General features: G+C 44.9%; 1 protein-coding gene across 1 annotated transcript; it reads left to right on the top strand.

Annotated features, from left to right (window-relative positions):
• Positions 1–47,090: 47,090 nt before the first annotated feature.
• LOC119272460 (mitogen-activated protein kinase kinase kinase 17-like) lies at positions 47,091–48,594 on the top strand. Its single transcript, XM_037553946.1, has one exon. The coding sequence runs from the start codon at positions 47,194–47,196 to the stop codon at positions 48,592–48,594; it is 1,401 nt and encodes a 466-aa protein (XP_037409843.1). The 5' UTR covers positions 47,091–47,193.
• Positions 48,595–72,089: the final 23,495 nt, after the last annotated feature.

Raw genomic sequence — 72,089 nt, 5'->3', positions numbered from 1 at the left:
TGTTCACCGTCCGCACTTGTGGGGGAAAACCCTTCTGTCCATTGTTGTTCGGCGGCCGGGGCTCCTCGTCATCATCGCTATGCAGCCCCTTGTTCTCATTGTCGGCGCTTAATCTGCCTGTCTGCTTGAACACCCAACAGTCCCTGTTGGTGTGATTGGCCGGCTTTTCGGGGGTGCCATGTATTTGGCACAAGCGGTCGAGTATTCGGTCCAAGCTGGACGGGCCCCTAGGATTCCTTTTGAATGACTTTTTCCGCTGACCGGATTTAGAGCCTCTGAATCCGGCATTAACTGCCGTATCCTTAGCATTGTCGCCGTTGATGCGGCGCTTCTGCTGGTTGCGACGCGGCCTGCCACTAATGTCCCTGGTGTCCGAACGACCAGGGTTCTTGGTCATATTGTTGCTACGAGCAAGCCAGCTATCTTCTCCCGTGCAAAAGCAGGTCATGAGTGCCGTGAGTGCTGCCATAGATTTCGGCTTCTCCTGTCCTAGGTGCCGGGCAAGCCACTCGTCACGGATATAATGCTTGAAGGCTGCTAAGGCCTCTGTGTCCGGACAGTCGAGTATTTGATTTTTCTTTGTTAGGAACCGTGTCCAGAATTGCCTGGCCGATTCGTTTGGCTGCTGAATTACGTGGCTTAGGTCGTCAGCGTCTGGGGGTCGCACATAAGTGCCCTGGAAATTGTCGAGGAATGCGTAGGGCTACTGAGGTTTATGCTCTTCGGCCGAACGAATCGGCTACGTAGGGCTACTGAGGTTTATGCTCTTCGGCCGCAAGGACTTCAGTCCATCTATCGACTAGCCAATCTTGATCAGCTTTAAGCTGTTATTGTTTTTTCTTGAGGCTTCTTGCCATGGCCATAATCCTGCGTTGAAAACGCTCTTGTTCGACGGGATCCTCTGGCACGGCGAATTCGTCGTCGTCGAGGCTTGCCTCGTCTTCGAAGGGAGGCATACAATTATCGTCCTTGACCTCTCTGTCGGCCGCTCTCTCATGAGGGCTGGTTTCTCCATCCTCCTGTGCTAAATCTTGCTCGAGGGGATGGTCTTCGACGCTTTCCGGGGTATTATTATCTCCCGTGCTGGAATCGCCGTTTTTGTGTTGGCGGAATTTTGAGCGGCACCGCTGACGCTGGCGCTTTTGCTGTTTCTTGGAGGGGTCATCCTCCGCTGTTCCATCGCCCTCTCCCTCTTTTGGGGTGTCCACCATGTATATGTCATATGACGAGGTGGCTTTCCAAGGCCTAGTAGGCGCTGGTTCTTCATCATCTCCTTCATCGCTGTCCATACCATCGATGTCTTCGGAGTTGAAGTCGAGCATGTCGGTTAAGTCGTCGATAGTGGCTACAAAGTGGGTGGTGGGTGGGTTTTGAATTTCTTCATCGTCCGTACCCCAACCTTGCTGACCGTAGTCCGGCCAGGGCTCTCCTGACAAAGAGAGAGACTTCAGTGGTTTCAGGATATCGCCGAAAGGCGAGTGCTGAAAGACGTCTGCGGCCGTGAACTCCATGATCGGCGCCCAATCGGATTCGCTCGGCAGGGGCACGGAGGGTTCGGAGTCCGGAGAAGAATCCGGCTCCATGGAGTCACGAGTCTTGCAGAGTACGGGGCTGGTGTTCGGCTCAACCGCCGTTGGGATCATAGCCCCCAAGGTGGCGTCCAATCGCCCATCCTCGATCGGCGCGGTCGGCTCCGAACTAGGGGTCGGAGCCGATGCGGGTGCGGCCTCCAGGGCACTGTTCGGCGGTAGAGCTAGATCATGCTCGTCGTGACAGTGCGGCGTGCTCGGCAGTGGTTCAAATCCATGAAAGATCAAGTCCCCGCGGATGTCGGCCGTGTAGTTTAAACTTCCGAATCTGACCTGACAACCAGGGGTGTAGCTTTCGATCTGCTCTAGATGGCTAAGTGAATCGGCCCACAGTGCAAAGCCGCCAAAGACGAAGATCTGTCCGGGAAGGAAGGTCTCACCCTGGACTGCATCACCATTGGTGATCGTAGGAGCCATCGGGCCTGACGGCGACGGCACAGAGGAACTCTCAATGAAAGCACCAATGTCGGTGTCAAAACCGGCGGATCTCGGGTAGGGGGTACCGAACTGTGCGTCTAGGCCGGATGGTAACAGGAGGCAGGGGACACGAAGTTTTACCCAGGTTCGGGCCCTCTCGATGGAGGTAAAACCCTGCGTCCTGCTTGATTAATATTGATGATATGGGTAGTACAAGAGTTGATCTACCACGAGATCAGAGAGGCTAAACCCTAGAAGCTAGCCTATGGTATGATTGTTGATGTGTATGTTGTCCTACGGACTAAAGCCCTCCGGTTTATGTAGACACCAGAGAGGGTTAGGGTTACATAAAGTCGGTTACAATGGTAGGAGATCTGAACATCCGTATCGCCAAGCTTGCCTTCCACGCCAAGGAAAGGCCCTTCCAGACACGGGGCGGAGTCTTCAATCTTGTATCTTCATAGTCCAGGAGTCCGGCTGGAAGGTATAGTTCGGCTATCCGAACACCTCCTAATCCAGGTCTCCCTCAAAGGTAAACATGAATGATCACACAATATTCTTCTTCAAGACATGCTTGCAATAAGCTCAACTCTCAAATGACCAACCTTTGGATAATTCCTTGAATAGCACCTTGGTCGACACAAACTCTCCTTGAAACCAACACATGTACTCCAAGAAAAGCCTATGGACAAAACCTTAAAATATAACTCAAGGAAACCATTAGTCCATAGATATTGTCATCAATTACCAAAACCAAACATGGGGGCACCGCATGTTCTTTCAATCTCCCCCATTTTGGTAATTGATGACAATCACTTTCATGAGAGTTTATACAAGGAATTATGCATCACCAAGCAATGCAACAACCAATAATGCATGTGTATGAGATGCAAATGCTTAGGAACAAAACCAAAGCAAGGAGAAAACTCTGAAGACTTCTCCACAAAACTCTCTGAAACTTCTCCCCCATTGGCATCGATTGCCAAAATGGGCGAAAAGCATAGAAGGCCAATATAAATTGTGTTCCTCCATAAATTGTGTATTTCTCAACAAGAGAGTGGAATGCAATACACATATCCAACGGTAATACTTGGAGGAAGACCAACTATATTGATGCACTAAGATTGCTAAAGGAATGATATGCCACAAGGACATAACAAAGAGAGAAACAAGCAATCAAGCAATCAAAAGATACCAATTGAAGCAAGCTATCAAAAGATACCAATTGAACCAACTAGGACAAAGATCCTACAAGCTACATGAATAAAGGATATTATGATAAGAGCAAAGGAGTGTTCTAAAGAAACTAGAGAAGCTCCCCATGATTTGTGCACACGTAAGAATTTTTGTATTTGGATACAAAGTGCACAAAATAGGATCATAGCTCCCCCAAAATCAATAGAAACTTACAACAAGTGCAAGTGAGCATATAGGAAACTAAGCCTAGTAAATGTAACAAACACATGGTTGAGCAATAAGTGAAAAAGGAAACTTAAGAATGGGCTCAACCAAAATGATGTGTGTGAGTCAAGGCAATGCACTTGAGAAGACTAATGTACGGATGAGCATTAAGCATCAATAAAGTCTTGAAAGATTGAGGCAACACAGTGCAAGGCCTATCATTCCCACACACAACAAGCAAATGGGTTCACAAGCTTACTAATAAGCATATAGAGAACCTATGCTTGTGACAACCCGCGGTGAAGATAGAAGATGAAAGGCGCGTCAAGACGAGGGATGCCAATTAAGATGGCAAAAACCTCGTAAAGAAAAGCATGAGGAAAATAATGTTCACCACACAAGAGCGCATCAAGATGCAACGATAGAAGACATGCACTCAAGGCAAAAGCTTTCACGGAGCCACCAAAGAAATAACATAAGAAAGACAAGGTGGACCTGAAAGAAAGGATATCATCTAGAGATGTAATTTCTCTCAAGTGTATATGGTTCTAGGTAGACTAGATCATGATGATATATATCTACAAAGAAGGATGTACACCCGAAATAGTTACAACATGAAGGAACAAGATATCCAAACGGAAGTCATACATATACCAATAAGATATTTGCTTGAGAGCATAGCACAAGGCTAGATATGGTATTATTGCATATAAATGAATTCCAACCACACGAACATCAAAGACATCACAACTAGCAACAAGACATCATTGTTGGGATGCTTTGAGAAAGGAAACAAGTATCACAAGAGAGAATGGATAACATGCCATGATACAACCTACGAAGGGTTGATGGAAGAAATGTGTGCATGAAGTAGATGATGATACTTGTTACCGAGATACCATTGGATGGATGTAGTAGATGCCAATTAAAGGTAGATAGTAGTTCATTAATCATCCTAGCTTGACTCCAATAAGCACATGGTGACACCACCTTCCTTGTGAGTGAGCCGAGCATCCAATGCATCTCCACTTGTTCCTCGAACAACAACACAAACAAAATGGTACCCAAACTCATTGGGACCAAAGAGTTAGAGAACCAACAACACATAGGACAAACTCCACATAAATATGTGCATATAGATATGAAAATGAATTTCATGCACATCTCATCCAATTTGAGACTTGGTGGAGTTCCCCCTATATATTGGGTCAAAGAAAGAAAACATGCCAAAGAAACTACAAGAAGTAAATATGCATGCTCAAGACTTTCAAGAACCGAGACCAAAAGACAAAGAAATACCAAGCGAAGAAAAGATACCAAATGAATAAATCATCACTTGGAGAATATCCATAAAAGATACATCAAGGAATGAGATATCCATTGATACACTCAAAAAGAAAGATGTCAAACTCCCAAAAGAGAGAATAGTTCCAAACAAACCAAGCCCTCTACAAAGTTTCATGATGGCACAAAGCACCAAAAAGAAACGGCTTGCCTTCCACAAACACACACTTGATAAGGATCACAAGATGAGTATTTTATAGAGAATAGGATAGCTCCCCCAAGACTAGTGCATTATAGAGAATTTGCATTTGAATACAAAATGCACGAGGTGGGATCGCCACTTTCACTATATCTAAAAAACACTAGACAAAGTCAAGAAATTAACAAGATCCACAAGTGGTATGGAATACAATGGGAGTTGACACAATCCTAGGCAAGAGATAAAGCAAATAAAAGCAAAGGCCAATGTAAAGACGATCAATAATTTCTACCACACATAAGTGAGTACCAATTGTCAAAAGACAAGAAGTATTTGGAAATAATTCTCGGTGGTAGATAACAAGGATATCTGACATCATCTTCACACCAAACAAAAAAGCAAATTGCAACTTGTAGAGCTAACATGCCACCTAGGAACAAGATAATTTATAATATCAACACTAGGTGACAATATCTCAAATGTACACATTTTCTAGGCTAGTAATATACACATAGCATATTACTCCCCCATAATGTGATACCAATTAAGGATAAACAAGAGGCAAATAAAAGGAACCAACAAGAGATAATTAATGGACTATTTAGAATTTGAATTTCCCATGAGAAGACACACCACATAGTGACTAGATAATCTTGAAATATCAATACTAGATGGTATTACTCATGTACACACATTTATAGGATTGTGAGGTGCACAAAGCACATCACTCCCCCATAATGGGATATTCCATTAATCTCTCACAAGAGCCAACTAAGAAATAAACAAGATGCAAAAAGGCTCAACACACAACACACACGTACGTGATGTGCAAACCAACATACACATACTTGATTTCTCAAGATAAGCAAATTGGAAGCACAACATATACAAGCACATGCAAGGTACAAAACCACAACATGCTAAGAGGCAAGTAACTTTCAAGTAAACAATTTAAGCACGAGTTACCGCAAGGAGGAACATTGGATATAAGATAGAAACTTGATAACCCGAATGACTTGGCTTGAGACAATAAGAATGATGAAGTCCCCTTAATTCTTTATAATGTAGCCAAGTCTCCAAAGACCTCCAATATCACATATTGATCAAGTTTGAGCTTGTTGGTCCCCAACAAAGTTGGGTCCTAAGAGGTTAGTCACAATAGGCTTGGCTACCCAAATGGTTCTTTTCTTGACACCACTTTGAGCACCAACAAATTTGGCAAACACATTGCCAACATTATCCTTCCCAAGAGAATAGATATCATCAATAATAATTTGGTTGGATAAGTTACCACTAGTGCATGAAGAGGCGAGGTGACCTTTCTCGCGACATAGTTTGCAACGTCTACTCTTCACTTTCTTCTCACTTGATTTCTCAACTTGAGAAGCATAATCTTGAGTCTTCTTGGGAAGAGGCTTTTCTTCAACTTGAGATTGAGCATGAGAATGAACTTGTCGCCGCTTCCCTTGTTGCTTGTCACTAATGGGTTTCTTCTTCAATGGACAAGATCTAGCATGATGCCCTTCAATTTTGCACTTGAAGCAAATAATCTTGGCCGAATTCTTGACTTGTTCTTGGCCCTTCTTCTTGATCATCTTGGACCTCTTCTTCTTATTGGAGTTGAATCCAAGTCCACCTTTGTCATTGGGGGATTTTTGCACACTCAAGATATTGTTGAGTGTGGATTTACCTTCATGACTCTTTTCCAAGTCTTTCTTCAAAGAAGTGACTTGGGCCTTGAGCTCTTTGATTTCCTCTACATGGTTAGTCTCAACACAAGTACTAGAGGAAGTATAAGCTTCATCGTTAGAGCAACAAGGCAAGGAAAGCAATTCATCACAAGATGTACCAACATTGTGAGTAGATGAATTACAAGGACTAGCACATGGCAATATAGCATTTTGACTAGAAGTAGTGCTAGTATCCACATGAGGCTGACTAGATGTTACCTTAGAAATCATGGCCTCATGAGCTATCTTTAGCTCATTATGGGATACTAGAAGATCATCATGAGAGCTTGAGAGCTTTTCATGGTTTTCTTCCAATTTTCCATAATTGCTAGATAGCAATTCAAGTTGAGCCCGAAGCTCAACATTCTCCTTCAAAATGGATGCTTCACAAGTAATAGAGTTAGTATCCCAAGCATCATCATTAACAACAATAGGAGAGGACACCTTGGCAAGCTCTTTTAAGTAAGAAGCTTCAAGTTGAGCATGAGACTCGGTGAGTTTGATGATCTCACCCTTGATGACCCTTGAGCCATTTTCGAGGTGCTCAAAATCCTCAAGGAGTCTAGCATGAGCAACTTCAAGCTTAGCATTTTTAGTTTTGAAATCATTGCCACCTCGAGTGCTCTATCACGAGATTCCTTTATTCTAGATAATTCTAGAGCAAAGGTCTCCTCAAGAGATTCGGATGTGGTTTGTTCATGTTCGAGAGCTTGAGATAGCTCCGCGATCTCATTTGCGTAATCACGCTCATGAGATTCCATTTTCTCAATGGAGAACTCATGCTCCTCTAGATGAGATTCCAACTCCTCAATGTATTTCTTGCCTTCAATGGCAATAGACATGATTTCCATGAAGTTGGAACGAGCAAGTTTATTTTTGTGAAGAGCTTTAAAAATCATTTCCCCCTTAGTTTTTAAGGAGGCAACATTATCATTCTCTTCATCATAATCAACATCATCATCACTCTTGCCATCATCACAAGATATATTGGGATTCAAAGTGGGAGATACCTTTGAAGCCTTGGCCATAAGGAAAAATGCAATAGATGATGATGTAGGATCCGTTGAAGCACCATTCAAGACCACATCTTGTTCCATGGGGTGTCGGGTTTCCTCTACATTGTTAGCACAACAATTCAAGGACATATATGCATTTTTATCACGGCAACAAGACATAGTAAACATATCATCATGAGATTTAGTCAAGCAATTTCTACATGATATGCAAGGACTATCAACACAAGAATGTGAAACATTTGGAGTGCTCGAAGTGTTAAAGCCCAAAAAAGGAGCATTGCAATAAGATAGTTATGAAGGATCATCCACAATAAACACACTATCATCATTGCAATGACCAACACTACTCACCATATCATTACCTTGTGGCAAACCACATGTAGGTGAAGTAGAAGAAGTTGAGAAGACTATACGGCCGGATGTGGAGGGAGAACAATTATCTCCACAAAACTTGGACACGCCATATTTATCTTGAAGCTTTGTCCACAACTCATGAGCATCCCGGAACGACATGAGTTGAAATATAACTACATTGCACAAAGCATCGAAAAGCACATTAGAAGCTTGAGCATTGAGATAAGAGTTTTTCTCATCCTCTAAAGATAATCTTTGGGGATCCTTTGGAGGAGAAAAACCCATAACTACAATTTGCTCTAAATTTGGGTCCATGACCCTAAAGAGATTAAGCATGCAAATTACCCAAACATCAAAATTTGTGCCATCGAAACTAAGAGTGTCAGAGAATCCTAAACCCCTAGTCGACATCCTTACTTTCTAGGCGGTTAAGTCCTATAAAGAGAGACGATGCTCTGATACCAATTGAAAGATCGTGGATGTCGCCTAGAGGGGGGTGAATAGGCACTTTAAAATAATTACGGTTTAGGCTTGAACAAATGCGGAATAAACCTAGCGGTTAATTTGCCAAGCACAAAACCTAAAACAACTAGGCTCACCTATGTGCACCAACAACTTATGCTAAGCAAGATAAACTACTAGGTGATAGCAAGATATATGATAAGAAACAATATGGCTATCACAACGTAAAGTGCATAAGTAAAGAGCTCGGGTAAGAGATAACCGAGGCACGTGGAGACAACGATGTATCCCGAAGTTCACACCCTTGCGGATGCTAATCTCCGTTTGGAGCGGTGTGGAGGCACAATGCTCCCCAAGAAGCCACTAGGGCCACCGTAATCTCCTCACGCCCTCGCACAATGCAAGATGCCGTGATTCCACTAAGGGACCCTTGAGGGCGGTCACCGAACCCGTACAAATGGCAACCCTTGGGGGCAGTCACCGAACCCGTACACTTTGGAAACCCTTGGGGGCGGTCACCGGTACCCGTCAAATCGCTCGGGGCGATCTCCACAACCTAATTGGAGACCCCGACGCTTGCCCGGAGCTTTACACCACAATGATTGAGCTCCGAACACCACCAACCGTCTAGGGCGCCAAGGCACCCAAGAGGAACAAGCTCTAGGGTGCCCAAACACCCAAGAGTAATAAGCTTCTCAAACTTCACTTCCACGTATCACCGTGGAGAACTCAAACCGATGCACCAAATGCAATGGCAAGGGCACACAGAGTGCCCAAGTCCTTCTCTCTCAAATCCCACCGAAGCAACTAATGCTAGGGAGGAAAATGAGAGGAAGAACAAGAAGGAGAACACAAAGAACTCCAAGATCTAGATCCAAGGGGTTCCCCTCACTTAGAGGAGAAAGTGATTGGTGGAAACGTGGATCTAGATCTCCTCTCTCTTTTCCCTCAAGAACTAGCAAGAATCATTGAAGGGATTGAGAGTTAGCAAGCTCGAAGAAGGTCAACAAAGGGGGAAGAACACGAGCTAAAAAGATTAGGTTCATTGGGGAAGAAGACCCCCTTTTATAGGTGGGGAAAAATCCAACCGTTATGCTCACAGCCCGCACAGAGCGGTACTACCGCTAGGGCGGAAGTACCCCTTTGAAAAACAACAGCGAGGAGGCAAAAGGCTAGATGAACCGCCGGAGCGGTACTACCGCTCGTCCTCACGGCACTACCGCTCGACCTCACGGTACTACCGCAAATGGTAGCGGTACTACTGCTTGCGAGCGGTACTAAAAAAATACATTCGGGCCTACCACCGCAAGACTTGGGACGAGTTTTTGGTCCGGAGCGGTACTACCGCTGTAGGAGCCGCGGTAGTACTGCTCTGGAGCGGTAGTAAAATATTACATCCGCTCCAATTCGCGGTAGTACCGCTGCAGCCTTTTCAGAACACCAAAACTGCCACAACTTTTGCAAACGGAGTCCGAATTCAATGAAACCAAGTTTGTTGGAAAGCTAGCGACAAGGGCTATCACAACATTGAAAGAAATATCAATAATAAGCAAGTTAGAAAAGGCCCATAAGAAAATGGTGAGGACCCTTCCTCGGATAAGACCAGTAAAACCTACAACACCGAAAACATCATAGAAGACGCATGCGAACTCCGTTTTTGATGAAACCAAGTTTGTTGAAAAGCTAGCGACAAGGGCTAACACAATCTTGAAAGAAATAACAATAAGAAGCAAATTAGAAAAGGCCCATAAGAAAATGGTGAGGACCCTTCCTCGGATAAGACCGGTAAAACCTACAACACCGAAAACATCATAGAAGACGCATGCGAACTCCGTTTTCGATGAACTCAAGCTTGTCATCAAGATGACCATAAGCTCTAAGACTCACAAAGAGAACCAAACAAGAACCAAGAAACATGATGCAAGGATGCAATGGTTTGAGCTCTCGACGAACGATACGATCAAGCTACTCACTTGAGAGCCCCCCTTGATAGTACGGCTATCGATCCTATAACCCGGTCTCCCAACTCCCACCATGAGACCGGTAAAATAGAAAACCTATCAAGGGAAAACCTTTGCCTTGCACATGATCCACTTGATTTAGATGATGACGATCTTGTCCTCCTCAAGATGGACCACCTTTCTTGATTGCGTTGGGTCGATGAAGACTAGATGATTGCTCCCCCATACTCCACTATGGGTGAGCCACTCTTCGGCACATCTTCAAAAGTCCATTGACACCACAATGGATGGCAAGCTTCAAGCACTTGATCTCTGCATGATTCTCCACTTGAAATTGCACACGGCAATCTTGATGACGATCACCACTTGATGTCATCCTTCCCATGGGTTGTATGATATCATCCTCTTGACGCAAGCCCATGGACACGTACCTAACCCCACATAGACTCTCACATAGACCATGGGTTAGTACACAAAGTGCAATGGACAATGCTTACCATACCATGGGATCACTTGATCCCTCTCGGTACATCTTCTACTCTTTGTGAGTTGATCAACTTGATTCACTCTTGACTTAGTCTTGATCAACCTTGAATCTTTCCAACTCTCTTCGTTTGGATGATGTCTTGAAGGTAAACATGAATGATCACACAATCTTCTTCTTCAAGACATGCTTGCAATAAGCTCAACTCTCAAATGACCAATCTTTGGATAATTCCTTGAAACCAACACATGTACTCCAAGAAAAGCCTATGGACAAAACCTTCAAATATAACTCAAGGAAACCATTAGTCCATAGAGATTGTCATCAATTACCAAAACCAAACATGGGGGCACCGCATGTTCTTTCAGAAAGAATCTCCCTCCAAGCATTTGTGGCTCAAGATGATTGGACAGATCACTTCCATCTCCCCCTTTCAGTGCAAGCTCATGAACAATTCTTGTAGCTGCCTGATTTGATTCAGACTTGTCTGGTATAGAAAAAGATAGATGGAAATACATGGGTCACCAAGGCAAATTTTCCTCAATGAAGGCTTATAAGTGGTTTCTGGGAGAGCAAGAGGACAACACCTTCTTCAAGGAAATCTGGAGTACTAATAGCAGACTCAAACATAAAATTTTCCTTTGGTTAATAGCTCATAACAGTATTCCTACAAGATCAGTATTAACCAGAAGAGGAATGCAGCTCACTGACCCCTGCAGTCCTAACTGTGGTAAAAAAAAAGCAGATGAAACAATTTATCATTTGCTATGGGAATGCAACTTTGCACAACAATTTTGGGATTCATTACTTCCACACAGAAAAAGAGGCACTTCAACCTTTGAGGATATTCAATTGGCAACTAAAGAACTCCATCTTAAAACAACTATGAAAATCATCATGTTGCACTACTGGAGCATCTGGATTCAAAGAAATGGAATGGTTTTCAGGGTCATCCACCCACAGTATTCAATTGGAGAGACACACTGAAACTAGAGATGGAGAATCTTCAATACAAGATTAAGGAAAGAGACTTGGTAGATTTCAAAAAGTGGCTCTCAGATAATTTTGTATAACTAATGTCTTGGTTTCCAAAAACTACACAAATAAAAGTGTCTCCGAAGGTACTTATTGAGTTGGCGTATTTCGAGATTAGGATTTGTCACTCCGATCGTCGGAGAGGTTTCTCTGGGCCCACTCGGTAATGCACATCACTATAAGCCTTGCAAGCGTTGTAACTAATGAGTTAGTTGCGGGATGATGTATTACGGAACGAGTAAAGAGACTTGCCGGTAACAAGATTTAACTAGGTATTGAGATACCGATGATCGAATCTCGGGCAAGTAACATACCGATGACAAAGGGAACAACGTATGTTGTTATGCGGTTTGACTGATAGAGATCTATGTAGAATATGTGGGAGCCAATATGAGCATCCAGGTTCCACTATTGGTTATTGATCGGAGACGTGTCTTGGTCATGTCTACATAGTTCTTGAACTCGTAGGGTCCTCACGCTTAAAGTTCGGTGCCGATCGGTATTATGAGTTTTTGTGTTTTGATGTACCGAAGGTAGTTCGGAGTCCCGGATGAGATCGGGGACATGAAGAGGAGTCTCGAAATGGTCAAGACGTAAAGATCGATATATTGGACAACTATATTCGGACATCGGAAAGGTTCCGAGTGACTCGGGTATTTTTTGGAGTACCGGAGCATTACGGGAATTCGCCAGAGAGTAGATGAGCCTTATTAGGCTTTAGGGGAAAGAGAGAGGAGAGGCTGCATGCCCCCCAAGGCCTAGTCCGAATTGGACTAAGGGGAGGGGTGGCACCCCCTCCTTCCTTATCTTCTCTTTTCCCTTTCCTTCTCTCCTACTCCTACTACTTGAAAGGGCTCCTAGTTCTACTAGGAAAGGGGGAATCCTACTCCCGGTGGGAGTAGGACTCCCCTAGGGCGCGCCATAGAGAGGGACGGCCCTCCCCCTCCTCCACTCCTTTATATACAGGGAGAGGGGCACCCCTTGGAGGCACAACAATTGATCTCTTGATCTCTTAGCCGTGTGCGGTGCCCCCTCCACCATATACTACCTCGATCATATTGTAGCGGTGCTTAGGTGAAGCCCTGTGTCGGTAGCAACATCATCACCGTCATCACGCCGTCGGGCTGACGGAACTCTCCCGTGAAGCTCTGCTGGATCGGAGTTCGTGGGACGTCATCGAGCTGAACGTGTGCTGAACTCGGAGGTGCCGTACGTTCGATACTTGGATCGGTCTAATCGTGAAGACGTATGACTACATCAACCGCGTTGTGCTAACGCTTCCGCTTTTGGTCTATCAGGGTACGTGGACAACACTCTTGTTGGAAATATGCCCTAGAGGCAATAATAAAATGGTTATTATTGTATTCCTTGTTCATGATAATTGTCTATTGTTCATGCTATAATTGTATTAATCGGAAACCGTAATACATGTGTGAATACATAGACCACAACATGTCCCTAGTAAGCCTCTAGTTGACTAGCTCGTTGATCAACAGATGGTCATGGTTTCCGGACCATGGACATTGGATGTCATTGATAACGGGATCACATCATTAGGAGAATGATGTGATGGACAAGACCCAATCCTAAGCCTAGCACAAGATCGTATAGTTCGTCTGCTAAAGCTTCTCACATGTCAAGTATCATTTCCTTAGACCATGAGATTGTGCAACTCCCGGATACCGTAGGAATGCTTTGGGTGTACCAAACGCCACAACATAACTAGGTGGCTATAAAGGTGCACTATGAGTATCTCCAAAAGTGTCTGTTGGGTTGGCATGAATCGAGACTGGGATTTGTCACTCTGTGTAAACGGAGAGGTGTCTCTGGGCCCACTCGGTAGGACATCATCATAATGTGCACAATGTGACCAAGGAGTTGATCACGAGATGATGTGTTACGGAACGAGTAAAGAGACTTGCCGGTAACGAGATTGAACATGGTATTGGGATACCGACGATCGAATCTCGGGCAAGTACTATACCGGTAGACAAAGGGAATTGTATACGGGGTTGATTGAATACTTGACATCGTGGTTCATCCAATGAGATCATCGTGGAACATGTGGGAGCCAACATGGGTATCCAGATCCCGCTGTTGTTTATTGACCAGAGCGATGTCTCGGTCATGTCTGCATGATTCCCGAGCCCGTAGGGTCTACACACTTAAGGTTCGATGACGCTAGGGTTATAGGGAAAGTATGTACGCGGTTACCGAATGTTGTTCGGAGTCCCGGATGAGATCCCGGACGTCACGAGGAGTTCCGGAATGGTCCGGAGGTAAAAATTGATATATAGGAAGTGAGGATTTGGCCACCGGAAGTGTTCCGGGCATCACCGGTAATGTACCGGGACCACCGGAAGGGTCCGGGGGTCCACCGGGAGGGGCCACCAGCCCCGGAGGCCTACGTGGGCCAACTGTGGGAAGGTATCAGCCCCTAGGTGGGCTGGGGTGCCTCCCACCAACGCCCAAGGCGCCTCCAAGAGGGGAGGGGGCAAACCCTAGGGCAGATGGGCCCTAGGGCCCACTCTGGTGCGCCCCCCTCTCCCTCTCCCCTTTGGCCACCACCCTAGATGGCATCTAGGGCTGCCGCCCCCCTAGGGAGGGAACCCTAGAAGGGGGCGCAGCCCCTCCCCTCCCCCCATATATACTTGAGGTATTGGGGGCTGCCCAACACATGATTTGATCTCGATCTTGGCGCAGCCCTACCTCTCTCCCTCCTCGTCTCTCGTAGTGCTTGGCGAAGCCCTGTTGGAGTCCCGCGCTCCTCCACCATCACCATGCCGTCGTGCTGCTGCTGGATGGAGTCTTCCCCAACCTCTCCTTCTCCCCTTGCTGGATCAAGGCATGGGAGACGTCACCGGGCTGCATGTGTGTTGAACGCGGAGGCGCCGTTGTTCGACGCTTAGATCAGAATCGACCGCGATCTGAATCGCCACGAGTACGACTACCTCATCCGCGTTCTTACAACGCTTCCGCTTAGCGATCTACAAGGGTATGTAGATGCACTCCCCTTCCCCTCGTTGCTAGAATACTCCATAGATTGATCTTGGTGATGCGTAGAAAATTTTAAATTTCTGCTACAATCCCTAACAGTGGCATCATGAGGTAGGTCTATGCGTAGATTCTATGCACGAGTAGAACACAAAGTAGTTGTGGGCGATGATTGGTTCAATTTGCTTGTCATTACTAGTCTTATCTTGATTCGGCGGCATTGTGGGATGAAGCGGCCCGGACCGACCTTACACGTACACTTACGTGAGACAGGTTCCACCGACTGACATGCACTTGATGCATAAGGTGGCTGGCGGGTGTCTATCTCTCCCACTTTAGTCGGATCAGATTCGATGAAAAGGGTCCTTATGAAGGGTAAATAGCAATTGGCATATCACCATTGTGGTTTTGTGTAGGTAAGAAACGTTCTTGCTAGAAACCCATAGCAGCCACATAAAACATGCAACAACAATTAGAGGATGTCTAACTTGTTTTTGTAGGGTATGCTATGTGATGTGATATGGCCAAAAGGATGTGATGAATGATATATGTGATGTATGAGATTGATCATGTTCTTGTAATAGGAATCACGACTTGCATGTCGATGAGTATGACAACTGGCAGGAGCCATAGGAGTTGTCTTAATTTATTTATGACCTGGGTGTCAATGAAAACACCATGTAATTACTTTACTTTATTGCTGACCGTTAGCCATAGTAGTAGAAGTAATAGTTGGCGAGGCAACTCCATGAAGACACGATGATGGAGATCATGATGATGGAGATCATGGTGTCATGCCGGTGACGATGGTGTTCATGCCGCGCCTCGAAGATGGAGATCAAAGGCGCAAGATGATATTGGCCATATCATGTCACTTTATGATTTGCATGTGATGTTTGTCATGTTTACATCTTATTTGCTTAGAACGACGGTAGCATAAATAAGATGATCCCTCGCAATAATTTCAAGAAAGTGTTCCCCCTAACTGTGCATCGTTGCTAAGGTCCGTTGTTCCGAAGCACCACGTGATGATCAGGTGTGATAGGTTCTAATGTTCGCATACAACGGGTGTAAGCCAGATTTACACACGCAATACACTTAGGTTAACTTGATGAGCCTAGCATGTATAGACATGGCCTCGGAACACGGAAGACCGAAAGGTCGAACATGAGTCGTATAGTGCATACGATCAACATGAAGATGTTCACCGATGATGACTAGTCTGTCTCACGTGATGATCGGACACGGCCTAGTTGACTCGGATCATGTATCACTTAGATAACTAGAGGGATGTCTATCTAAGTGGGAGTTCATTAAATAATTTGATTATATGAATTTAATTATCATGAACATAGTCAAAAGGTCTTTGCAAATTATGTCGTAGCTCACACTTTGGTTCTACTGTTTTAGATATGTTCCTAGAGGAAATTTAGTTGAGAGTTGACAGTAGCAATTATGCGGACTGGGACCGTGAACTGAGAATTGTCCTCATTGCTGCACCGAAGGGTTATGTCCTTAATGCACCGCTCAGTGTGTTGAACCTCGAGCATCGTATTTAGATGTTGGGAAACATCATACATACACGTTTTGATGACTATGTGATAGTTCAATACGTAATACTAACGGTTTAGAATTGTGGCACCAAAGACGTTTTTGAAATGTCGCAGAACATATGAGATGTTCCAGAGACTGAAATTGGAATTTCAGACTAGTGCCCACGTCAAGAGGTATGAGACCTCTGACAAGTTTCTTAAGCCTGCAAACTAAGGGAGAAAAACTCAATCGTTGAGCATGTGCTCAGATTGTCTGAGTACTGCAATCGCTTGAATCGAGTGGGAGTTAATCTTCCAGATGAGATAGTGATGGTTCTCCATAGTCACTGCCGCCAAGCTATTGGAGCTTCGTGATGAACTATAACATATCAGGGATAGACATGATGATTCTTGAGCAACTCGCGATGTTCGACAAGGTGAAAGTAGAAATCAAGTAGGAGCATCAATTGTTGATGGTTAAACCACTAGTTTCAAGAAGGGCAAGGGAAAGAAGGGATACTTCATGAGACAACAAATCAGTTGCTGCTCTAGTGAAGAAACCCAAGGTTGAACCAAACCCCAGACTAAGTGCTTCTATAATGATGGGCACGGGCACTGAAGCAGAACTACCCTAGATACTTGGTAGATGAGAAGGCTGGCAAGGTTGACAGAAGTATTTTGGATATACGTCATATTATTGTGTACTTTACTAGTACTCCTAGGAGCACCAGGGTAATAAATACCGGTTCGGTTTGATGTAGGGTAGGAACCCTATAGCCCGATCTTTCATGAAAGGAGCAAATCCCGCGATGAACACGAAGAACACGAGGAGGGAAACAAGGGGAAAATCACGAGGGGAACACAAGAGAACACTCAAACCAACAAGAATGATCACACATGCGCTAGATCCATGAACACAAAGGGAGATACAAGATCCAAAGTCAACAACGGACGATACAAGAGGTAACCGGTTCTTCTCGTGAGGAGGTCTTGAATCCACGGGGGGATCTTCCCTTAGAAAGGGGGCTTGAATCCAAGGGGATCTTCTCCGAAGAGGCCGCGGTCTCTCGCAAGGAGGAGATCCGATATGGATGAGCGTAGCTCTATCTCTCAAATGAGCTATCACAACGCTAACCCTCAAATGGTGGAGGTGGAGGAGTATATATAGTCTAGGGCCGCGAAGGGGTAAGTGAGGGCGAAGGGATACATGGGCTCGGCCCGATACACTGTGCACAGACAGGCGTCGGACGTCCGACGGGTACCGGACGTCGAGTGGCTCACGAGGGTCCGGTCGACCGGTACTTGTCGGACGTCCGGCGTTTTGGCTCGGTTGACGTGGCGCCAGATTTCCGGAGATGGTCGGAAGTCCGGTCGCTGGAGTGTGTCCAACGTCCGGGACTTGTCGGACGTCCGCTCGTTTGGCTCGGCTGCGGGATTGCCGGTCATCTGGTCCGGGCCAGTCGTCTGGTGGGTCTTCAGGTGTCGGACGTCCGGTCCCGACCGGTCGTCCGGTGGCTGGAGCTTCTTCCGTAGCTCTTCTTCTTGTTCCTCGCACTTGGTGTCCTCGCATTCTTGTCCATGGTATTCCTCTTGGTTCCTGGTCATGCATAGCACACATGTTTGAGGTAGTAGCCATGTCTCACGTATGGAAAGTGATGGTTCGAAGAGAAGCGAGTTAACCTTGTGTCGAATGGTGTATAGATGAGGTCTCGTCTTATGTTCTCTTAGGGCTTGGAGAGTAGTCGGAGTGTACATGGGGATGAACATGGGATGCTCCGCATCATCTCCCCCCCCCCTTGGGAAAGATCCGACCTCGGATCGTGATCCTCATCACCATGGAAACGGTAGTCGTGGACGGACTTGTTGTTGGATGGAGTTGAAGAAATTGCGCAATCCAAGTACTCCAAGGTGTCGCCGGAGTGGTATACATGCAAGAAGAGCAAACACAAACGACACTCGGAAATACAATGGTTAACGCACACAAGGTGTCCATCAAATAAACATGAGTTCTTCCAAAGGAATTGTTCATGAAAATGCATGAGATGCTTATCCAAATGATGGAAAATGACATGTAAAGCATTCATGGAAGCAAAATCATTCATTGTGCAGACAAATGTATTGTGGATGATATCAATGCAATCACGGTGCAAAACGATGTCATAGTGAGACGGTTTATCAATAGCATGAATATGGTAATGGATGCTCAATGTGATGTGATCATGCAATTGATGGTAGGTAATAAGATCATGATGTATGAATATTCCATCAAGGTATATCACAACAAATTTGCTAATAAAATGCACAAGCTCATATATCATGGATGACATGGGAATACAAGATGCAACAAGGCAATCATGATGTGAGTCAATCCAAGCATAAGATGCAAATTTGTCATGTGTATGATATGTCCATCGAGCATGACATGTGTGAACACAATCAACAAATATGGAGGTGTTGGTATACCAATGCTCGATGTCGTGGCATGAGTGGAGGTTCGAAGGTGCATCCAATAAATCCGAGCGCTCCTCAACTTGAAGGTCCATGGGTTCCATCTCCAATGTCGGTCCTCCATCCAATAGATGTAACATGTAGACAAGAAGAAGGAAACAACAATGAAAGAGTGACCCATCCAATATACATATTTGAGGATGGCTCAAAGGGAAGGAGTTCACCTTTAGGAGATTCTCGCAAATGTTGGTGTTGCACATCATGTATGCCTTCACATGACCAAATTGTGTCATGATGGTATCGCCTTGTGAATCCTTCAACATGAAAGAACATGACAAACACTCGTAAAAACAAATGAGGTTAGCGGAAAACCTATCATTCGTGCGGTAAAATACCCAACAAGTGGATGCATCATGCTCATCATAAGAAAGGACAAGGGAGCATTTCATAGTACGGATGCATATGATGTGAGAACAACCAAATAGAATAGGCGCAAGCAAGCAAGCATGCATCACAAGATGTATCTTGTGAGAGGCATGAACATATATGTCATCAACCCAAGAAAGCAAGTGATAATGGAACATGGGTGATACGACAAAGCAAGCAATCATATGAATCAAGGCAAGCAAGCTAGTAGTGCGAAGATGCAACGTACTAGAAGGAATCATGTTAAGTATGTCATGTGTGCTAATGGTAGTCATGAATAATGCACAAGACACATCACAAGCATGAAGGCAAGATATGAGCAAAATAGCATCAATAGCATGAGGCACATGATAAACATGGCAATAGCAACAAGGATCTCCACCAAGCATGCAAATACACATAGAAGTAGCATAATGGTGAATCATGGGTAGATGCAAGCAAGGGTCACAATTGCATGGCAAAGGCATAGAAGCAAGCATAGCATGCAAAGTGAACACGGTAAAATGAGCAAGAAGCGAGAAGCGGTATATAGCCCATAGCCATGTGAGATCCAAGTGAGAGAGATGCGCGTAGTCGTTGCGCGAAGAGAGCGGTGGGAAGGGTAGTTCACGGGATCCCAAGTCATCTATGCTCTCAAGAGCTCGTTTCATCAACTCTTGGGATTGAGAGGTTGACGAGTATACGTGAGTACCTACACAAAACAAAGACAAAGGGAAAATTGTGTGTGCGTGGTAGATGTACACATCATCCATCATGATACGCACATGCTTGTGTTGGTTAGCACAAAATAGCCAATGCTCAAATAAATGAGATGTGTGATATAGAAACATGCCATCCATCATGAGAGGTTTGTTATTATGTATAGAATAATGGAGACTCAAATTGTGAAATGCATCACAAGAAATATGTAGAGCATTGTTGTTCATGGAATGCATATGGTGCAAGCAATTATGGGAATCATGCAATGTATGGAATGCATCAAAATCTCCTAATACGCATGAGGAAACTATGGGAGTCTCCTCATGATCATTAGTGGAAACATCACACGGAGAATATTGACAATATCCAAAACAAAGCATATGTGGAACATTGTGATCATGGCATGGCATAGTAGATGAATTGCGCAAATCATGTAAAGGAAGCATGGCAATATCATCACAAGAAAAACAAAAGCCAATGACCATCATCTCGTCATCTATGATGTAAGTGCAAATGGGATTTATGTGAATGGGGCATGCATAGTCACTATGTTGAGATTGAAATGATGCAATATGGGATATCTCACTCATAGCATATGACAAGTTCAAAGGATTGGCAAACATGATGTGACCAATAGAATTTTCACATGATATCCTATGGAGCATAGCATCACAACTAGGCAAATCAACATGCTCATCATCATATTTATCATAAATAGGTGAGTCATGACATGAAAAAGTCGCACTAGCATGAAGCATGGGAATAGGTGGATCAACATCATGCAAGCAATCGTTGGTGAGATAGTCCACTAGTGGGACAAGAGAAGCACCATCACCTATGTTACCTATGGAGCATCGCTCATGTGTTCTGGGTGAGGTGTCGAAGTCCAAGTCGTGGTCATCTTCATCATGATGTAACCATGTGGGTGGTGCATCTTCTTCCACCATGGCCATCGTTGTCTTCATTGGAGGTATGGACTCGTCGAGGATAGGCGTGTCGTCATGTAGGAGACCTAGCACCAAAGAAGAAAACACACTAGGAGTAGAGGTTAAGTCGTTAGAAATCAAAGTGGCCTCACATGCCGTGTCGACTACCTCGCTCACTAAGTGTTGTGGCTCACTCACTCCCTCTCGGATGCTCTCACTCATATGGTTGGTGGAGTCACTCAAATGGCTCTCAACCTCACATAGGATGTGTGGCATGCTCTCAAGTGTGGGGCTAGTGGTGGTCACACTCATCCTCTCATAGGAAATGCTCTCAATGTCACGTGTGGTGGAGTCACTCATGTCACTCATGTGGTGGTGTCTCTCCTCACATGGCAATTGGGGCATCTCGTCACATGTCGTTGTCAGAGAGATGTTGGTGCAAATGTCTCCATGCTCAATCATGCCGTGGTCGTAGCCGTGGATGAAGGCCGAAGATGGCACATCATCACTCTCCTCGAAGACCAAAGATAAGGTCTCATGAGCGGTCTCGTAGCTTGACTCGAAGTATGAGTCCAATAGTGGCGCCGTCTTCATGTTGTTAAAGAGGTTCGTGCTCGTCGCCGTGGTCGAAGAGGATGGCCCTTGCTTGACCTTCTTGTCACCGTATTGTTGTTGGAGGCCCAAATGATGAGGCAACTCGTAGCTCGTCTCCATGACCAAAGGGAAATTCCCATGCTCGGCCATCTTCCTTGAGGGGCTTCCGAAAATGGAAGTGTCTCCCTCGCTCGTAGTTGGTCGCCTTGTAGTTGAAGATGTCAATGTAGGCGAACTCACGGAAAGTAGGCGAAGATGTCGTACATCCAAAGGCGAAGATGCCTTGATAGCACTTGGCGAAGATGCCGAAGTGGTTGGTGTGGCCGAAGCTCCGTCTTGGTGGTGCTCGTCTCGCGGTCTTCTCTTATGGTCATGCTGTTTGGACTTGGCGTGAAGTAGGGCTTGTTGGGACTTGTGCATTTGCGCTTGGCGAGCATCTTCATGATGATGGTGTCATTGTCGCACTTGAGCTCGTAGTAGATGTCGTTCGTCATCGTCGTGCACATGTTTCTTGGAGATGACTTGCCCTTCATGACGAGGTGGATCACGAACGTGATGGTGGTCGCCATGGAGATGTGGACGTGGATGACTTGTGATTGCATCTCTTGGGCGCTCCGAAGAGGATCGATGTGCTTGCCGCCGCCTTGAAGATGACGAAGGGGAAGTAGACTTGATCAAGGTCCGAATATCCTCCATCCTTGCATCTTGCTCCTCCTTTTGTGTGGAAAGCTTGTTGTCGATGTAGTCCCTTTTCCTCGCTTCGGAGTGACGAATGTCGATGGAGAGGTTGTCGATGCGCTCTCGCAGTCTTGATTGTGCGCCTTGCATTTGTCGTTGTAGATCGAAGATTGACGCTTTGGTGATGTAGTTGTTCACGCCGTCGTTGTTGTGGAAGACCGGAGATGAAATGCCTTGCCTATCCATCACAAGATTCGAGCCAATATGAGTGGAGAAAGAGAAGAACGAATACCAAATGTACCTTGACCGAATTTGAAAGTGGATCAATGATCACTCCAATGTGGACAAGGAAATAGCACAATTGGTACCAATTCTTGTCGGTTTCTCACACCTACACAAGTAAGGCTTATGGTGGAGCTCGATGAGGATAGTGGCACAAAAATTTAATGCAAAATGTTAGCAAGAGTCAATAATGTTGAAAGAGATTCACAAATTCGCAAGTGTAACAAGTAGACCAATAGCAATATGTGGCACACGGAAACACACACACGGATAGATAAATGGGGTCGTGCAACCAAGGATGAGCACAAAATGTGGAATCCACGGAAAACACTCGTGTTGCACAACTCAAGAGAGACGCTAGCACGATTACTCACTAGGCGGATACGACACTTGTGCACAACCTATAAGATGCAAAATGGATAAACTTTCTATCCCAAGTATGCTATGTATGTATGGTTCCCGGTGTTTGATCCAAGATGATCGGATATGACAATCTTATGCAATGTGGTGGATGCTATGGCTATTGCTTACAAGCTTCTTTACTCTTTCTCTTTTGCTTAAAAGCTTATTCTTTATATATATATATATATATATATATATATATATATATATATATATATATCCACTTTGTGAAATGCACAAACCAAGATAGTAATTGTGTATATGCGGGAACAAACTTGAGGCACACGAGATGATATGATACCAATATGATATGGTATGTATGCAATGTATGGTGTAGATCACTAATGTGCACAAGTAACATTGCCGGCAATACTCAAATGGCTAGTCTCGATAGGCAAGTAACGCAAAATGGGCTAGGGGTTATCAATGCAATGGTAAGGGAATATACAATGGAGGGATACCACGATATCGAGATGATATGGAGGTTACCGTCCGTGGCGATGATGAGTGGCGGTGATCTTGATGGAGATACCAAGATGATGGAGACTCGTCCCTAAGTAGCCGAAACACCTTAGGAAACGGAAAAACCGCGAACTCAAAATCTCAAATGTCAAATGGTGGTCGCGGGAATGCGGTGGTGGTTGCGGAAGCTCAATGGGATTGCGGAAATGCAAAGATGGATTATGCGAGTAGGCAATGCGGAAGTGGATGTTAAGGTGGTGGACTATACACGGTGTCGGAGTTGGAAGCACGATCCCTAAGTAGCCGAAACACCTTAGGAGACCAACTCACAACACAAACAAAAAAGGGTTAAGTCGAGGTGGCGGAAGTGTATGGTGGGTAAGCCTATGCGGTAGTGGTGGTGGTGGTTGAAGAAGAAGCAACCGTCCCTAAGTAGCCTAGACACCTTAGGAGACTCAAATCACTCCTCAAGCAACCACTAATGCGATGGGGAACAAAATTGGTTAGGTTGTGGAAGTCGGTGGTGGTGTAGCGGATGATGTGGTGGAAGCCCTAGGCAAAGATGCCAAAATTGTCAAAATTTGATGGAGTCAAAAGATGTTGGTTGTATATTTGTGGGAACGAGGATGTCAAGAGCTTTTCAACGAGCTAAAGAACGCAAAAATCGGACTCCGGATGAATTAGTTATGGCCGAAACAAAAATCAGCCGAAGGTGATATCTACAGGTAGCGGACGTCCGGAAAAAACGGTCGTCCGGTCGCCGGACGTCTGGTCAGGTCGGAAATCCGCTGATTCTGCTCGGGTTAGGGGGTTCCGGTCGTCCGGTAAGGTCGAACGTCTGGTGGTTCCTGCGGCTCCGGACGTCCGGTAAGGTGACGGTCGTCCGGTGTATCAGGGTCAACTCCAGATCCGAGATTCGGGACGTGATTTTGGGCGGAATTTGGGGATTTTGGGGTCAAAATTGATGAGATTTCGTGGATGAAAGATGGGGAAACTTGGGGAGATGCTAGATCCACTCAAAACCAAGCAAATCCATGGATCAAAATCAACAAAACATCATCAAACCAACAAATCAAAAAAAAATTGAGGCTATTTTTGGTGGGGATTTTCGAATTTAGGACGAAATCAAGCAAAAGAAGGCTAGAAAACGGTGGGGGAGGCTCGGAAATCGTGATCAACGCGGCTCATGATACCAAGCTGATGTAGTGTAGGAACCCTATAGCCCGATCTTTCATGAAAGGAGCGAATCCCGCGATGAACACGAAGAACACGAGGAGGGAAACGAGGGGAAAATCACGAGGGGAACACAAGAGAACACTCAAACCAACAAGAATGATCACACATGCGCTAGATCCATGAACACAAAGGGAGATACAAGATCCAAAGTCAACAATGGACGATACAAGAGGTAACCGGTTCTTCCCCGTGAGGAGGTCTTGAATCCACGGGTGGATCTTCCCTTAGAAAGGGGGCTTGAATCCAAGGGGATCTTCTCCGAAGAGGCCGCGGTCTCTCGCAAGGAGGAGATCCGATATGGATGAGTGTAGCTCTATCTCTCAAATGAGCTATCACAACGCTAACCCTCAAATGGTGGAGGTGGAGGAGTATATATAGTCTAGGGCCACGAAGGGGTAAGTGAGGGCGAAGGGATACATGGGCTCGGCCCGATACACTGTGCACAGACAGGCGTTGGACGTCCGATGGGTACTGGACGTCCGATGGCTCACGAGGGTCCGGTCGACCGGTACTTGTCGAACGTCCGGCGTTTTGGCTCGGTTGACGTGGCGCCGGAGACGGTCGGAAGTCCAGTCGCTGGAGTGTGTCGAACGTCCGGGACTTGTCAGACGTCCGCTCGTTTGGCTCGGGTGTGGGATTGCCGGTCGTCCGGTCCGGGCCGGTCGTCCGGTGGGTCTTCAGGCGTCGGACGTCCGGTCCCGACCGGTCATCCGGTGGCTGGAGCTTCTTCCGTAGATCTTCTTCTCGTTCCTCACGCTTGGTGTCCTCGCCTTCTTATCCATGGTCTTCCTCTTGGTTCCTGGTCATGCATAGCACACATGTTTGAGGTAGTAGCCATGTCTCACGTATGGAAAGTGATGTTTCAAAGAGGAGCGAGTTCACCTTGTGTCCAATGGTGTATAGATGAGGTATCCTCTTATGTTCTCTTAGGGCTTGGAGAGTAGTCGGAGTGTACATGGGGATGAACGTGGGATGCTCCGCATCACGGTTGCTAAGTGTTAGTAACTCGAAATAAAAGGCTGCGGAGACTAGCTAAAGGTGAGATGATGATATGTGTTGGAAGTGTTTCCAAGGTTGATGTGATCAAACATCGCACGCTCCCTCTACCATCGGGATTGGTGTTAAACCGAAATAATTGTTATTTGGTGTTTGCGTTGAGTATAGACATGATTGGATTATGTTTATCGCCACACAGTTATTCATTTAAGGAGAATAATGGTTACTCTGTTTATTTGAATAATACCTTCAATCATCTTGCACCTAAAATGAATGGTTTATTGAATCTCGATCGTAGTGATACACATGTTCATGCCAAAAGATATAAGATAGTAATGATAGTACCACGTACTTGTGGCACTGCCATTTGAGTCGTGTTGGTATAAAACGCATGAAGAAGCTCCATGTTGATGGATCTTTGGACTCACTCGTTTTTGAAAAGATTGAGACATGCGAACCATGTCTATTGGTAGATATGCATGAAGAAACTCCATGCAGATGGATTCTTTGGACTCACTTGATTTTTGAATCACTTGAGACATGCAAATCATACCACATGGGCAAGATGACTGAAAGGCCTCGTTTTCAGTAAGATGGAACAAGAAAGCAACTTGTTGGAAGTAATACATTTTGATGTGTGCAGTCCAATGAGTGCTGAGGCACGCAGTGGATATCGTTATGTTCTTACTTCACAGATGATTTGAGTAGATGCTGAGTATATTTACTTGATGAAACACAAGTCTGAATTATTGAAAGGTTTAAGTAATTTCAGAGTGAAGTTGAAGATCGTCGTGACAAGATGATAAAATGTCTATGATATGATCATAGAGATGAATATCCGAGTTACGAGTTTGGCACACAATTAAGACAATGTGAAAATTGTTTCACAACTAATACCGCCTGGACCACCATAGTGTGATGGTGTGTCCGAACATCATAACTGCACCCTATTGGATATGGTGCATACCATGATGTCTCTTATCGAATTACCACTATCGTTTATGGGTTAGGCATTGGAGACAACCGCATTCACTTTAAATAGGGCACCACACAATTCCGTTGAGACGACACCGTATGAACTATGGTTTAGAGAAACCTAAGCTATCGTTTCTTAAATGTTTGGGGCTGCGATGCTTATGTGAAAAAGTTTCAGGCTGATATGCTCGAACCCAAAGCGGATAAATGCATCTTCATAGAATACCCCAAAATAGTTGGGTATACCTCCTATTTCAGATCCGGAAGCAAAAGTGATTGTTTCTAGAAACGAGTCCTTTCTCGAGGAAAAGTTTCTCTCAAAAGAATTGAGTGGGAGGATGGTGGAGACTTGATGAGGTTATTGAACCGTCACTTCAACTAGTGTGTAGCAGGGCACAGGAAGTTGTTCCTGTGTCACCTACACCAATTGAAGTGGAAGCTTATGATAGTGATCATGAAACTTCGGATCAAGTCACTACCAAACCTCATAGGTCGACAAGGATGTGTACTACTTCAGAGTGGTACGTAATCCTGTCTTGGAAGTCATGTTGTTAGACAACAATGAACCTACGAGCTATGGGGGAGCGATGGTGGGCCCGGATTCCAACGAATGGCTCGAGGCCATAAAATTCGAGAGAGGATCCATGTATAAAACAAAGTATAGACTTTGAAAGAACTACTTGATGGTCGTAAGGCTGTTGGGTGCAGATGAATTTTAAAAGGAAGACGAACAATGATGGTAAGTGTCACCATTAAGAAAGCTCAACTTGTTGTTAAGATGTTTCCCGACAAGTTCAAGGAGTTGACTAAGAGTCTGTTGGAATTATGTTAGCAGTTACTGCATTATTTATGAAATCTTGCAGATAGGATGTCAAAATATTGTTTCCTTGACGATTTTCTTGAGGAAAGGTTGTATGTGATACAACCAGAAGGTTTTGTCAATCCTGAAAGATGCTGACAAGTATGAAAAGCTCCAGCAATCCTTCTAAGGACTGGAGTAAGCATCTTGGAGTTGGAATGTACACTTTGATGAGATGATCAAAGATTTTGGGTTTATACAAAGTTTATGAGAAACTTGTATTTCCAAAGAAGTGAGTGGGAGCACTATAGAATTTTTGATGAGTATATGTTGTTAACATATTGTTGATCAAAAATGATGTAGAATTTCTGGAAAGCATGCATGGTTATTTGAAAAGTGTTTTTCAATGGAAAATGTGGATTAAGCTACTTGAACATTGAGCATCAAGATCTATAAGGATAGATCAAAAACGCTTAATAGTACTTTCGAATGAATACATACCGTGACAAGATTTTGAAGGAGTTCAAAATAGATCAGCAAAGAAGGAGTTCTTAGCTGTGTTACAAGGTGTGAGTATTGAGTAAGACTCAAGACCTGACCACGGCAGAAGAGAGAGAAAGGACGAAGGTCGTCCCCTATGCTTTAGACGTAGGTTCTACAGTATGCTATGTTGTGTACCGCACCTGAAGTGTGCCTTGCCATGAGTCAGTTAAGGAGTACAAGAGTGATCCAGGAATGGATCACACGACAGCGGTCGAACTTATCCTTAGTAACTAGTGGACTAAGGAATTTTCTCGATTATGGAGGTGGTAAAAGAGTTCGTCGTAAAGGGTTACGTCGATGCACACTTTGACACTAATCCGGATGACTCTAAGTAGTAAACCGGATTCGTATAGTAGAACAGTTATTTGGAATAGCTCCAAGCAGTGCGTGGTAGCTGCATCTACAAGATGACATAGAGATTTGTAATGCACACATGGATCTGAAAGGTTCAGACTCATTGACTAATAAACCTCTCTCACAAGCAGGATATGAACAAACCCCATGGGTGTTGGATTCATTACAATCACATAGTGATGTGAACTAGATTATTGACTCTAGTGCAAGTGGGAGACTGTTGGAAATATGCCCTAGAGGCAATAATAAAATGGTTATTATTGTATTCTTTGTTCATGATAATTGTCTATTGTTCATGCTATAATTGTATTAACCGAAAACCGTAATACATGTGTGAATACATAGACCACAACATGTCCCTAGTAAGCCTCTAGTTGACTAGCTCGTTGATCAACAGATGGTCATGGTTTCCTGACCATGGACATTGGATGTCATTGATAACGGGATCACATCATTAGGAGAATGATGTGATGGACAAGACCCAATCCTAAGCCTAGCACAAGATCGTATAGTTCGTCTGCTAAAGCTTTTCTAATGTCAAGTATCATTTCCTTAGACCATGAGATTGTGCAACTCCTGGATACCATTGGAATGCTTTGGGTGTACCAAACGCCACAACGTAACTGGGTGGCTATAAAGGTGCACTATGGGTATCTTCGAAAGTGTCTGTTGGGTTGGCACGAATCGAGACTGGGATTTGTCACTCTGTGTAAATGGAGAGGTATCTCTGGGCCCACTCGGTAGGACATCATCATAATGTGCACAATGTGACCAAGAAGTTTATCACGGGATGATGTGTTACGGAATGAGTAAAGAGACTTGCCGGTAACGAGATTGAACAAGGTATCGGGATACCGACGATCGAATCTCGGGCAAGTACTATACCGCTAGACAAAGGGACTTGTATATGGGATTGATTGAATCCTTGACATCATGGTTCATCCGGTGAGATCATCGTGGAACATTTGGGAGCCAACATGGGTATCCAGATCCCGCTGTTTTTTATTGACCAGAGAGATGTCTCGGTCATGTCTGCATGATTCCCGAGCCCGTAGGGTCTACACACTTAAGGTTCGATGACACTAGAGTTATAGGGAAAGTATGTACGCGGTTACCGAATGTTGTTCGGAGTCCCGGATGAGATCCCGGACGCCATGAGGAGTTCCGGAATGGTCCGGAGGTAAAAATTGATATATAGGAAGTGAGGATTTGGCCACCGGAAGTGTTCCGGGCATCATCGGTAATGTACCGGGACCACCGGAAGGGTCCGGGGGTCCACCGGAAGGGGCCACCAGCCCCGGAGGCCTACGTGGGCCAACTGTGGGAAGGGATCAGCCCCTAGGTGGGCTGGGGCGCCTCCCACCAAGGCCCAAGGTGCCTCCAAGAGGGAAGGGGGCAAACCCTAGGGTAGATGGGCCCTAGGGCCCACTCTCGTGTGCCCCCTCTCCCCTTTGGCCGCCACCCTAGATGGCATTTAGGGCTGCCGCCCCCCTAGGTAGGGAAGCCTAGAAGGGGGCGCAACCCCTCCCCTCCCCGTATATATACTTGAGGTATTGGGGGCTGCCCAACACATGATTTGATCTCAATCTTGGTGCAGCCCTACCTCTCTTCCTCCTCGTCCCTCGTAGTGCTTGGCGAAGCCCTACTGGAGTCCCGCGCTCCTCCACCATTACCACGCTGTCGTGCTGCTGCTGGACGGAGTCTTCCCCAACCTCTCCTTCTCCCCATGCTGGATCAAGGTGTGGGAGACGTCACCGGGCTGCATGTGTGTTGAACACGGAGGCGCCGTTGTTCGGCGCTTAGATCGGAATCGACCGTGATCTGAATCGCCACGAGTACGACTACCTCATCCGCGTTCTTACAACGCTTCCGCTTAGCGATCTACAAGGGTATGTAGATGCACTCCCCTTCCCCTCGTTGCTAGATTACTCCATAGATTGATCTTGGTGATGCGTAGAAAATTTTAAATTTCTGCTACGATCCCCAACAACTCTCCCCTCTCGTTGCTATGCATCACCATGATCCTGTGTGTGTGTAGGAAAATTTGAAATTACTACGTTCTCCAACAATGATATCAGAGCCAGGTTTTATGCGTAGATGTTATATGCATGAGTAGAACACAAGTGAGTTATGGGCGATACAAGTCATACTGCTTACCAGCATGTCACACTTTGGTTCGGCGGTATTGTTGGATGAAGCGGTCCGGACCGACATTACACGTACACTTACGCGAGACTGGTTCTACCAACGTGCTTTGCACACAGGTGGCTGACGGGTGTCAGTTTCTCTAACTTTAGTTGAACCGAGTGTGGCTACGCCCGTTCCTTGAGAAGGTTAAAACAACACTAACTTGACAAACTATCGTTGTGGTTTTGATGCGTAGGTAAGAACGGTTCTTGCTCAACCCGTAGCAGCCACGCAAAACTTGCAACAACAAAGTAGAGGACGTCTAACTTGTTTTTGCAGGGCATGTTGTGATGTGATATGGTCAAGACGTGATGCTATGTTTTATTGTATGAGATGATCATGTTTTGTAACCGAGTTATCAGCAACTGGTAGGAGCCATATGGTAGTCGCTTTATTGTATGCAATGAAATCACCCTGTAATGCTTTACTTTATCAGTAAGCGGTAGCGATAGTCATTGAAGCATAAGATTGGCAAGACGACAACGATGCTACGATGGTGATCAAGGTGTCGCGCCGGTGACGATGGTGATCATGACGGTACTTCGGAGATGGAGATCACAAGTACAAGATGATGATGGCCATATCATATCACTTATATTGATTGCATGTGATGTTTATCTTTTATGCATCTTATCTTGCTTTGATTGATGGTAGCATTATAAGATGATCTCTCACTAAATTTCAAGATAAAAGTGTTCCCCCTGAGTATGCACCGTTGCCAAAGTTCGTCGTGCCCAGACACCACGTGATGATCGGGTGTGATAAGCTCTACGTCCATCTACAACGGGTGCAAGCCAGTTTTGCACACGCAAAATACTCAGGACCGCGTGTGCAAAACTGGCTTGCACCCGTTGTAGATGGACGTAGAGCTTATCACACCCGATCATCACGTGGTGTCTGGGCACGACAAACTTTGGCAACGGTGCATACTCAGGGGGAACACTTTTATCTTGAAATTTAGTGAGAGATCATCTTATAATGCTACCATCAATCAAAGCAAGATAAGATGCATAAAAGATAAACATCACATGCAATCAATATAAGTGATATGATATGGCCATCATCATCTTGTACTTGTGATCTCCATCTCCGAAGTACCATCATGATCACCATCGTCACCGGCGCGACACCTTGATCACCATCGTAGCATCGTTGTCGCCTTGCCAATCTTATGCTTCAACGACTATCGCTACCGCTTACTGATAAAGTAAAGCATTACAGGGTGATTTCATTGCATACAATAAAGCGACTACCATATGGCTCCTGCCAGTTGCTGATAACTCGGTTACAAAACATGATCATCTCATACAATAAAATATAGCATCATGTCTTGATCATATCACATCACAACATGCCCTGCAAAAACAAGTTAGACGTCCTCTACTTTGTTGTTGCAAGTTTTACGTGGCTGCTACGGGCTTAGCAAGAACCGTTCTTACCTACGCATCAAAACCACAACGATAGTTTGTCAAGTTGGTGCTGTTTTAACCTTCGCAAGGACCGGGCGTAGCCACACTCGGTTCAACTAAAGTTGGAGAAACTCACACCCGCCAGCCACCTGTGTGCAAAGCACGGCGATGAAACCAGTCTCGCGTAAGCGTACGCGTAATGTCGGTCCGGGCCAGTTCATCCAACAATACCGCCGAACCAAAGTATGACATGCTGGTAAGTAGTATGACTTATATCGCCGACAACTCACTTGTGTTCTACTCGTGCATAACATCAACACATAAAACCTGGCTCGGATGCCACTGTTGGGGAACGTAGTAATTTCAAAAAAATTCCTACGCACACGCAAGATCATGGTGATGCATAGCAACGAGAGGGGAGAGTGATGTCTACGTACCCTCGTAGACCGGCAACGGAAGCGTTGACACAACGTAGAGGAAGTAGTCGTACGTCTTCCCGATCTGACCGATCCAAGTACCGAACGTACGGCACCTCCGAGTTCTGCACACGTTCAACTCGGTGACATCCCTCGAGCTCCGATCCAGCCAAGTGTTGAGGGAGAGTTTCGTCAGCACGACGGCGTGATGGCGGTGATGATGTTCTACCGACGCAGGGCTTCGCCTAAGCACCGCTACGATATGACCGATGTGGAATATGGTGGAAGGGGGCATCGCACACGGCTAAGGAACGATCACGAAGATCAACTTGTGTGTCATGGGGTGCCCCCTGCCCCCATATATAAAGGAGGGAGGGGGAGGTGCGGCCGGCCCCTAGGGGTGCGCCTGGAGGAGTCCTACTCCCACCGGGAGTAGGACTCCCCCCTCTTGCCTTGTTGGAGAAGGAAAGGGGAAGGGGGAAAGAGGAAAGGGGGGCGCCCCCCTCTTCCTTGTCCTATTCGGACTAGGGGGAGGGGCATGCGGCCTGCCCTGGCCGGCCCTCCTCTTCTCCCTTAGGGCCCATGTAGGCCCATTAACCCCCGGGGGGGTTCCGGTACCCCCCCGGTACTCCGTTAAAATCCCGATTTCACCCGGAACGATTCCGATATCCAAATATAGGGTTCCAATATATCAATCTTTATGTCTCGACCATTTCGAGACTCCTCGTCATGTCCGTGATCACATCCGGGATTCCGAACAACCTTCGGTACATCAAAACACAAAAACCCTAATTATGATCGTCACCGAACTTTAAGCGTGCAGACCCTATAGGTTCGAGAACTATGTAGACATGACCGAGACACGTCTCCGGTCAATAACCAATAGCGGAACCTGGATGCTCATATTGGTTCCTACATATTCTATGAAGATCTTTATCAGTCAAACCGCATAACAACATACGTTGTTCCCTTTGTCATCGGTATGTTACTTGCCCGAGATTCGATCGTCGGTATTCCAATACCTAGTTCAATCTCGTTACCGGCAAGTCTCTTTACTCATTCCGGAATACATCATTCCGCAACTAACTCATTAGTTGCAATGCTTGCAAGGCTTAAGTGATGTGCATTCCCGAGTGAGCCCAGAGATACCTCTCCGACAATCGGAGTGACAAATCCTAATCTCTAAATATGCCAACCCAACAAGTACCTTCGGAGACACCTGTAGAGCACCTTTATAATCACCCAGTTATGTTGTGACGTTTGGTGGCACACAAAGTGTTCCTCCGGTAAACGGGAGTTGCATAATCTCATAGTCACAGGAACATGTATAAGTTATGAAGAAAGCAATAGCAACAAACTAAACGATCAAGTGCTAAGCTAACGGAATGGGTCAAGTCAATCACATCATTCTCCTAATGATGTGATCCCGTTAATCAAATGACAACTCATGTCTATGGTTAGGAAACATAACCATCTTCAATCAACGAGCTAGTCAAGTAGAGGCATACTAGTGACACTCTGTTTGTCTATGTATTCACACATGTATTACGTTTCCGGTTAATCCAATTCTAGCATGAATAATAAACATTTATCATGATATAAGGAAATAAATAATAACTTTATTATTGCCTCTAGGGCATATTTCCTTCAGAAACATAAGTCTGAAACATTTGAAAAGTTCAAAGAATTTTAGAGTGAAGTGGAAAATCATCGTAACAAGAAAATAAAGTTTCTACGATCTGATCGTGGAGGAGAAAATTTGAGTTACGAGTTTGGTCTTCATTTGAAACAATGCGGAATAGTATCGCAACTCCCGCCACCTGGAACACCACATCATAATGGTGTGTCCGAACGTCGTAATCGCACTTTACTAGATATGGTGCGATCTATGACGTCTCTTACTGATTTACCGCTATTGTTTTGGGGTTATGCATTAGAGACAACTGCATTCACATTAAATAGGGCACCATCTAAATCCGTTGAGATGACACCGTATGAACTATGGTTTGGCTAGAAACTTAAGCTATCGTTTCTTAAAGTTTGGGGTTGTGATGCTTATGTGAAAAAGTTTCAGCCAGGTAAGAACAAACCTAAATCGGAAAAGTGCGTCTTCATAGGATACCCAAAAGAAACTGTTCGGTACACCTTCTATCACAGATCCAAAGGCAAGACATTTGTTGCTAAGAATGGATCCTTTCTAGAGAAGGAGTTTCTCTCGAAGAAGTGAGTGGGAGTAAAGTGGAACTTGATAAGGTAATTGTACCTTCTCCCGAATTGGAAAGTAGTTCATCATAGAAATCAGTTCCAGTGATTCCTACACCAATTAGTGAGGAAGCTAATGATGATGATCATGAAACTTTAGATCAAGTTACTACCGAACCTCGTAGGTCAAGCAGAGTACGATCCGCACCAGTGTGGTGCGGTAATCCTGTTTTGGAAGTCATGTTCTAGACCATGACGAACCTACAAACTATTTGGAAGCGATGATGAGCCCAGATTCCGCAAAATGGCTTGAGGCCATGAAATCTGAGATGGGATCCATGTATGAGAACAAAGTATGGACTTTGATTGACTTGCCCGTTGATCGGTGAGTCATTGAGAATAAATGGATCTTCAAGAGGAAGACAGATGCCAATAGTAGTGTTACTATCTACAAAGCTCGAATTGTCGCAAAATGTTTTTGACAAGTTCAAGGTGTTAACTATGATGAGATTTTCTCACTCGTATCGATGCTTGAAAGTCTGTCCGAATCATGTTAGCAGTTGCCGCATTTTATGAAATCTGGCAAATGGATGCAAAACTGCATTCCTTAATGGATTTCTCAAAGAACAGTTGTATATGATGCAACCAGAAGGTTTTGTCGATCCTAAAGGTGTTAACAAAGTGAGCAAGCTCCAATGATCCATCTATGGACTGGTGCAAGCATCTCGGAGTTGGGATATATGCTTTGATAAAGTGATCAAAGCATATTGTTTTATACAGACTTGCTGTGAAGCCTGTATTTACAAGAAAGTGAGTAGGAGCACTACAACATTTCTGATAAGTATAAGTGAATGACATATTGTTGATCGAAAATAATGCAGAATTTTCTGGAAAGCATAAAGGAGTGTCTGAAAGGATTTATTTCAAAGAAAGACCTTGGTGAAGCTACTTACATATTGATCATCAAGATCTATAGAGATAGATCAAGACGCTTGATATATTTTCAATGAGTACATACCTTGACAAGATTTTTAAGTAGTTCAAAAATAAAATAGTCAAAGAAGGAGTTCTTGCCTGTGTTGCAAGGTGTGAAGTTGAGTAAAGACAGAAAATAGAAAATAGAAAGAGAATGAAAAGTCATTCCCTATGCTTCAGTCATAGGTTCTATAAAGTATGCCATGCTATGTACCAGACCTATTGTGTACCTCACCATAAGTTTGGCAAGAGGGTATGCTACGTCTTGAGCTTGCGTTGGTTTCCCCGAAGAGGAAGGGATGATGCAGCAGAGTAGCGTAAGTATTTCCCTCAGTTTTTGAGAACCAAGGTATCAATCCAGTAGGAGCCCACGCTCAAGTCCCTCGTACCTGCACAAAGCGATAGCTACTCACAACCAACGCGATTAGGGGTTGTCAAGCCCTTCACGGTCACTTACGAGAGTGAGAACTGATAGATAGAATATTTTTGGTATTTTTGATATAAAGATGCAAAGTAAAAAGTAAAAGCAAAGTAAATAGCAAAACAATATAAAAGTGATGGAGATTGATATGATGAGAATAGACCCGGGGGCCATAGGTTTCACTAGTGGCTTCTCTCAAGAGCATAAGTATTCTACGGTGGGTGAACAAATTACTGTTGAGCAATTGATAAAATTGTGCATAATTATGAGAATATCTAGGCATGATCATGTATATAGGCATCAGTCCGTGACAAGTAGATCGAAACGATTCTGCATCTACTACTATTACTCCACCCATCGACCGCTATCCAGCATGCATCTAGAGTATTAAGTTAAAAACAGAGTAACGCCTTAAGCAAGATGACATGATGTAGAGAGATAAATTCATGCAATATGAAATAAACCCCATCGTGTTATCCTCGATGGCAACGATACAATACGTGCCTTGCTGCCCCTTCTGTCACTGGGTAAGGACACCGCAAGATCGAACCCAAAGCTAAGCACTTCTCCCATGGCAAGAACTACCAATCTAGTTGGCCAAACCAGACGGATAATTCGAAAAGACTTGCAAAGATAACCAATCATGCATAAAAGAATTCAGAGAAGATTCAAATATTATTCATAGATAGACTTGATCATAAACCCACAATTCATCGGTCTCAACAAACACACCCCAAAAAGAAGATTACATCGAATAGATCTCCATGAAAGAGGGGGAGAACTTTGTATTGAGATTCAAAGAGAGAGAAGAAGCCATCTAGCTACTAACTATGGACCCGAAGGTCTGAGGTAAACTACTCACACTTCATCGGAGGGGCTAGGATGATGTAGAAGCCCTCTGTGATGACGGCCCTCTTCTGGCGGAGCTCCGGAATAGGCCCCAAGATGGGATCTCGTGGATACAGAAAGTTGCGGCGGTGGAATTAGGGTTTTGGCTCCTGTTCTGATCGTTTAGGGGTACGTGTGTATATATAGGAGGAAGGAGTACGTCGGTGGAGCACCGAGGGGCCCACGAGGCAGGGGGGCACACCCCCCACCCTCGTGACCACCTCTTTGATCCCTTGCAGTAGGGCCCAAGTCTCCTGGATCACGTTCGGTGAGAAAATCATGTTTCCGAAGATTTTATTCCGTTTGGACTCCGTTTGATATTCTATTTATCCGAAACACTGAAATAGGCAAAAAAAACAACAATTCTGGGTTGGGCCTCCGGTTAATAGGTTAGTCCCAAAAATAATATAAAAGTGTAAAATAAAGCCCAATATAGTCCAAAACAATAGATAATATAGCATGGAGCAATCAAAAATTATAGATACATTGGAGACGTATCAGGCATCCCCAAGCTTAATTCCTGCTCGTCCTCGAGTAGGTAAATGATAAAAAGAGAATTTTTGATGCGGAGTGCTACTTGGCATAATTTCAATGCAAATCTTCTTAATTGTGGTATGAATATTCAGATTAGAAGGATTCAAGACAAAAGTTTATATTGACATAGAAAATAATAATACTTCAAGCATACTAACAAAGCAATTATGTCTTCTCAAAATAAGATGGCCAAAGAAAGTTATCTCTACAAAATCATATAGTCTGGCTATGCTCCATCTTCCCCACACAAAGTATTTAAATCATGCACAACCCCGATGACAAGCCAAGCAATTGTTTCATACTCTAACTTTTTCAATCTTCACGCAATACATGAGCGTGAGCCATGGATATAGCATTATAGGTGGAATAGAATGGTGGTTGTGGAGAAGACAAAAAGGAGAAGATAGTCTCACATCGACTAGGCATATCAGCGGGCTATGGAGATGCCCATCAATAGATATCAATGTGAGTGAGTAGGGATTGCCATGCAACGGATGCACTAGAGCTATAAATGTATGAAAGCTCAACAAAATAAACTAGTGGGTGTGCATCCAACTTGCTTGCTCACGAAGACCTAGGGCAATTTGAGGAAACCTATCATTGGAATATACAAGCCAAGTTCTATAACGTAAAATTCCCACTAGTATATGAAAGTGACAACATATGAGACTCTCTATATGAATAACATGGTGCTACTTTGAAGCACAATATATGAGACTTGCTATATCATGGTGCTACTTTGAAGCACAAGTGTGGAAAAAAGGATAGTAGCATTGCCCCTTTTTTTGGGCCTTCTTTTTTTTCTTTGGCCTTTCTCTTTTTTTGGGACAATGCTCTATTGAATGATGATCATCACACTTCTATTTATTTACAACTCAATGATTACAACTCGATACTAAAACAAAGTATGACTCTATGTGAATGCCTCCGGCGGTGTACCGGGATATGCAATGAATCAAGAGTGACAAGTATGAAAGAATTATGAACGGTGGCTTTGCCACAAATACTATGTCAACGACATGATCATGCTAAGCAATATGACAATGATGGATGTGTCATGATGAACTAGATGGTGGAAAGTTGCATGGCAATATATCTCGGAATGGCTATGGAAAATGCCATAATAGGTAGGTATAGTGGCTGTTTTGAGGAAGGTATATGGTAGGTGTATGATAACGACGAAAGTGGTGAGGTATTAGAGAGGCTAGCAAGGGTGGAAGGGTGAGAGTGTGTATAATCCATGGACTCAACATTAGTCATAAAGAACTCATATACTTATTGCAAAAATTTAGAAGTTATCAAAGCAAAGTATTACGCGCATGCTCCTAGGGGATAGATTGGTAGGAAAAGACCATCGCTCGTCCCCGACCGCCACTCATAAGGAAGGCAATCAATAAATATATCATGCTCCGACTTCATCACATAACGGTTCACCATACGTGTATGCTACGGGAATCACAAACTTCAACACAAGTATTCTTTAAATTCACAACTACTCAACTAGCATGACTTTAATATTATCACCTCCATATCTCAAAACAATTATCATGCTTCAATCTTTTCTTAGTATTCAACACACTCAAAAGAAAGTTTCACAAATCTTGAATACCAAGCATATTATTATTAGGCAAATTACCATGCTATTAAGAGACTCTCAAATTAATTTAAGTGGAGCATGAGAGATCAATAGTTTCTTTAAAACAAATCCACCACCATGCTCTAAAAGATCTAGGTGAAGCACATAAAGCAAAATTATAACGCTCAAAAGATATAAGTGAAGCACATAGAGCAAAATTATCTAGCTCAAAGGATATAAGTGAAGCACATAGAGCAAAATTATCTAGCTCAAAACATATAAGTGAAGCACATAGAGTATTCTATCAAATTTTAATTCATGTATGACTCTCTCAAAAGGTGTGTACAGCAAGGATGATTGTGGAATACTAACAAATAAAGACACAAATAATACAAGACGCTCCAAGCATAACACATATCATGTTGGTGAATAAAAATATAACTCCAAGTAAATTAATGATGGAAGTGGACGAAAAGATGGGATGCCTTCCGGGGCATCCCCAAGCTTTTACTTTTTGGTGTCCTTGGATTATCTTGGGGGTGCCATGGGCATCCCCAAGCTTAGGTTCTTGCCACTCCTTGATCCATGATCCATCAAAAGAATTCACCCAAAACTTGAAAACTTCACAACACAAAACTCAAGATAGAAAACTCGTGAGCTCCGTTAGCGAAAGAAAACAAAAGACCACTTCAAGGTACTGTAATAAACTCATTCTTTATTTATATTGGTGTTAAACCTACTTTATTCCAACTTCTCTATGGATTATAAACTATTTTACTAGCCATAGATTCATCAAAATAAGCAAACAACACACGAAAACAAGAATCTGTCAAAAACAGAACAGTCTGTAGTAATCTGTAGCTAGCGCAAGATCTGGAGCCCCAAAAATTCTAAAATAAATTTCTGGACGTGAGGAATTTATCTATTAATCATCTTCAAAAATAATTAACTAAATATCACTCTTCAAATAAAAATTACAGCAGTTCTCGTGAGCGCTAAAGTTTCTGTTTTTTAGAGCAAGTTCAACAAGACTTTCCCCAAGTCTTCCCAACAGTTCTACTTGGCACAAACACTAATTAAACACAAAAAAAAACACGACCAAAACACAGGCTAAATAATTTATTTATTACTAAACAGGAGCAAAAAGCAAGGAATAAAAATAAAATTGGGTTTCCTCCCAACAAGCGCTATCGTTTAACGCCCCTAGCTAGGCATAACAAGCAAGAATAGATCTAAGTATTGCCATCTTTGGTAGGCAATCCATAAGTGGCTATCATGATAGTTTCATAAGGTAATTTTATTTTCTTTCTTGTAAAGTGTTCCATGCCCTTTTTAATGGAAATTGAAATCTAATATTCCCTTCCTTCATATCAATAATCGCACCAACCGTTCTAAGGAAAGGTCTACCAAGAATAATAGGGCAAGAAGGATTGCAATCTATATAGAACAATGAAATCTACAGGCACATAATTCCTATTTGCAAAAATAAGAACATCATTAATTCTTCCCATAGGTTTCTTAATAGTGGAATCCGCAAGATGCAAGTTTAGAGAGCAATCATCAAAATTACGGAAATCTAGTAAATCACACAAAGTCTTGGAAATAGTAGAGACACTAGCACCCAAATCACACAAAGCATAAAACTCAAAATCTTTAATTTTAATTTTAATAGTTGGTTCCCACTCGTCATAGAGTTTTCTAGGGATAGAAACTCTCAACTCAAGTTTTTCTTCATAAGATTGCATCACGGCATCAACAATATGTTCGGTGAAGGCTTTATTTCGACTATAAGCATGTGGAGAATTTAGCACGGATTGCAACAAGGAAATACAATCAATCAAAGAGCAATTTTCATAATTAAATTCCTTGAAATCCAATATAGTGGGTTTAGCAACATCTATATTTTTATTTCTTTCCATCCCACTTTCATCAATTTCATCATTAAGATCTAAACACTCCGAATTTTTAGAACGCCTTCTAGGTAAAGGAAGATCATATTCAGTTTCATCAAGATTCATATTGCAAAATAAAGATTTAATAGGAGACACATCAATAACTTTTAGATCTTCATCTTGATTTTCATAGGAATTAGAAGAACACGCTTTAATAAAGGCATCTTTGGAAGCACGCATCCTAGCGGTTCTTTCTTTACACTCATCAATTGAAATTCTCATGGCTTTTAGAGACTCATTAATATCATGCTTAGGTGGAATAGATCTAAGTTTCAAAGCATCAACATCAAGAGCAATTCTATCAATGTTCCTAGCCAAATCATCAATCTTAAGCAATTTTAGTTCAATCATAGCATTAAAATTCTTTTGCAAAGAAATAAATTCTTTAATATTAGATTCAAAATCAGAGGGCATCTTATTATAATTTCCATAAGAGTTGTTGTAGGAATTCCCATAATTATTAGAAGGATTACTAGGATATGGTCTAGGATTAAAATTCCCTCTATAAGCGTTGTTACCAAAATTATTCCTACCAACAAAATTCACATCCATAGATTCATTCTTATTCTCAATCAAAGTAGAAAAAGGCATATCACTAGGATCAGAAGAAACACTCTTAGTAGCAAATAATTTCATAAGTTCATCCATCTTTCCACTCAACACATTAATTTCTTCTATCGCATACACTTTTTTATTAGAAGTTCTTTCAGTATGCCATTGAGAATAATTAACCATAATATTATCTAGGAGTTTAGTAGCATCTCCTAAAGTGATTTCCATAAAAGTGCCTCCTGCGGCCGAATCTAAAAGATTTCTAGAAGCAAAATTCAATCCGGCATAACTTTTTTGTATAATCATCCATAAATTCAAACCATGAGTAGGGAAATTACGTATCATTAATTTCATTCTCTCCCAAGCTTGTGCAACATGTTCATGATCAAGTTGTTTAAAGTTTATTATATCGTTTCTAAGAGAGATGATCTTAGCGGGAGGAAAATACTTAGAGATAAAAGCATCTTTGCATTTGTTCCATGAATCAATACTATTCTTAGGCAAAGACGAAAACCAAGCTTTAGCACGATCTCTATGCGAAAAAGGAAATAGCTTCAATTTAACGACATCATTATTGACATCTTTTTTATTTTGCATATCACATATATCAATGAAGCTATTTAGATGAGTAGCGACATCTTCACTAGGAAGGCCGGTGAATTGATCTTCCATAACAAGATTCAACAAAGCAGTATTAATTTCACAAGATTCAGCATCGGTAAGAGGAGAAATCGGAGTGCTAAGGAAATCATTATTATTGGTATTGGTGAAGTCACACAATTTTGGTAGCATCTTGAGCCATCACGACAAACAAGCAATCTAACACACGAGCAAACAAAAAGCAAGCAAACAAAAAGAGGCAAATAGAGAGGGAGGATAGAGAGAGAGGGCGAATAAAACGGCAAGGGTGAATTGGGGGGAGAGGAAAACGAGAGGCAAATGGCAAATAATGTAATGCGAGAGATAGGGATTGTGATGGGTACTTCGTATGTTGACTTTTGCGTAGACTCCCCGGCAACGGCGCCAGAAATCCTTCTTGCTACGTCTTGAGCTTGCGTTGGTTTTTCCCGAAGAGGAAGGGATGATGCAGCAGAGTAGCATAAGTATTTCCCTCAGTTTTTGAGAATCAAGGTATCAATCCAGTAGGAGCCCACGCTCAAGTCCCTCGTACCTGCACAAAGCGATAGCTACTCGCAACCAACGCGATTAGGGGTTGTCAAGCCCTTCACGGTCACTTACGAGAGTGAGATCTGATAGATAGAATATTTTTGGTATTTTTGATATAAATATGCAAAGTAAAAAGTAAAAGCAAAGTAAATAGCAAAACAATATAAAAGTGATGGAGATTGATATGATGAGAATAGACCCGGGGGTCATAGGTTTCACTAGTGGCTTCTCTCAAGAGCATAAGTATTCTACGGTGGGTGAACAAATTACTGTTGAGCAATTGGTAGAATTGTGCATAATTATGAGAACATCTAGGCATGATCATATATATAGGCATCACGTCCGTGACAAGTAGATCGAAACGATTCTGCATCTACTACTATTACTCCACTCATCGAAAGTGGGAGCAATTAGCTAGAGTAGCTCCATGCAAAGCATTGTAGACATAGAAAATTTGCAAAATGCATACGACTCTGAATGTGGCAGACCTGTTAACTAAATTTCTCTCACAAGCAAAACACGATCATTCTTTGGGTGTTAATCACATAGAGATATGAACTAGATTATTGACTCTAGTAAACCCTTTGGGTGTTAGTCACATGGAGATGTGAACTAATCACATAAAGATGTGAAACATTGGTGTTAAATCACATAACGATGTGAACTACATTATTGACTCTAGTGCAAGGGGGAGACTGAAGGAAATATGCCCTAGAGGCAATAATAAAGTTGTTATTTATATTTCCTTATATCATGATAAATGTTTATTATTCATGCTAGAATTGTATTAGCCGGAAACTTAGTACATGTGTGAATACATAGACAAACAGAGTGTCACTAGTATGCCTCTACTTGACTAGCTCGTTGATCAAAGATGGTTATGTTTCCTAGTCATAGACATGAGTTGTCATTTGATTAACGGGATCACATCATTAGGAGAATGATGTGATTGACTTGACCTATTCCGTTAGCTTAGCACTTGATCGTTTAGTATGTTGCTATTGCTTTCTTCATGACTTATACATGTTCCTATGACTATGAGATTATGCAACTCCCGTTTACCGGAGGAACACTTTGTGTGCTACCAAACATCACAACGTAACTGGGTGATTATAAAGGTGCTCTACAGGTGTCTCCGAAGGTACTTGTTGAGTTGTCGTATTTTGAGATTAGGATTTGTCACTCTGATTGTGAGAGAGGTATCTCTGGGCCCACTCGGTAATGCACATCACTATAAGCCTTGCAAGCATTGTAACTAATGAGTTAGTTGCAGGATGATGTATTACGGAACGAGTAAAGAGACTTGCCGGAAACGAGATTGAACTAGGTATTGAGATACCGACGATCGAAATTCGGGCAAGTAACATACCGATGACAAAGGGAACAACGTATTTTTTTATGCGTTTTGACTGATAAAGATCTTCGTAGAATATGTGAGAGCCAATATGAGCATCCAGGTTCCGCTACTGGTTATTGACCGGAGACGTGTCTCGGTCATGTCTACATAGTTCTCGAACCCGTAGGGTCCGCACGCTTAAAGTTCAGTGACGATCGGTATTATGAGTTTTTGTGTTTTCATGTACCGAAGGTAGTTCGGAGTCCTGAATGAGATCGGGGACATGACGAGGAGTCTCGAAATGGTCGAGACGTAAAGATCGATATATTGGACGACTATATTCGGACATCGGAAAGGTTCCGAGTGATTCGGATATTTTTTGGAGTACCGGAGAGTTACGGGAATTCGCGGGGGAGTAGATGGGCCTTATTGGGCTTTAGGGGAAAGAGAGAGGAGAGGTTGCGTGCCCCCCAAGGCCTAGTCCGAATTGGAGGGGCGGCGCCCCCTCCTTCCTTCTCTTCTCTTTTCCCTTTCCTTCTCTCCTACCCCTACTACTTGGAAGGGCTCCTAGTTCTACTAGGAAAGGGGGAATCCTACTCCCGGTGGGAGTAGGACTCCCCTAGGGCGCGCCATAGAGAAGGCCGGCCCTCTCCCTCCTCCACTCCTTTATATACGGGGAGAGGGGCATCCCTTGGAGACACAACAATTGATCTCTTGATCTCTTAGCCGGAACGGGTCTAGATTGGTTTTCGCTAGCTACAGAGGCTTGCGGCGGCGGAACTCCCGATCTAGGTTTCTTTCTGGAAGTTTGGGTATATATAAGAGGTGTTGGAGTCGGGAACAAGTCAGGGGGTCCCCGAGGCGGCCACGAGGTAGGGGGGCGCGCCCCCACCCTCGTGGTGGCCTAGGACTCTTCTTACCCATCTCCGATACTTCGTGGGCTTCTTCTGGTCCAAAAATGATCTCCGTGAAATTTCAGGTCAATTGGACTCCATTTGGTTTTACTTTTCTGCGATACTCAAAAACAAGGAAAAAATAGAAACGTTGGAGACGTATCATGAGTCCGCCCCGATTTAATAGGTCAGTCTCAAAAATCATATAAAATACCATATAAATGAATATAATACATCCAAGGTTGATAATATAATAGCATGGAACAATCAAACATTATAGATACGTTGGAGACGTATCAGGAGTCTGCCCCGATTGGATTGAATTTTTTATCCCACCCACCCTCATGTCGAGTATTGCCCAAGTAATTCAGGGCCTCCCAACGTCTTGGACCTAATATATATAAAACAACGAGCCCGGGAGACAGTCCGACAGTTTTGGTCGAGATTCTTGTTCGTCAAGAACAATATAACAAACTTCCCCGACACATAAGTACTAATTGCCTTCCGTCATAATTGAGACGACAAGGCGGTGCTATACGCTCTCACTCGGCGTCGAGTTCAAACTTTCTCCGAGATCTCTGAACTGGTATTGAAATTTTGCGCCATTGAAGATGCCTGGCTGTCTCAAGATGAATATTATGGACCTATCCGATCAAGAATTTCGAAAAACTCCGACCCCACACATCAAATGGAGCCATCCAGGCGCCCCGTGCTAGGGGAACCATCATGAAAAAGAAAAAAAGACGGGATCCTAGACCGCCCTAGACGGACTGCGGGACCAACCGTGCCCTATACACTCTGTTTTGCTCAGCACCAATCCAACCCACAGCCTTCGAGCCTATTGTGTTGTGAAACAAGTGGAAACGGGTGGCGAGGCTCTCCTCGCACATAGGCACGCTATTAGTCATTCAACGAAGTCCTCGGGTGAAGCCGAGGTCCTGATGATTTACCGAACGTACAAATCAGGGAATCAAAGAAAACAAGCTCTACACGAGCTCGGCTATGCCCAGATAGGCACACATTCGGCCACATGGTTGGACACGCCGATCACATTCGAGCAACACAGTCAGCCGGTGGTCGATCTAAGCCGATGCCCAGCCGCTTTGGTCCTCGACCTCGTAGTGGATGCATGTCGACTGCATAGAGTGCTAATGTATGGCGGTAGCAGCTTAAACCTCATCTACGAAGACATTGGTTATGAAGAAGTGCTAACAGTAAAAGGCACAATTTTTTTCTTATTGTTGCTTCTTAATAGAGTCAACACAAGGAATCTTCTCAAGAGAAAATCTATGCACTTAGACTACTATGAGTGTTTTTTCTGGAATGAGGGAGCTGAAGAGACTTCACTACATCTTTTTTGGATTGCACATTCGCTCCACCACCATCCCCTCTAGGCATAGGGGAACTTCCATATAAGATAATGTTATGCTTGCTCATCAACAATTGCCTAAATTCTTTGACGTGTACATTAAAATCCTTGGTTGCAGAAGTATTTGAAAACAAAGAAATGGTAAGGCATTCACGAGAGAAGTGCCATTTAGAAACTCCAAGAAATAAATACATGCTCAGGAAAGAACTATCCCTTCTGGTATACATGACCAAGCAAAAACACACGATAACGGTCAAGGATTGTATTAATTCTCATCTTGGAGCACGATTTCAGATTGTTAGATTTTTTTTTCTTCCACTCATGATGATACCTTTCTTCTCTTCTTTCATCTTCTTCTTTGTTTTGCCTATGCATATTACTACTATTATTTAACGAAAATACCGTAGAACAGTTAATCTATGGTTTGTGCTTAAGAAAACACAGATATAACAATATGTCAAATATCTTCGTGACGAAGTGCTCGCGATCTTTTCCTCCGTAAGTCAGTAATCTGAGAGAAGAATTAGAAAGAGCATGAGAGAAGCAATGAGAGCATCGACCATGAGATGAGAGAAGCGATGACGCGGCTGAAGAAGCTTCGCTCGATCGCGCGAGAGAGACAGGACCTCTCCCAACCTCCTGCCCAACTTGACGCCGTTTTCCATCTGCTCTGCCCGCTCCCGGAACCCAATTCGGCAAATCCCCCACGTGCAGCGAAATGAGGCCACGTTGACGGTGCCTCCGACCCGCCCGGCCCACGCGACAGTGTCCCGTCAACGCCCACCCTCCCGTTTCCTCGCGCAGCTCCCGCTGGGCACATGCTTTTCACACCACGCCGCGGCCGGAATTGGTACGGATCGAAATCGAAGCCACGCCACCTGTCTTTTCCGGCCCCGCCATATATACACACACACACCCCGACCCCGAGCTCCACTTCAAATCAAATCGCACAAGGGAAACCAATCGAGCGACGAGCCAGCTACTCGCAGCCACCACAAATTCGAAACACCTGCAAGAACCGAGCGCCGAGAAAAGAAAATGGAGACAGCGGTCGGCGGCAGCTGGACACGCGTCCGCACGCTCGGCCGCGGCGCGTCCGGCGCCGTCGTGTCCCTCGCCGCCGACGACCTCTCGGGCGCGCTCTTCGCCGTCAAGTCGGCGCCCGCGGCCGCCGCGGACCAGCTCCGGCGCGAGGGCCGCATCCTGTCCGGCCTCTGCTCGCCGCACGTCCTGCCCTGCCTCGGCTTCCGCGCCGCCGCCGGCGAGTGCCAGCTCTTCCTCGAGTTCGCGCCGGGCGGCTCCGTCGCCGACGTCGCCGCGAGGAGCGGGGGCCGGCTCGAGGAGCGCGCCGTCCGGGCGTACGCCGCCGACGTGGCCAGAGGCCTGGCGTACCTCCACGGGAGGTCCCTCGTCCACGGCGACGTGAAGGCGAGGAACGTCGTGGTCGGCGCCGACGGCCGCGCGAAGATCGCGGACTTCGGGTGCGCGAGGGCGGTGGGCTCTTCCGACCGGCCCGTCGGGGGCACGCCGGCGTTCATGGCGCCGGAGGTGGCGCGGGGCGAGGAGCAGGGCCCCGCGGCCGACGTCTGGGCGCTGGGCTGCACCGTCGTCGAGATGGCCACCGGCCGCGCCCCGTGGAGCGACATGGACGACGTCCTCGCCGCGATGCACCGGATCGGCTACACGGACGCCGTGCCGGAGGTGCCGGCGTGGCTGTCCGCGGAGGCGAAGCGCTTCCTGGCCATGTGCTTCGCGAGAGACGCCCGCGACCGGTGCACGGCGGCGCAGCTGCTGGAGCACCCGTTCCTGGCATCGGCCGGTTGCGGCGTGAAGCCCGAGGAGGCGGCGGCCAAATGGGTGTCCCCCAAGAGCACGCTGGACGCGGCGCTCTGGGAGGAGTCCGACACCGAAGAGGACGACGACGGCATGTCAGAGAGCCCCGCTGCCGAGAGGATCAGAGCATTGGCATCCCCTCCCTCGGCATTCCCGGACTGGGACTCAGACGAAGGCTGGATCGACGTGCTCAGCGACAGCCGTGAAGCTCGCGATGCCGCCGCCGAGGACGAGCGCGCATCATCGGGCGAAGTAGCTTTCGAAGCGGAGGCCGAATTCTTCGTGTCTGCATACGTGGAGGATGCCGATCGTGTTGGCACTGTAGGATTAACTGCTCTCTCAGTCTCAGCTGAGCAGCAGAATGACTTTTGCTCGGGCCTCTTGAGTGACCCACCTGTATTTCCTGTGAGCAGTGCCTTCCTTGATGAAAGTGGAATAACAGAATCGTTATTGCATCGAACTAGTACAAGTATTACTGTCCCCTTCCGTGCGCGCTTAATTACTTCCGCCGAACTATCGTGGCGTGACGATTCCAGAAACGTTTGCTCTAGACTAGAGATATGCACGAGCCATTTGGGGATCACCTGTCGGGTTAGCATGGAGTAGGAGTAGCATATGTCTATCTTCTCCTCCGGTGTCTCATCTCATGGGGCCGGCCATCCATGCCTAAAGGAGTTGCTAGATCACGCTAGAGAAGGCCACTCCCCATTCGACACACTCGGGATCATTTATCCTTTCTTGGCCTGTGCACTTATCCGTCAGTTCCCAGTTAGGAATGCAATGCTGAGCAGCAAAAAGCAGACCATAATAAACAGGATAAACCGATCGATGAGTAGGCCTGATTAGACCGCACTTGTTCTAAACGGCCTCTTATCTTAGCGACGAACAGTGATCTGGTCAACGGGGAGTCTTGTGACACTGGCTGAAGCTATAAGACCAAAGGCTTGGGACATATCGCCATGCACGCGGCCGCGTCCCCGAGCGATGGCCAAGTGGCGCCGTGCTCCCAACGCCCAGGTGTTCTTCTCGGACGGTGTAGAGAAAGTTGCCGTACACGTTTGATGTTTGCCACACGTGGAAGTAGGGATGGGATGAGAGTGAGCTTGTTCAAATCCTCAAGGTTAGCTTACCGTGACACGCGTCCACAACTCTCGGAAAGCTCTGCCGTGAAACTTGCGTCCATGTTTCTAGATTTTGCAGCTTGCTTGCCCAAGTGGCAGGAGGAGCGTGCATCTACTACTAGTACTCTGGTTCATCCGCGTTTTTCGAAAATGTTGTTTTATTTTGTGAACCGTGAAATCTGTATTTGTTTCTGCATGCATACTGGGTCCGAGAAGGGTGAATTCGTCGTGCTGCAAAAGAAATTGGTCGCCAATACAGCATCTGGATCTTCTTCTTTTTTTCAACAACCTTGCTGTGAGCCAACTACCTTGGCATTTCTGCTGGTTCTTCCATTTCCTTTTTTATTTTGTGATGAATGGGGGCGCGCGCTTTGGTGGTTCTACAGCTGCAAGGCCAGCGTTGTGTGTTTAGCTGGCTAGGAGGGCAAGGCAGTGCGGCACCCAACCGTATTGTTAGGTGGCTCGCGTCCAAAGTCAACACAACGATCTTTCTGCTTAACGATCTCAACACCCAAGATTTGACCTGCACATCAGGCGGTTGAGCAGCAAGAATCCCGTGCGCGCGTATGTCAGCCATGCGATCGCCACATCTCACTGGCGACGTCACTCCTGTGTAGTTGTACGTAGTTGTATGAAGAGGTACACCGGCGCTTGGTCTGGACTGTGAAACTGGGATCTGTTTCATGAAAACGAGCTTGCCTTATTTATTTATTTTTGAAATGCTCTGATGAATTAGTGTGGTTCACTTTCTTTGTATAGCGAACTTGACAACTTTGTGGCCTCTGTCTCTGATAATGGGATGACGCGCCACTCTCTTTTTCAGGAAAAAGAGAGGCCTTGTTCTTATCTGAGACGAGAATAACCGAATAATTGCGGTTCTGATGCTACAGTAGTAACTGGATGGCGCTGGTGTGCCGCTGCGAAACGTGGCTGTGTATGTACGGCATGGTGCTGCGTGACGCCAACCCGCCGGGGAAGTCTTCCTTGCGTCTCGCCTTGCTCGGCTTCAGATCAGAGAGAACCTTCCTCCTCCTAGTTAACAGTTCCCACCCACCCGGCCAGTCTGGTCAAGTATAGTAATATGCCCAGAGTGAAGATGCGCATCCGAGACCGACGGCGAGCAGCACAGCACACACTACTACCACTACCTGTACTCTACAGGTGCATGAACGTGGTCTCAGTTCATCCAGCATCACCAAGCAACAACCAACAAGCAACTTATCAAGTGGGATAAACCTGACTGGTGGGGCCAGGGGCGAGTAAACAAAAAATCTCGACGACAGACAAACGCATGTCGGGGTCACTCTGCCGTGCCCAACTGCCGCTTCGGTCACCCTGCGTCGGTGCTTACGCCTCCTCCTCCTCTCCTCCGAAACGGAGCTGAGAGGGTGACGATTCGGGCTTTCAGAGTTGGACAATTCGACGGCGACGTGCCCGGCCGGTAGCGTGCCACGGCGGGCGTCCGGTGGAGCACTGCAGGGCACGCAGCTTCGTAATTCGGCTCGTGCCGTTTACATGCAGACCGTGGACCGGTGGCTGGCAGCTTGGCCCAGTGGTCTCGCGCTAGTCTTCTCCGTGCTTGTGCATGCATGCGCTGCTATTTTGTTGTGTGCCCTTGGTCTTTCTCAGTCGACTCCGGTATGAAACGCCGGGGCACGGCCAACTCGGGACGGTCTCGGTAAATTGGCCACGCGGTCGTGTTTTTGGACTTGTCAACTAACAACGAGGACAAAATGTTTTAATAACCGCGCATGCCTCTCGCGACATGCATGGTGCATAAGTATATGTTAGAGTGAATTCCACTTTTTACCCCATATTTATACATTTGTGACACTAATTATCCCTTCGAGTGAAAATTCGTCTAGAATACCCCTTTTGAAATCTTTGGACCCTTGTTTTGTGATGCGTGTCCATCAGGTAAGGTGTGAGGTGACGCCCTGTATCTAAAAACATGTGGACGGCCACAAGGAGTGGAACAGATAAACAAGAGAAGCTTGGACAAGATCGCCAATGATGCCCTCCGATCCTTACAGTTTTTTTTTACGAATCAATGACGCAACATGCCGATCCTATCGACCATAAACAAACAAAATGTAAAATCGGGGTAAAACCGTGTTAAAAGTCTTCAAAATCTGACATTTCGATAAAAGTTCCGCTAAATAGGGTAATATGTGTCACAAATGTACAACTACAAGGTAAAAAATGGAATTCACTCTATATGTTACTATGACAAAACACATGTGCACAACTTCTTATTGTACGGTTGACGAGCAATGCCAAGGATATCCAGTGACCAAAGCTTATAATAGATGGACTTGAGAGCAGAGCATGCTCTGTTCTGTTCTATTCTAAGGCTTGGCGCGCCACATGGTCGCCGAGACACGTTTGATTTGTCCAAGCATGTGCCGGACCTAGGACCATCAGGCCCAACAATTCGCGGTGCTGAATGGTTCAGCATCTCGGCGTCAAGTGCCGTAGCTAAAAAAAAAGTGCAGATCAATGAGCCCGCCATGGGGGATGGATCAAGCGAACGTGCAGGTGTCTATAGATCCTAATAAAGAGGTCCAAGTGAAAGAAGCCATGACTTTTTAATCGCGGCGGCCTAACATGCATGCTCATGCTATGCTCGTTGCCAGGTCCATTGGATAGGTGATATCTCCCTCACGCCGCTGCAGGTTGCTCTCATGACATGTACAGCTACCGCCTAACTCTAACCTGTCAAGCTGGCATGTGTGATGCAATGCTGCCTGCCTGCGACGCTTACATTTGCACATGATTTCAGATCGCGTCCTCCTTTTTGTAGATCAACCAAGCTACTTCCACGTTTATTGTCCGGACTAGCACCATGCCTTCGATCTATGTCGTTGCACACGGCTGTTCTGCTGCCCACAAGTGGCCAGTTCGGCGACAGTTCAATCAGTGTGAGCTGTTATTGTTAGACAAAAGCATGTCTTTCGTCCCTTTGCATTACCGTTGAGAAATGCAATGCATGCTTGGAAGCTTCTAGAGCTACGAGTAATGCTGTGAGAAGCTTGTAGAATATTACGGAATATTACATGATAAAGGCGGATATTTTCAAAAAAACTTCTAAAAGCTACATGAATAACCATTGAAAGTGCTAGTTATCGACTAGAGGGGGAGGGGGGTGAATAGGCGTTTTTTATGAAAGTCTTCAAAACATGAAAGTTTCGAAGACAAACAATATAAATGAACCTATAGATATGCAGCGGAAAATAAACTACACTAAGCAAGCCATAGTCAAGTATGCAATAACGTGAGAGTACGAAGACTAATAGCAGCTAGGTAGTAAGGATCAGGATGGAAAATAGTATGAAGCCAAATAACAATAGTAGTTAAGCAATGAAGTCAAACAGGTTCAGCAAACATGCAATGACTTCATGAAGACAAACCCTAAGTAAAAAGAGGGAGAGGATAGAACCAGTCACTTGTTGAGGACACAGGATTTGTTGGACCAGTTCCAGTTGTTGTGACAACTGTACGTCTGGTTAGGGAGGCTGAGATTTAAGTCAGAAGACCGCGTCTTCACCTTATTCCCCTTGAGCTAAGGACACCCAGTCCTCGCCCAATTACTCTGGTAAGTCTTCAAGGTAGACTTCCAAACCTTCACAGACTTCGTTCATCAACGATCCACAATGACTTTTGGATGCTCAGAACGCGATGCCTAACCGGCTAGAGGATTCGCAGTCCTCAAATGTAATAAGTCTTCAGGTCACGCAGACAGAAAGACTTCAGTGATGCCTAACACTCTTTGGCTCTGGGTGTTTGGGCTTTGTCCTCGCAAGGATTTCACTCTCTCAAAGGCTTCGGAGGTGGGTTGCTCTGAAACGACAAAAGCCGTGCACTAACTCTGAGCAGCCACCAATTTATGGTGTAGGGGGTGGGCTATTTATAGCCACTAGTCAACCCGACCTGATATGTCCGAAATGACCCTGGGTCACTAAGGAACCGACACATGTTCCAACGGTCAGATTTCAAACACACACGGCAACTTTACTTGGGCTACAAGTAAAGCTGACTCATCCAGCTCTGGATAAGATTTGCTCTCATTGTCTTCGCTCGAAGACATAGGATTTGGGTTGAGCATCACTTCAGTCACTCTGACTTTGTTCACTTGGACCCCACTTAACAGTACGGTGGTTCCTATGACTCAACAAAGAAGAAAAGGAAACAACGAAACGACTAAGTCTTCGCGCTCCATAGTCTTCACTCAATGTCTTCTCATGTCACAGTCTTCAATATGAATATCTTCATATACCACCATTGTCGTCAATGTCTTCATACATTTTTAGGGGTCATCTCCGGTAGGTAAACCGAATCAATGAGGGACTACTACCTGTGTTATCCTGCAATTCTCACAAACACATTAGTCCCTCAACCAAATTTGTCGTCAATACTCCAAAACCAACTAAGGGTGGCACTAGATGCATTTACAATCTCCCCCTTTTTGGTGATTGATGACAAACTGGTTGAAGTTTTCAACGGGGATAAAGTATGTGGAATGTAAAGGATTTAGGAATTGTCTTCATAAGTGGCAAAGGCTCCCCCTGAAGATGTGCATATAAGTAATTTGCTTTTGGAATGCAAATGCACATGGCAGGTTGTACTTGTGGAGATCCTCTTCAACTTATGATGGCAATTCATCATGCATGATAAGATGTAACGAAGATAATGACATGCATAATGAAAAATGGACGTCTGCAAGATAACCTAAGTGCGGAAGTTATCATCGCACATGCGGAATTTATCATCGCATCACAGAATAGCAAATAAGTAGCAGACGACCATCGAGTTTAAGTGTTACAACTCAAAGAACCAAATGTATCAAAAGCGAGAGTTGTAAACACTAGGCAAAATATAAAGCAACCGCCCATATGGACCCGCTTGAAGATTATCAAACTCATATGCTTCTTCCCCTTTTGTCAGTAAGGACCAAAAAGGTTTGAAGACATAGAGCATCTACTCGTACTCATGAGGAGTAGGTGAAACAGCAGGGTCATCGATGTTGTTTGGCGGTGCAGACGAACTTGGTGCAGTGTCGATTTGCGCAGAAGTAGGGGGCGGTGAAGTAGCATCATCTTCATCATCGATCACTCTGGCATTCACAGTTGCCGCGGAGGAAGAATAGTCAGAGTCTTCAAGGGATGGAGTTCGACGTAGGACAGCATTCCGTGGAGGAGTGGAGTCAAACTTGAATTTTTCAGTGAAACCATCGTCTTGAAGATCTGCTTCAGCACTGAGCAGGGTCAAACTTTCCATGAGCGTCGACCGGTCTCATGAGTCACAAAAGCGTTCTTGGTGGCAAGATTGCGAATGCGATTGACGTCCACCAATAGACTTTGCATCTGTCGTTTGAGCCAGTCGTGATGTTTATCGTGTTTCTGATGCAGTGCCACAAGAAGTTCTCGGTCATTCAAAACACGAGAGCGCTTGCGAGGCCTTTGGGCAATGGTGCTATCAGTATCTTCGGTTTGCGCACGGTGAGGCAAGCGAGTAATTCCAGCCAATGGATAGACACAAGCGACAGCGTGAACTTCTTCAATGTTTTGCGTGAAGTTTTGATGATCAACATTATGAAGACTAAGAGGCTCCTTGGCAGGCTCTGGATATATGGCTTCAACAGACAGATCAACTTCTGGCAAAAATATGATATGATTGCGTGCAGAGGGTTGATAGTTGAAGGCAGAGTGGAGCTTGATCAGACGCATGATCCAGGGAGCATAGAACTTCAGACTAAAAATGTCTGATCCTGATGCAGCAAGTTGGCGGATAAAGAAGTCTTGTGCATTGAAGCTTTTTCCATGAAGAATATGAAAGACCAAAGTCTTCATTGCGCCTTCCAGCTTGACATGTGGAGAATGTCCTTTGATGGGCCAGAGAGTTCGCCTGATAATGTGATAGATGGTGCGGGGCAGATACTCAAGGTCTTCAACAAAGAACTCCTTAGTATATTCAGCATCTGGAGGCAAAGGCTTCATCATGCTAAGAATCTGACTCATGTTGGGTTCAGGCTTGTGAAAGATGCTTTCCATAGCAGCACTGTGAAGCTGACAACCAGGTTCATAAAGATCACCTGGAGTGGGCAGGCCAGTAAGCTCAATGACATCAAAGCTTTGGCTTCATATGAACATTGCCTGTCATCCACTCAAGGACCCAAGTCTTCGGATCCCTGTTGTAGCCACGAATATGAAGAGTGGCATAGAATTGGAGCAACAATTCTTCATTCCAGTGCTCCTTATCAGTGACGAACTGCAGTAAGCCAGACTCTCTGAAGCAATCTAGAGCTTCTTCCAAACAGGGCAGACTAGTTATGGCTTCAGTGTCAAGACGCATATGTGGAAAAATGCGACCTTGATTGTACAGAATGCATGAGTAATAATTGCACTGCTGGTAGCTCCAGAACCGATCAGAAGATATTTTTGCCTTAGAGTAGGGGTTCTTGGCGCTATCAAAGAAGGTGTTGTGTGCTTTGAAGCCATTGATATTCAATGATCCGGGTGCTGATGTAGTACCTGGAAACCTAGGCAGCCTTGGCATTGGCTTCTGAACCTGAGGCTTGTGCTCGATGTGATAATCAAATTGGGGACCGGCAGCAGGCGGAGGAACAAGAAGAGGCCATTTGACAGTGATAAGTTGGCCGTAGTTGAATGCTTGCTCGATAGTGTGTGGCCTTGATGAACAACACAGGCTTCAGGAGCAGTTGCATCATTGGCTTCATTGGCTTCTGACACTTTGGTTGGTGCAGGCTCCACATTTGCTTTAGCCATGACTACGTCATTAACTTCATTTGTGTTGGTGGTGGCAGCCTCAAGATTCTCTACCTCCACTTGATGAGCTGGAGGGTCGGGCACTGGCACGTTCACTTCAGGAACAACTTCTTCAGTAATGGGGGGATTAGGGATACATTCTTATTCTTGTTTGTCATCGGCTGATGCAGCCGGATTGTCTTCAGCACCTTTGGCTCCAGACTCGGAGACATTCACAGTCGGAGTGGCTTCTGGGAACACTTGACGTGCAACAGATTGGTGGTGCACTTCTCCTTCTGGAACACTCGAAAGAGGGACTTGGGGCCTTGGTCCTTTGCGAAGCCTACGTAACGCTGGCGACGCCTGAGGAGATGGAGTTGGCTGGGCCTCAAAGTCATCCTCTTCTTCTTGCATAGGTGGTGTGACTTGATGTTGGGGAGTACGCGGGTTGTCTTGTTGTTGTGGGTGATCAGCCCATGATGCATTCTGAGCAATTGGCGTCAGAGGACGACCAATGCTGATGAGTTCGCTGTTCGTGAGAACAGGTGATGATACTAAGTTGTGTTCGATCTGAGGAAGAACTACATCATCTTCAACATTGTCATGGTGACCAATGTCTTTAGCAGTGGTGGGGTCAACTGCTGGAATGTCTTCAGCTTTAGGAACCTCTGTGGAAGCAGGCTCATGAACTATCATCCGTCGTTCCTGATGAGAAGAGTCAGGACGAGCAACTGAGATGGGTTCAACAACTAGGGGCTCTGTGGGAGCAGCCTGATCCTTCTTGGTCTTGCGCTTCTTCTTGGAGGGAGCGACATCAGAGGCTTCAAGATTTTTCCTCTTTCTAGCTTCAGCCTCGGCAGTCCTCGTCTTCTTCAGTCCTGAAGCGGTTGACCTGACCTTTGGTTTCGAGCCAGTCATGCTGCTTGGGAAGACTATGCGAGGTTCTTCCTGCCTTGAAGGTGTAGATTGGTCAGTTGATGGCTTCTTCTTCTTTGCAGCCATTCTGAGGTCGTTGCCAGGACGACCAAGAGCCTTGCGCTTCTCCGCCTCATTGTAGGCTTGCACACACTTGTCAGCCAGGCTCTTCAGGCGCTCACGAGAACCTTTAGCTTCTTCACGCTTCTTGAGAAAGGCTTATTTGAGCTCGTGCAGCATGATCTTGAAGTTTTTGACATCTTGCACGCTGAGCTTTGCCACGTGCTTCTTGAACTGAGCTTTCTCATAGTCGATCTTGTGCTTCAGTTCAACGATGCGCTCAGTAAGAGCTAGCTCAGAAGCAATAGCGCCATTGAAAGAGACGCTGAGACCAATGGGAACTTGCAGATCTTCAAAGCTGAGGTTGGGAGTGTCAAACCACTCATCAATGAAGTTATGGATGATTGCCACATCAAAGAGAGGCAAATCATTGAAGATTTCTACTTCTTCCTTACTCTTGATCAGTTGCTCAAGAGCGTCATCTGCAAGGTCTTCATCACTAGACAAATCAATGTGTTCGTCACACAGAATGGCAGCAGGGGTCAAGGTCTGATCAGTATTCTTCACGATTTTCTTTTTCTTCTCCGTCTTCTTGGAGATACGTGATAGATCTTCAGACCGCACACTGTCTTCAGGAGGTGCAGTAGCCAGTGGCTTCACACGTGAAGCTTTTGGAGGAGGAGCTGACCTTGAAGCTTTAGCCTTCTTCTGCTTCTGCGGCTTTGGAGTAGGAGCAGGGGCTTCATCCGTGTCAGCATCATCATCAAAATGATCCACTTTGGCACCTTGAACAGAGATGTGAGTGATGAGGACATCAAGGTTGTAGAAGGGTCCGATGAGATTGGGTTCAGCATCGCGTGTGCCGTCAGCCCGGGGAGCAGGAGGACCAGGAGTGAAGTCTAACCCCAAAGAATCTTTGTTCTTCTTTGCTGAGGCTTTTGCAAACTGATAATTCCGTTTGAAAAGATCGTCATCTCGACACCACAAGAGAGAAGTGGGGTCGGCGTTGGCAGGCTGTGGTCCACGGACCATACAGGGATAGAAACCATGTGAAATAGCTTCAGCTCTATTCCTGGGTGGAAGATTTCTGTACAAAATATCGCCCCAGGGCCGCTTGATAGCATTCTTCTCAGCATACTCCTTGGTGACGAAGTTGTACTTGAACCATTGTTCAGCCCAATATCGTCGAATCCATTGGATTCATGTCTTGCGCTGATTATAGTTCTCCCACGGACATGTACCTATGACAGCATTAGAGATGCGAGGGAAGGGGAAGAGGTCATATGCATTCTCAGAAGATTTTGAAGATAAATCAGTTTGAAGACATTGACCTCATGATGCGAAGACATTCACTTATATGTTGAGAGTTGGTTCCAGATTTGTACGAATCCGCGAATAAGTACAAGTGAGGAATCTAACTAGATGTGAAGCTTAAGTGAATATACTAGGCAGTATGAGATGCAGACAGGATAGATCTAACATTGTATAGGCAGAAACCTATTTTGGCAAACAGGATGAATCTTTGAGGATCAAAAAGATGGTAAAAATAGACTTGTATTTACCACGCGAAGAACTGCTAGATGGGAAGAGTAGGAGACCGAGCAGTTCAATCCACCGTGCCCTAACTTGGCGACGGAGGACACCTACGGCGGCGGCGGAGAGAACGATGTCTGCGGCCGGCGTGAGGACGGCCTCGGAGAAGTCGCGGCAGCTAAGCGCTTCGTCGCCGGCATCGTCGAGAGCTAGCGGTGGCGCTAGGGTTTTGACAAGGTGGAGAGGTGGAAGAAGGTTTTCTTGACAGCAGGGGACATGTATTTATAAGGAAGTGTGCGGCACAGCCCAATTATGCAGGTGCCCCTGGCGGTTCACATCTGAGGGGCACGTGGCAAGCATGCAACATACTCAGAGTTGTCCCACGTTCCCATGCCCGCCAGGTTTGTCGGATGGTCGTTCCGGCTTCTCCGGATTTCAGGCAATAAGGATGAATCATTTAAAACAGACTTAATGTTTGTCTCTGTATCTTCTGCTGATAAGGACGCAGAGAAGACATTTGATAGTTTCAATAGAATGCATATGATTTGGACAGATAGAGTTTGAGATAGAAAGCACAGAGAGATTAGGGTCCGATCACATTCACTTAGTTCAAAAAGATTCAACAAGGAAGACATAGCTATAAGTGAATGTTGTAGAGGACAGAAAACTAGTATATATATCAGAAAGCAATCAAATCAATATAGTGAAGATAATCATGAAGACAAGTTGAAATTGAAGTCAAACCAAATGCGAAGACATAGCAAATGTAACGCCATGAGTGAAACACTTTAAACAGAGAGATTTGGTGGTGGCATTACCCACCGTATAGGAAGTATTAGACCCAGACACGGCGCACAATTATCATGGCACTCCGAAGTCAAATTCCACGTTAATGTATTCACACTCAGAATGTAAGTCTCAATTGATTGAAGATATACTTTACTTCGTGTGTTGCACATCTAAGTCATCAACATGCATAAGTGTTAGGATGTGTGCCTAATTACAGGACATTTGAGGATTCCAAGATATTTAGCTCACACCGTAACTTGCAAAACCTTTTCTCATCCAAGGGCTTTGTGAAGATATCTGCCAGTTGCTCTTCAGTGTTGACGTGAATGATGTCAATATGTTTCTTCATGACATGATCTCCGAGAAAGTGATGACGAATTTCAATGTGCTTTGTCTTCGAGTGCTGGACTGGATTGTTGGCAATCTTGAGGGTGCTTTCGTTGTCGCAGAAGAGAGGTACTTGTTCAGATTGATGCCATAGTCCTTGAGAGTTTGCTTCATCCATAGAAGCTGAGCGCAGCAAGATCCAGCGGCAATGTATTTAGATTCAGCAGTGGAGAGTGATACACAGTTCTGCTTCTTTAAAGACCAACAGACAAGTGATTGTCCCAGAAAGTGACATGTGCCTGATGTAGACTTGCGATCCACCTTGTCACCAGCATAATCAGCATCCGAGAATCCAACCAGATCAAATTCTGAGCCCTTTGGATACCATAATCCTAGTGTTGGGGTGTAAGCCAAATATCGAAGAATTCGCTTCACAACTAAGTGATGCTATTCCTTTGGTGCCGCTTGGAATTGAGCACACATGCAAACACTAAGCATAATATCTGGCCTAGATGCACATAGGTAAAGTAAAGAACCAATCATGGAGCGGTATACCTTTTGATCAAACTCCTTACCATTGTCGTCGGGACCCAGATGGTGTTTGGCTGGCATTGGCGTCGTGTAACCTTTGCAATCTTGCATTCCAAACTTCTTCATGCAATCTTTGAGGTATTTTTCTTGTGATATGAAGATGCCATTCCTTTGCTGACGAATTTGAAGACCGGGGAAGAACTTCAGCTCACCCATCATGGACATCTGATATTGCTCTTGCATCATGTACCCAAACTCATCACTGTATTTATGATTGGTGCAGTCGAAGATAATGTCATCCACATAGATTTGACACACAAACAGTTCACCATCATATGTCTTCGTGAAGAGTGTGGGATCGAGGGATCCAGGTTTGAAACCTTTGCTCTTCAGGAAGTCTTTGATCGTATCATACCAAGCGCGAGCAGCTTGTTTGAGGCCATACAGTGCTTTGTTTAGCTTGTACACCATATCAGGATGTTTTGGATCTTCAAAGCCAGGAGGTTGTGCGACATATACTTCTTCTTCAATCTTGCTGTTGAGAAATGCACTCTTCACATCCATTTGATATAGCAAGATGTTGTGATGGTTAGCATAGGCTAGCAATATGCGAATAGCTTCAAGCCTAGCCACAGGAGCAAATGTTTCATCGAAGTCAATCCCTTCAACTTGAGTATATCCTTGAGCAACGAGACGTGCTTTGTTTCTGACGACTTGACCATGCTCATCTTGCTTGTTTTTATATATCCATTTTGTGCCTATAATGTTATGCTTGCGAGGGTCAGGACGCTTGACAAGTTCCCAAACATTGTTCAGCTTGAACTGTTGAAGCTCTTCTTGCATAGCTTGAATCCATTCAGGTTCCATAAAGGCTTCAACAACTTTCTTGGGTTCTGATATTGACACAAAAGAAAAGTGCCCACAGAAGTTTGCTAGCTGTGTTGCTTTGGAGTGAGTAAGTGGTCCGGGAGCATTGATGCTATCAATTATCTTTTCAATCTGTCCTTCATTTGCAACACGAGGATGAACTGGACGAAGACTTTGCTCTTGCTAATCATTGTCATCATTGGGAGGATTGTCTTCAGGCTGAGCATTGTCTTCAGGTTGGTTAGGTGCAGAAATGATAAGTTCCTCTTCAGGCCGTGCTTCAGAAGGCATGATTTCACCAGTTCCCATTAGCTTGATAGATTTGCTGGGTGGAGCTTCGTCTAGTGTGCTTGGCAGGAGCTCTCTTTGTGAACCATTGGTTTCATCAAACCGCATGTCCACAGTTTCGACGATTTTGTAGAGATAGAGGTTGAAGACTCTGTAAGAGTGCGAGTCCTTTCCGTAACCAAGCATGAAGCCTTTGTGAGCTTTGGGTGCAAATTTTGACTTGTGATGGGGATCCTTGACCCAGCACCTAGCTCCAAATACTCTGAAGTAACTGACATTTGGCTTCTTGCCAGTGAGGAGCTCATAGGATGTTTTATTCAGAAGCTTATGGATGTAAACACGGTTGATTACATGACATGCTGTATCAATAGCTTCAGGCCATAACTTTCTTGGTGTCTTGTATTCGTTGAGCATTGTTCGAGCCATCTCAATGAGGGTTCCGTTCTTGCGCTCTACGATGCCATTTTGCTGAGGTGTGTATGGAGCAGAGAACTCATGAGTGATTCCCATTGTATCCATATAAAGATCAAGTCCGGTGTTCTTGAACTTGTCACTTCTGATATGCTTGATCTTGACGCCATAATTGTTCATGGCTCGATTGGCGAAGCGTCTGAAGACATCTTGCACTTCAGTCTTGTAGAGAATTATGTGCACCCATGTATATCTTGAGTAATCATCAACGATGACGAAGCCATAGAGACAGGCAGTTGTTGTGAGGGTAGAGTAGTGAGTAGGGCCAAATAAGTCCATGTGTAGCAGCTCGAAGGGTTGAGATGTAGTCATGATTGTCTTCGAGGGATGCTTGACCCTCGTCATTTTTCCAGCTTCGCTGGCACCACACAAATGATCCTTCTTGAAGTTGACGCCCTCGATGCCTATGACATGCTTCTTCTTGGCGAGAGTGTGTAAGTTCCTCATGCCAGCATGCCCCAGCCTCCGATGCCAGAGCCAGCATTCTAAAGCTTTTGCAAGAAGACATACGGCAAGTTGTGGACCTGCTGAGAAATCTACCATGTATAGATCATCTTTCCGGTACCCTTCAAAGACTATAGACTTGTCAAATTCCATAAGTACAAGGCAACGATATTTTCCAAATATCACAATCATGTTCAAGTCACAAAGCATTGAGACAGACATTAAGTTGAAACCAAGGGATTCAACAAGCATCACTTTATCCATGTGTTAATTCTTTGAGATTGCAACTCTACCTAGACCCAATACCTTGCTTTTACCAGTGTCAGCAAATGTGATGTGACTCTTGTCAGATGGACGTAAGGTTGAGTCCATGAGAAGACTTCGATCACCAGTCATATGATTAGTGCATCCGCTGTCCATAATCCATTCTAAAGCATGAGGTGTCATACCCTACAGTACAGTCAGGGGGATAGGCCTCACCAAGAGATGTGTGAAGCATAAACATTTGAGGGGAAAGAGGATTATTGAAGCTCAGATCAAGATTAGGACTGATAGGATGAATGGCAAACGATTCAGGAACAAAATTGAAAGGATCGAGAAGAGGTGTCTAGAGGGGGGGGGGGTGATTAGACACTAAGTGCCAAAAGTTGCAGTTTTTTAATATTCTTAAGTTTAAGTGGAGTTTAAGCACAAGTTTAACAAACACAATACATATCAAGCAAGCAAGCAATGAGTATATGAGCAGCGGAAAGTAAAGCATGCAACTTGCAAGAATGTAAAGGGAACAGTTTGGAGTATTCAAACGCAATTGGAGACACGGATGTTTTTGTCGTGGTTCTGATAGGTGGTGCTATCGTACATCCATATTGATGGAGACTTCAACCCACGGAGGGTAACGGTTGCGCAAGTCCACGGAGGGCTCCACCCACGAAGGGTCCACGAAGAAGCAACCTTGTCTATTCCATCATGGCCGTCGCCCACGAAGGACTTGCCTCACTAGCGGTAGATCTTCACGAAGTAGGCGATCTCCTTGCCCTTACAAACTCCTTGGTTCAACTCCACAATCTTGTCGGAGGCTCCCAAGTGACACCTAGCCAATCTAGGAGACACCACTCTCCAAGAAGTAACAAATGGTCTGTTGATGATGAACTCCTTGCTCTTGTGCTTTAAATGATAGTCTCCCCAACACTCAACTCTCTCTCACAGGATTTGGATTTGGTGGAAAGAAGATTTGAGTGGAAAGCAACTTGGGGAAGGCTAGAGATCAAGATTCATATGGTTGGAATGGAATATCTTGACCTCAACACATGAGTAGGTAGTTCTCTCTCAGAAAATGTGTATTGGAAGTGTAGATATGTTCTGATGGCTCTCTCCATGAATGAAGAGTGGGTGGAGGGGTATATATAGCCTCCACACCAAATCTAACCGTTACACACAATTTGGCAAACTCGGTGGGACCGAATGGTTAAACTCGGTCGGACCGATTCAGCAAACCTAGTGACCGTTAGGATTTTCGGTGGGACTGAGATGCAACTCGGTAGGACCGATATGGTTAGGGTTAGGGCATAACATAATCTCGATGTGACCGATTACACAAACTCGGTGGGACCGATTTTGGTAATAAGCTAACCAGAGAGTTGGTCAGGCAAACTCGGTGAGACCGATTACACAAACTTGGTGGGACCGATTTTGGTAATAAGCTAACCAGAGGGTTTGCATTGTAATCTCGGTAGTACCGATTGCTCAAACTCGGTGAGACCGATTTTGGTAATGGACATACACAGAGAGATTACAATACCATATCGGTGAGACCGAGATCCCTATCGGTGAAACCGATTTGCTAGGGTTTGTGGCAGTGGCTATGACATCTGAAACTTGGTGGCGCCGGATAGAAAGAATCGGTGGGGCCGAGTTTGACTTTTGGTTTAGGTCATATGTGGATGTGGGAAGGTAGTTGAGGGTTTTGGAGCATATCACTAAGCACTTTGAGCAAGCATGCCATTAAGCAACACCTCATCCCCTCTTGATAGTATTGGCTTTTCCTATAGACTCAATGTGATCTTGGATCACTAAAATAGAAAATGTAGAGTCTTGATCTTGAAGCTTGAGCCAATCCTTTGTCCTTACCATCTTGAAGGGGTTCCACATCCTCTAGTCCATGCCACTCCATTGTTGAACTTATCTGAAACATACTAGGTAAAAGTGTTAGTCCAACAAGAGATATGTTGACATTAATTACCAAAACCACCCAGGGAGCACTTGTGCTTTCAAAAATACATAGTGAGACCATTTGGGCATTTGATCTTGCGCCCTACAAGATGTTTTAGGTCCCCTGCAATAGCATCAGACGCCTTTGATTTTCAGCTGGAGACCTTTTGAGGGAGTCCTGGATTAGGGGCTGTCCGGATAGCCGGACTATATCTTCCGCCGGACTCCTGGACTATGAAGATACAAGATTGAAGACTTCGTCCCGTGTCCGGAAGGGACTTTCCTTGGCGTGGAAGGCAAGCTTGGCGATACGGATATGTAGATCTCCTACCATTGTAACCGACTCTGTGTAACCCTAACCCTCTCCGGTGTCTATATAAACCGGAGGGTTTTAGTCCGTAGGACAACAACAATCATACCATAGGCTAGCTTCTAGGGTTTAGCCTCCTTGATCTCGTTGTAGATCTACTCTTGTACTACCCATATCATCAATATTAATCAAGCAGGACGTTGGGTTTTACCTCCATCAAGAGGGACCGAACTTGGGTAAAACATCGTGTCCCTTGTCTCCTGTTACCATCCGCCTAGACGCACAGTTCGGGACCCCCTACCTGATCCGCCGGTTTTGACACCGACATTGGTGCTTTCATTGAGAGTTCCTCTGTGTCGTCACTTTTAGGCCCGATGGCTCCTCCGATCATCAACAGCGATGCAGTCCTGGGCGAGACTTTTCTCCCCGGACAGATCTTCGTCTTCGGCGGCTTTGCACTGTGGGCCAATTCGCTTGGCCATCTGGAGCAGATCGAAAGCTACGCCCCTGGCCATCAGATCAGATTTGGAAGCTTGAACTATACGGCTAATATCCGCGGAGATTTGATCTTCGACGGATTCGAGCCACAACTGGGCGCGCCGCACTATCACGATGAGCACGATCTAGCTCTGCCGCCGAACAGTGCCCTGGAGGCCGCACCCGCGTCAGCTCCGACCCTTAATTCGGAGCCAACTGCGCCGATCGAGGACGGGTGGTTGGACACCGCCTCGGGGGCTGCAATCTCTATGGCGATTGAGTCGAACACTAGCCCTGTCCTCTGCAATACACGTGACTCCAAGGGGCCGGACTCCTCTCCGGACTCCGAGCCCTCCGCGCCCCTGCCGATCGAATCCGATTGGGCGCCGATCATGGAGTTCACCGCCACGGACATCTTTCAGCACTCGCCCTTTGGGGACATTCTGAAGTCACTAAAGTCTCTCTCTTTATCAGGAGAGCCCTGGCCGGACTACGGTCAGCAAGGTTGGGATACGGACGATGAAGAAATTCAAAGCCCACCCACCATCCACTTTGTAGCCACTGTCGATGATTTAACCGACATGCTCGATTTCGACTACGAAGACATCGACGGTATGGATGCCGATGCAGGAGACAATCAAGAACCAGCACCTATAGGGCACTGGAAAGCCACCTCGTCATATGACATATACATGGTGGATACCCCAAAAGAAGGAGATGGCGATGAAACAGCGAGGGATGACCCCTCCAAGAAACTGAAGGAAATATGCCCTAGAGGCAATAATAAAGTTATTATTTATTTCCTTATAATCATGATAAATGTTTATTATTCATGCTAGAATTGTATTAACCGGAAACATAATACATGTGTGAATACATAGACAAACAAAGTGTCACTAGTATGCCTCTACTTGACTAGCTCGTTAATCAAAGATGGTTATGTTTCCTAACCATGAACAATGAGTTGTTATTTGATTAACGGGATCACATCATTAAGAGAATGATCTGATTGACATGACCCATTCCATTAGCTTAGCACCCGATCGTTTAGTATGTTGCTATTGCTTTCTTCATGACTTATACATGTTCCTATAACTATGAGATTATGCAACTCCCGTTTACCGGTGGAACACTTTGGGTACTACCAAACGTCACAACGTAACTGGGTGATTATAAAGGAGTACTACAGGTGCCTCCAAAGGTACATGTTGGGTTGGCGTATTTTGAGATTAGGTTTTGTCACTCCGATTGTCGGAGAGGTATCTCTGGGCCCTCTCGGTAATGCACATCACTTAAGCCTTGCAAGCATTGCAACTAAATGAGTTAGTTGCGGGATGATGTATTACAGAACGAGTAAAGAGACTTGCCGGTAACGAGATTGAACTAGGTATTGGAATACCGACGATCGAATCTCGGGCAAGTAACATACCGATGACAAAGGGAACAACGTATGTTGTTATGCGATCTGACCGATAAAGATCTTCGTAGAATATGTAGGAGCCAATATGGGCATCCAGGTCCCGCTATTGGTTATTGACCGGAGAAGTGTCTCGGTCATGTCTACATTGTTCTCGAACCCGTAGGGTCCGCACGCTTAAGGTTACGATGACAGTTATATTATGAGTTTATGCATTTTGATGTACCGAAGGTTGTTCGGAGTCCCGAATGTGATCACGGACATGACGAGGAGTCTCGAAATGGTCGAGACATAAAGATTGACATATTGGAAGCCTATATTTGGACATCGGAAGTGTTCCGGGTGAAATCGGGATTTTACCGGAGTACCGGGAGGTTACCAGAACCCCTCGGGAGCCATATGGGCCTTAATGGGCTTTAGTGGAAAGGAGAAAGGGGCAGCCCAAGGTGGCCGCGCGCCTCCCCCTCCCCTAGTCCTATTAGGACTAGGAGAGGTGGCCGGCCCCCCTCTCTCTCTTTCCCCCTCGGGGAATCCTAGTCCAACTAGGATTGGGGGGGGGAGTCCTATTCCCGGGAGGAGTAGGACTCCTCCTGCACCCTCCTCCTGGTCGGCGGCCCCCTCCCCCTTGGCTCCTTTATATACTGAGGCAGAGGCACCCCAGAAACACACAAGTTGATCCACGTGATCTATTCCTTAGCCGTGTGCGGTGCCCCCAGCCACCATAGTCCTCGATAATACTGTAGCGGAGTTTAGGCGAAGCCCTGCTGCTGTAGTACATCAAGATCGTCACCACACCGTCGTGCTGACGGAACTCTTCCCCGACACTTTGCTGGATTGGAGTCCGGGGATCGTCATCGAGCTGAACGTGTGCTCGAACTCGGAGGTGCCGTAGTTTCGGTGCTTGATCGGTTGGATCGTGAAGACGTACGACTACTTCCTCTATGTTGTGTCAACGCTTCCGCAGTCGGTCTGCGTGGGTACATAGACATCACTCTCCCCGCTCGTTGCTATGCATCACATGATCTTGCGTGTGCGTAGGATTTTTTTTTTGAAATTACTACGAAACCCAACAGTGGCATCCGAGCCTAGGTTATTTATGTTGATGTTATATGCACGAGTAGAACACAAGTGAGTTGTGGGCGATATAAGTCATACTGCCTACCAGCATGTCATACTTTGGTTCGGCGGCATTGTTGGACGAGACGACCCGGACCAACATTACGCGTACGCTTACGCGAGACCGGTTCCCCCGACGTGCTTTGCACATAGGTGGCTTGCGGGCGACTGTCTCTCCAACTTTAGTTGAACCGAGTATGGCTACGCCCGGTCCTTGTGAAGGTTAAAACAGAGTCTATTTGACAAACTATCGTTGTGGTTTTGATGCGTAGGTGAGATTGGTTCTTGCTTACGCCCGTAGCAGCCACGTAAAACTTGCAACAACAAAGTAGAGGACGTCTAACTTGTTTTTGCAGGGCATGTTGTGATGTGATATGGTCAAGACATGATGCTGAATTTTATTGTATGAGATGATCATGTTTTGTAACCGAGTTATCGGCAACTGGAAGGAGCCTTATGGTTGTCGTTTTATTGTATGCAATGCAATCGCGATGTAATGCTTTACTTTTATCACTAAGTGGTAGCGATAGTCGTAGAAGCACAAGCTTGGCGAGACGACAATGATGCTACGATGGAGATCAAGGTGTCACGCCGGTGACGATGGTGATCACGACGGTGCTTCGGAGATGGAGATCACAAGCACAAGATGATGATGGCCATATCATATCACTTATATTGATTGCATGTGATGTTTATCCTTTTATGCATCTTATCTTGCTTTGATTGACGGTAGCATTATAAGATGATCTCTCACTAAATTATCAAGAAGTGTTCTCCCTGAGTATGCACCGTTGCGAAAGTTCTTCGTGCTGAGACACCACGTGATGATCGGGTGTGATAGGTTCTACGTTCAAATACAACGGGTGCAAAACAATTGCACACGCGGAATACTCAGGTTATACTTAACGAGCCAAGCATATACAGATATGGCCTCGGAACACGGAGACCGAAAGGTCGAGCGTGAATCATATAGTAGATAGGATCAACATAACGATGTTCACAATTGAAAACTACTCCATCTCACGTGATGATCGGTTATGGTTTAGTTGATTTGGATCACGTAATCACTAAGAGGATTAGAGGGATGTCTATCTAAGTGGGAGTTCTTTAATTAATTTGATTAACTGAACTTAAATTTATCATGAAACTTAGTACCTGATTAGTATCTTGCTTGTTTATGTTTGATTGTAGATAGATGGCTCGTGTCGTTGTTCCGTTGAATTTTAATGCGTTCCTTGAGAAAGCAAAGTTGAAAGATGATGGTAGCAATTACACGGACTGGGTCCGTAACTTGAGGATTATCCTCATTGCTGCACAGAATAATTACGTCCTGGAAGCACCGTTGGGTGCCAGGCCTGCTGCAGGAGCAACGCCAGATGTTATGAACGTCTGGCAGAGCAAAGCTGATGACTACTTGATAGTTCAGTGTGCCATGCTTTACGGCTTAGAATCGGGACTTGAACGACGTTTTGAACGTCATGGAGCATATGAGATGTTCCAGGAGTTGAAGTTAATATTTCAAGCAAATGCCCGGATTGAGAGATATGAAGTCTCCAATAAGTTCTATAGCTGCAAGATGGAGGAGAACAGCTCTGTCAGTGAGCATATACTCAAAATGTCTGGGTATAATAATCACTTGATTCAATTGGGAGTTAATCTTCCAGATGATTGCGTCATTGACAGAATTCTTCAATCACTGCCACCAAGCTACAAGAGCTTCGTGATGAACTATAATATGCAAGGGATGAACAAGACTATTCCCGAGCTCTTCGCGATGCTGAAAGCTACGGAGGTAGAAATCAAGAAGGAGCATCAAGTGTTGATGGTCAACAAGACCACTAGTTTCAAGAAAAGGGCAAAGGGAAGAAGAAGGGGAACTTCAAAAAGAATGGCAAGCAAGTTGCTACTCAAGAGAAGAAACCCAAACCTGGACCTAAGCCTGAAACTGAGTGCTTCTATTGCAAGCAGACTGGTCACTGGAAGCGGAACTGCCCCAAGTATTTGGCGGATAAGAAGGATGGCAAGGTGAACAAAGGTATATGTGATATACATGGTATTGATGTGTACCTTACTAATGCTCGTAGTAGCACCTGGGTATTTGATACTGGTTCTGTTGCTAATATTTCAACTCGAAATAGGGACTAAGGATCAAGCGAAGATTAGTTAAGGACGAGGTGACGATGCGCGTGCGAAACGGTTCCAAAGTCGATGTGATCGCAGTCGGCACGCTACCTCTACATCTACCTTCGGGATTAGTATTAGACCTAAATAATTGTTATTTGGTGCTAGCGTTAAGCATGAACATTATATCTGGATCTTGTTTGATGTGAGACGGTTATTCATTTAAATCAGAGAATAATGGTTGTTCTATTTATATGAGTAATATCTTTTATGGTCATGCACCCTTGAAGAGTGGTCTATTCTTGTTGAATCTCGATAGTAGTAACACACATATTCATAATGTTGAAGCCAAAAGATGCAGAGTTGATAATGATAGTGCAACTTATTTGTGGCACTGCCGTTTAGGTCATATCGGTGTAAAGCGCATGAAGAAACTCCATTCTGATGGACTTTTGGAACCACTTGATTATGAATCACTTGGTACTTGCGAACCGTGCCTCATGGGCAAGATGACCAAAACGCCGTTCTCCGGTACTATGGAGAGAGCAACAGATTTGTTGGAAATCATACATACAGATGTATGTGGTCCGATGAATATTGAGGCTCGTGGCGGATATTGTTATTTTCTCACCTTCACAGATGATTTAAGCAGATATGGGTATATCTACTTAATGAAACATAAGTCTGAAACATTTGAAAAGTTCAAAGAATTTCAGAGTGAAGTTGAAAATCATCGTAACAAGAAAATAAAGTTTCTACGATATGATCGTGGAGGAGAATATTTGAGTTACGAGTTTGGTGTATATTTGAAAAAATTGTGGAATAGTTTCGCAACTCACGCCACCCGGAACACCTCAGCGTAATGGTGTGTCCGAACGTCGTAATCGTACTTTACTGGATATGGTGCGATCTATGATGTCTCTTACTGATTTACCGCTATCGTTTTGGGGATACGCTCTAGAGACGGCCGCATTCACGTTAAATAGGGCACCATCAAAATCCGTTGAGACGACGCTTTATGAACTATGGTTTGGCAAGAAACCAAAGTTGTCGTTTCTGAAAGTTTGGGGCTGCGATGCTTATGTGAAAAATCTTCAACCTGATAAGCTCGAACCCAAATCGGAGAAATGTGTCTTCATAGGATATCCAAAAGAAACTATTGGATACACCTTCTATCACAGATCCGAAGGCAAGACTTTTGTTGCTAAATTCGGAAACTTTCTGGAGAAGGAGTTTCTCTCGAAAGAAGTGAGTGGGAGGAAAGTAGAACTTGACGAGGTAACTGTACCTACTCCCTTATTGGAAAGTAGTACATCACAGAAAACTGTTTCTATGACACCTACACCAGTTAGTGAGGAAGCTAATGATGATGATCATGAAACTTCAGAACAAGATACTACTGAACCTCGTAGATCAACCAGAGTAAGATCCGCACCAGAGTGGTACGGTAATCCCGTTCTGGAAGTCATGCTACTAGATCATGATGAACCTACGAACTATGAAGAAGCGATGGTGAGCCTAGATTCCGCAAAGTGGCTTGAAGCCATGAAATCTGAGATGGGATCCATGTATGAGAACAAAGTATGGACTTTGGTTGACTTGCCCGATGATCGGCAAGCAATTGAGAATAAATGGATCTTCAAGAAGAAGACTGACGCTGACGGTAATGTTACTGTCTACAAAGCTCGACTTGTCGCCAAAGGTTTTCGGCAAGTTCAAGGGATTGACTACGATGAGACCTTCTCACCTGTAGCGATGCTTAAGTCTGTCCGAATCATGTTAGCAATTGTCGCATTTTATGATTATGAAATTTGGCAGATGGATGTCAAAACTGCATTCCTGAATGGATTTCTGGAAGAAGAGTTGTATATGATGCAACCAGAAGGTTTTGTCAATCCAAAGGGAGCTAACAAAGTGTGCAAGCTCCAGCGATCCATTTATGGACTGGTGCAAGCCTCTCGGAGTTGGAATAAACGTTTTGATAGTGTGATCAAAGCATTTGGTTTTATACAGACTTTTGGAGAAGCCTGTATTTACAAGAAAGTGAGTGGGAGCTCTGTAGCATTTCTGATATTATATGTGGATGACATATTGTTAATTGGAAATGATATAGAATTTCTGGATAGCATAAAGGGATACTTGAATAAGAGTTTTTCAATGAAAGACCTCGGTGAAGCTGCTTACATATTAGGCATTAAGATCTATAGAGATAGATCAAGACGCTTAATTGGACTTTCACAAACAACATACCTTGACAAAATTTTGAAGAAGTTCAAAATGGATCAAGCAAAGAAAGGATTCTTGCCTGTATTACAAGGTGTGAAATTGAGTAAGACTCAATG

The sequence above is a fragment of the Triticum dicoccoides genome, chromosome 3A (assembly GCF_002162155.2).
Source record: "Triticum dicoccoides isolate Atlit2015 ecotype Zavitan chromosome 3A, WEW_v2.0, whole genome shotgun sequence".
NCBI lineage: Eukaryota > Viridiplantae > Streptophyta > Magnoliopsida > Poales > Poaceae > Triticum > Triticum dicoccoides.
The sequence above is the reverse complement of the archived record's forward strand: the minus strand, read 5'-3'. Positions and strand labels throughout refer to the sequence as shown.

Bases quoted from the DNA above. Each gene is read 5' to 3' on its own strand.
- LOC119272460 (XM_037553946.1), top strand. From the start codon at position 47,194: ATGGAGACAGCGGTCGGCGGCAGCTGGACACGCGTCCGCACGCTCGGC.